The sequence below is a fragment of a genome, unplaced genomic scaffold, assembly GCF_019419815.1.
Source record: "Pyrus x bretschneideri cultivar Hongxiangsu unplaced genomic scaffold, Pyrus_bretschneideri_v1 Contig32, whole genome shotgun sequence".
Lineage (NCBI taxonomy): Eukaryota > Viridiplantae > Streptophyta > Magnoliopsida > Rosales > Rosaceae > Pyrus > Pyrus x bretschneideri.
The window spans coordinates 5,330,576-5,399,790 of record NW_025999635.1 but is presented as its reverse complement, the minus strand read 5'-3'; the positions used below and the strand labels follow the sequence as shown (position 1 = coordinate 5,399,790).

The following is a 69,215-nucleotide window of genomic DNA, read 5'->3' as shown; positions in this document are numbered from 1 at the left end:
ATTCTTTAATTTGTTCAAAGTATTATTACACGGCAACTTGATGTTGTTGCTGGTGATGTATCTGGATTGGCCGTGAAATGGTATGGAATTTGTTTATGGTTTTACCAACTACACAAACTGAGTCGTTTTTGCTCTTATCTGTTGGAGTTTTATGGGTTGTATCTGGTGTGCTTGAGATGAAGTTGACAAGTATCATTGACTGTGTACTTTAATTATTCTGCATGACTTTTCATGCATTCACCATCGTATGGAATACATCAGAGTTTTTGGCCAAATTTTCCACATAAAATTTAATCCTCTCAACTTAAAGAAATTAAAGAAAGATAGTTTTAATCCTCCGAACAAATTAAAGAAAGATAGTTTTAATCCTCTGAACATTAATTTATTCTTTAATTTGTTCAAAGTATTATTACACGGCAACTTGATGATGTTGCTGGTGATGTATCTGGATTGGCCGTGAAATGGTATGGAATTTGTTTATGGTTTTACCAACTACACGAACTGAGTCGTTTTTGCTCTTATCTGTTGTAGTTTTATGGGTTGTATCTGGTGTGCTTGAGATGAAGTTGACAAGTATCATTGACTGTGTACTTTAATTATTCTGCATGACTTTTCATGCATTCACCATCGTATGGAATACATCAGAGTTTTTGGCCAAATTTTCCACATAAAATTTAATCCTCTCAACTTCCTAACATTATCAAACATTAATTTAATCCTCTGAACAAATTAAAGAAAGATAGTTTTAAAGTTGAATCTGATCTGGAGATAAAGTTGACAAGTATTATTACACGGCAACTTGATGATGTTGCTGGTGATGTATCTGGATTGGTGATGAAACTTTTGTCCAAGATTCCAAGAGTCCGTCCGACGACTGCTGCTCTCATTGATGTGCACCGATTTGAAAATGCGGTCTCATGCCGTAGAGGATGGTTTAGAAAAGGTGAGGCTGCCTAGTATATATAGGTAGCACTACTCTGGATCCTTCATTGCACATACACATCACCTGCTTCATACACTTGAACTTTATGGAGAGAACCATGAGAGTTGTTACACTGCTAATCAGGTTTCTAGCCATTGCAACCATTACTTTCAGTATTGGTTTATGCAATGGAAATCCCGGTTGGCCCCCACTTTGCAAAGAAAGCGAAAGACAAGCACTTCTGATGTTCAAGCAAGATCTCAAGGACCCTGCCAATCGGCTTGCATCGTGGGTTGCAGAAGAAGTTTCAGACTGTTGCAGTTGGACAGGAGTTGTCTGTGATCACATGACCGGCCACATCCACGAGCTGCACCTTAATAATTCCGAACCTTATTTGGAGTCTTCCTTCGGTGGTAAGATAAATCCTTCTTTGCTCAGTTTAAAGCATCTCAACTACTTGGACTTGAGTAACAATGATTTCAGTACAACACAAATTCCCAGTTTCTTTGGTTCTATGACAAGTTTAACACACCTTAATCTTGGATACTCAAGGTTTGATGGAGTAATTCCTCATAAACTGGGAAATCTCTCCAGTCTACGTTATCTCAATCTCAGTCTTAACTATCTGAAGGTTGAAAACCTTCAGTGGATTTCTGGTCTTTCTCTGCTAAAACACTTGGACTTGAGTTCTGTAGATCTTAGCAAAGCATCTGATTGGTTGCAAGTTACAAACATGCTTCCTTCTTTGGTAGAGTTAATTATGTTTGATTGTCAACTTGATCAAATTCCCCATCTACCCACCGCAAATTTTACTTCCCTGGTCGTCCTTGATCTTTCTGAAAACTATTTTAATTCTTTGATGCCGAGGTGGGTTTTCAGTCTTAAAAATCTAATTTCTCTTCGTCTCTTTCTTTGTGGTTTCCAAGGTCCAATTCCTAGCATTTCACAGGATATCACATCTTTGAGGGAAATTGATTTGTCATTCAATTATATTAGTCTTGATCCGATTCCCAATTCAATTCAGAATATGACCGGTCTTAAAGTCCTTAATCTTGAGGGGAACAACTTCAATTCTACCATACCTGAATGGTTGTATAGCTTGAACAATCTCGAGTCCTTACTTCTTTCTTACATTGAATTACGCGGTGAAATATCGAGTTCCATTGGAAACATGAAATCCCTTGTCAATCTTCACTTGGATGGTAATCGGTTGGAAGGGAAAATACCAAATTCTTTGGGGCATCTTTGTAAGTTGAAAGTTCTTGATCTGTCAGAGAACCATTTCACGGTTCGAAGACCATCCGAAATCTTTGAAAGTTTGTCTAGATGTGGTCCAGATGGAATAAAGTCGTTGTTGTTGAGGTATACTAATATATCAGGTCCCATTCCAATGTCACTAGGAAATCTGTCAAGCTTGGAAAAATTGGACATATCTGGAAATCAGTTTAATGGAACTTTCACTGAAGTTTCTTTTAGCAACCTTACAAAGTTGAAGCATTTCATTGCGGGAGGAAACTCATTAACTCTGAAAACTAGTCGAGATTGGGTTCCTCCTTTTCAACTTGAAATTTTGCAGCTGGATTCCTGGCATTTGGGGCCTGAATGGCCGATGTGGTTGCGGACACAAACGCAATTAAAAGAACTAAGCTTGTCTGGTACACAAATTTCAAGTACTATTCCAACTTGGTTTTGGAACTTAACTTCCCAAGTACAATCTCTGGATCTCTCTCACAATCAGTTGTATGGGCAGATTCCAAATATATCTGTTGCTCCATATTCAATTGTTGATCTTAGTTCTAACCATTTCACTGGTGCATTGCCTATTGTTCCCACCTCATTATATTGGCTAGATCTTTCCAATTCATCATTTTCTGGATCTGTTTTCCACTTCTTCTGTGATAGGCCGGATGAAACAAAGCAACTTTATTTTCTTCATCTCGGGAACAATTTTCTCACTGGAAAAGTACCCGATTGTTGGATGAGTTGGCAATCCTTGAGCTTCCTGCATTTAGAAAACAACAACCTAACTGGGAATGTCCCAATGTCCATGGGATACTTACAATTTCTGAGATCGCTGCACTTGCGCAATAATCACCTGTACGGAGAATTGCCACATTCCCTGCAGAACTGTACCTTCTTGTCAATTGTTGACCTTAGTGAAAATGGGTTTTCCGGAAGCATACCAATATGGATAGGGAAAAGCCTTTCAGGGTTGCATCTTCTTAACCTTCGTTCAAATAAGTTTGAAGGAGATATTCCTAATGAAGTTTGTTATTTGAAAAGTCTCCAGATATTGGACCTTGCACATAACAAACTCTCAGGAATGATACCGAGATGCTTCCACAATTTAAGCGCCATGGCTAATTTTTCAGAATCATTTTCTCCAACGAAAGGGATAGAAATGGTAACAGAGAATGCAATCTTGGTAACGAAAGATATAGAAATGGCAACAGAGAATGCAATCTTGGTAACGAAAGGGATAGAAATGGAATATGCCAAGATTCTGGGATTCGTAAAATGCATGGACCTTTCATGCAACTTTATGTATGGAGAGATCCCTGAAGAACTTACCAGCCTCCTCGCATTGCAGTCCCTCAATTTATCGAATAATCGCTTCACTGGAAGAATTCCTTCAAAGATTGGTAATATGGCACAGTTAGAATCTCTCGATTTTTCCATGAACCAACTTGATGGTGAAATTCCTCCAAGCATGACGAATTTGACATTTCTGAGTCACTTAAACTTGGCCTACAACAATTTGACGGGACGAATTCCGGAAAGCACTCAACTGCAGAGCCTCGATCAGTCGAGCTTCGTCGGCAACGAATTATGCGGAGCTCCCCTCAACAAGAATTGCAGCACGAATGGGGTGATACCGCCAGCAACACTTGAGCAAGACGGAGGAGGTGGATACCGTTTACTAGAAGATGGGTGGTTCTACGTGAGCTTAGGAGTTGGATTCTTCACGGGGTTTTGGATTGTGCTTGGTTCTTTGCTGGTAAACATGCCATGGAGCATTCTTCTTTCACAGTTGCTGAATAGGATAGTGCTTAAAATGTATCATGTAATTGTTGAATATGTTTAGCTTTGTTTTGTACTTTGCGTAAGTTTGTTGGCATTTTCCTTGCTGTGACGAATATGCCAGTATGGTTGTGTTGCCTGATTTTGTCAAATTTCGTCCTCTTGTTTCATTGTATTTTTCTTTCAGGTTTGGCTTTAGAGGGGTTAGGTTTCATGTTATCCCTCCCTTGTATCGATTTTGTTTTCGTTTTTAGAGGGGTAAGGTTTATGCCCCCCCTTCTTACTCAATGTTGTTTTTCTCCTTTTCTTGGCATTATGAGGGGTAAGGTTTATGTTCTCCCCTGACTAAGTGTAACGTATTTGTTTTGTTATTAATAAAATATCCCTCGTACCGTCGAGGTTTTCTTAAAAAATAAAAAATATAAAAAAAAAAATCCCATATAAAATTAAAAGACTTGTTTTCTGAACAAGTAACTCTTAATTCAGTAGAAGCAAATTGAATGACAAGAGAAATGTGTGAAAATGGTTTATGGATTAGTTACCTATTAATTAAGGGGTGTGATATCCACACACCCCATTTTACTTATCACACACCTTTTTAATTTTCAGCCGTCGGATCAGATGAATTAAAGAAGATCAACGAACAAAAATTATCAAGAGGTGTGTGAGAAGTAAAATAGGGTGTGTGTATAACACACCCCATTAATTAATTATCAGCGAACTCACATTATTCACATTATTTCGTGGTTGTATTTTTAATTATTTTTCATTTACAATTTTACCTCTGGATCTTTCTTTTGTTCTCTCTCTGTCTCCCCTTCTTCTTTGTAGTACTTATCTCTCTCTCTCTCTCTCTCTCTCTCTCTCTCTCTCTCTCTCTCTCTCTCTCTTCTTCGTATTAATTCACATGACACCTCTCGCTCTTTTACGAGAAAACCCAATTGCTATGCAGCTTTGAAATGATTGTGGAGCAAGCAAAATGGTGACGACAGAGTTAGCATGTTCCTATGTTATTTAGAGGCACTCTCTGTCACAAAGCATTCGTATTGATGCCAATATACGCAAAGTTTACAAACTTGAAACATGAAGCAACTTTGTTCCTAGAATAAATAAAATCGACTCGACTCGACTCGACTCAACATGTATCGATCTGAAGTTCTTGACATCCTAAGCATAAGGGTTAAGAACAGGGGTCTGTTTAAATCTCCGAAAAGAAAATAATAAGGGCATATATTGCATGTACAAAATCTGAATCCTGTACTCTACATGAGTCTCCAGCATTAGCGAAACTTCATCTCGTTTGGTTTGTTGCCCCTAATGCTATGGTTGAGCCTACTTGTTTTACATAGGCTAACAAACATCCCGAATGGCGACAGGTAATGGCAGAAGAGTTTAATGCTCTTTTGTGCACTGGCACATGGTCCTTGGTTCCATTTCTTCCATCCATGAATGTTCTTCGAAATAAATGGGTATATCGGATCAAACGACATTCTGATGGTTCCATACAACGGTACAAGGCTCGACTAGTCGCAAATGGCTTTCACCAGCAAGAAAGTGTAGATTGCAGCGAGACATTCAGTCCAGTTGTCACTCATGCAACAATCAGACTCATTCTCTTCATTGCACTTCACTACAATTGGCCTATCTGACAACTTGATGTTCAGAATGCTTTCTTACATGGTTCTTTGGCAGAAGAAGTTTATATGCAACAAACCTTCAGGTTTTGTGGATCCTCAGTTTCCATCACATATTTGTAGACTACAAAAATCATTATATGGTTTGAAACAAGCACCTTGTGCCTGGTTTCAATGTTTCTCCCAACATCTTGAAGAACTTGGGTTTCAGGCCTCAGTAGCAGATTCTTCACTATTCACCTTATTTAATGGATCCATAGTTATCTACTTGTTGACATATGTCGACGACATCCTTGTTACGGGCAATAATCCATCACATATATCTCGGTTCATTCAACAGCTTGGTCAAAAGTTTTCTATGAAGGATCTAGGTCCTTTGCATTATTTTTTGGGAATGGAAATTACACGGGCATCCATTGCCATGTATCTTTCTCAATCCAAGTACATCCTAGACCTTGTAAAGAAGGCCAAAATGTCTGATGCAAAGCCTCTCACCACTCCCGCTGCAACTGGCCATAAGTTGAGTATATATGACGGAGAACCTTTGTCAGATGGCACTAATTTTTGAAGTATAGCCGGTGCTCTCCAATATCTTCTTTTCATAAGACCTAATATTACTTTCACCGTCCATTAGGTCTGCCAATATTTGCATTCACCCACTACTACTCATTGGGCTGTTGTTAAACGCATATTCTGATACTTGAAGGCCATTCATGATCAGGGTATTGTCTATAAACCTAGTCCTCTCACACTTACTACATTTGCCGATATGGACTACACTGGAGATCCTGATGATCGGCGCTCCACTAGGGGCTATTGCATTTTCCTTGGAGATGATCTCGTCTCTTGGAGCTCCAATAAACAGCAAGGGGTGTCTTGCTCAAGCACGGAGGCCGAGTATAGACAACATACCTATATGGCAGCCACTTTATCTTGGTTTTGCCATATCTTTCATGACCTGCACCTTTCGCTTTCTCCACCAAAGTTAAGGTGCGACAATATCAGTGCACTTGCAGTAGCTTCTAATCCTGTTTATCAGGCAAGGATGAGACACATTGAAGTTGACTATCACTATGTGCGAGAAAATGTTGTTCGCAAAGAAATTCAAGTTGGCTATGTCGCAACTACTGATCAGATTGCAGATCTTCTCACAAAAGGTTGTCCTCTGCTTGTTTCAGTTATCTCCTCTCCAAGCTTCCTGTTCGTCAACCCCCGCTTAGCTTGCGAAGGCGTGATAAACCTATTATTCTTACATGTACTCTAGGTCAGCAATCCACATCCCTGCATTTTGAATCACCTAAGTCCCTCTCACCAAGTCAAAGTCAGTTTGGATAACTCAAGGACTCTTCACCAAATAGAGAACCCAACGCAGTCCTATCTCTTTTTAAACTCTATCAGTTTATATTTGTAATTTGAATTCACTTGTAATCTACTATATGTTTATATTGTAACATATTTATCTTGTAATCTTTGTATAATAAAGTCAAAACCTCACTCATCTTCAATTGAGTTGAGCTTATGCAATCAATCTTTACAACCCTAGCTTAAATTCTTTCAAGTAAAGTATTGGAATCTTAATCAAGCGAATTATTAGAAATGGCGCATTGAATTCACTTGAAAGGGAACTGGATCTGGCTCACCTGATGACTGCCCAAAACTCACCATGTGCCCACGAGTCTTCATCGCTGCCAGCGATCCTTGAAAACAATATCTATTTGTAAGAATTCGTAGTCCAAAATAAATGTTATATATCAGATAATGTCGAATGCTCTTAACCAACTGAGTTAGAAGTCACTTGAGTCGATTTTGGAGTTGGTCAGGCATATATATGCAGCAACATATGAGTAAATCATGACACACTTATGGAGATCATAAGAAAAGTAAAACTTAAACCCCAAACGTATCCTTCCCTACTCCATCATAGACAACATCAACACCATTGTCGAAAGTTATTTCTTTCACACGAGCAACAAAGTCCTCTTTCTTTCACACAAACGCCATTGTATAATTTGAGTAGGCAGCTACCACCAGAATTGAATTTCTCATTTATTTTTTTCTGGGTAAAAAAAAAAAAAAGGTAAAAAGGAAGGTGATTGGAAATCACTCCCAAAAAGCGAAAAGCATTTGACTGAGGGGTAATTTGTTTGAGATCATGAAATATTTTTTATATTAATAAATGTTTTGACTCCGGGATTTGAATTTACTCTCAGAAAACATAAAATGACATTTTTACCTTCACATCATCAAACAAGGCTTATTGCTCATACTTCACACAACTATTGGTCTCCAGTCGAAGGAGGCAGGTGGTTTAACTGTAGCTGTTAACTATGATTCATGTGGACCAGTCCAGCCTGTTAAGGGAGTGGACCATGTGGGTAGGAACTACTATGTTATCTTGTTTTCTAAATTCTCTTTAGAGACAAACGGTGCACTCTTTCAAGGAACAACTGAAGAGAAAAAAGCATTGGTGGAAAATATTTAAATATCTCACAACGGCACGGATCCTATATACGGAGATATCCAAAACTTGCATATTCCTTGTTAGTAACATATCAATGAGATCTACAAGGGATATGGGAGTACATAAAACTCCTTCCATGCCAGCTTTTAAGCACAAGAATGGCTTGTAAGGGAAAGGTGTTTCTTGGAATGTCCATATGCTCCAGATGAATGGACGAGTAAGAGACCCGTACAAGCACAATCTTTGGTGAAAGCTATAGGCCGGTCCCCGTGCGCGGCGTACTTTGAGGTTTGTCTTTCTTGAATACTTTGAAAAGTCAAGGCAGTAGAACTAGCGCCAAAATTTCGGTTGGTCGAATGGATACATATATAAGGTTGGTTGATTAAGTGGCTCAATTGCCTATTCTGTGCTCAACCCTAGTTCCTCGACAGCACCTCGAGGTGCATTTAGTTGTCTTACATGAGACTAGGGATATTCCTCACTCCATGGCACCTCTCGCGCATTCATTCTTCCTACCCTTCCAGACGTGACACCCCTTATCATTATCATCTACCACCGTTTCTTTCCTCTCGGCTATTCATGCATGAAGATCGTCATATGTATGCTTGACTTCGGTTACCAGTGCTATAGGTAGGATTACATTATGGCAGATCAATCACCCGGGCAAACTAACCCTCCTCCAAGAAGAATTGTTTTGGTGACTTATTGTTTTACTTCCTGATCAATTTGAGTGAATACTTCATTGTGAACTTGGAAGTCTCTCAAGTCTACGTGTTGTGCACCTCGGTTGATATGAATTATGTAGGTACTAAAAGAGCATATGATTGCTATGTTATCCTTTGAGGGTGTACAATTAAAACACTTATGTGGAGCCAAAAATAATGTCAAAAATCATGGAGGCGACACATGTACTTTTAGCCAAAAAAAACAAGACTACCCTTATTAAATGAGCTGGGCATCCCAAGCGCAACTCAATATCCTAGGACTACTCAGAGCTCCACTGCACGTGGAAAAAGTCGAAGGTACTTAGTGATAGGATTATCCCTAAATCCTATCATAAATGCATTCCCAATTGAAGATAAACCCTATCAAGTAATTATCCCAATTATATTTGATTAGGGATAATTACCTTTAATTTCAAGATATTATTTACACAATATCTTGGGAACATTCTCACCAAAATCAACCATAATTGCTGGCCAATTCTCCTGTAAATACCCAATTTATCCACAAAAAAATGGTACGCCTTTTCTATGCACAGAAAACCTTAAGCACTCACTCTTATCAGAGAGACTAACTTAGCCATTGGGGATCCATTGGCCAAAACTGCCTCCTCCCACTCTTCGTGGACTCATGAGCTTTTTGGTCTTTGATCAAAAAGGTTTATTGTTTTGCAGGAACATTTTCGTCAAGACTGAAGACGTTGAAATTTGCATCGACAACTCATGCATGTAATTAATGCACGTAAAGAAATCAAACCTTAACCTAATGAAGCTTTAGCAGCAGCCATAGAAAGTATTGCACTGAGAAGAAAAACACTAAGTCTTCTATTAACTCCTAGCCGTATGACAATGCTCTATGAGAAGCTTTTGTGTCATGTGTTCTAGGGTTTATAAGGACCGATATTTATTAGTGTTCTAAAAAAAGCTCTAGGCGCTAGACAGCGGTGCTCCGCCACGATTAACCCAAAATCGTTTACTAAATCGGGAAAACTATTAGACAGCGTAAGGCGAATGCCTATGCGGCCTAAACGGATGCTGGGCGGGCTAGACGGAAGCTGGACGGTCTGGGAAAATATGACCGTCTACCCAGAAGCAAGCGAACGCTGGCCAATTTGGGTGCTCTGCGCCTCGCAGTCTTCTCTCCCCGAGTCTCGTCGTCTCCCTCTCGGTGTGACAATTGTATATGATACGACAGAGAGAGTATGGATCTGCAATTACAGATATGGTGATATGGCTGACGGCGGCAATGGTTTTTGCAGTAAGCAGCTTAGGGTTTTTTTTGGAAAAAATGTGAGTTAATGATTGGGAATCGGGAGGCTGGTACAAGTATCTTGGTTCTTTCATTCTAATAGGAAATATAGAATAATAAATGGATTAGATGGCTTTGGGTTTTTTGTTAGGGTCCATTGCGCCCATCTATAATGGACTGGACAATTCTATTCAAAGGTAAAACAAGGAATACAAGGCCCAACCTTACATTTTATTAATGAAAAAGGCCCAAAAAAATTTATAGGCTTAGAAAATGATACAAAAGGGCTAAAATTTTACATATTTTCTTACACATATATTTTTCTTTTAAAAAAAACATATTATTCAATGTTTATTTACATATTAGGTAGTAAGTTGAATTAATTTATATGATGGATAACAAAATTACTTAAATCCGCCTAATCTGCCAAGGCCCCCACCTAGGCGCCTAGGCGCTAGGCCCTAGCCCGCCGTTCGACTAGCATCTAGCGTCTTTTAGAACCTTGGTATTGATATAGGCTAAAAGCTAGGGCTTCCATCCATAAAAGAAACCCAAACTTACTTTCTTAGCTTCCAAGTTAAGTATCATAATCATATCCAATTAAGGTTTCCAACAATCCTACTTCCAATATAAAACACTCCATTGATATCTCTAGAGATCAAATCACAATTAATATTATTCTCTAATTATACATTCTTATTACATATATATATAAAGGTTGATTTATGTTGGATAAATCCATCATATTAGAGTTGTGGATTAAATCATTTACTTACTTGATATGCCTAGCCAGGAGCCTACGACCCGTATGAAGGACTGTTCACAGTTCCAGGTGGGGTTGTGAATATGACTGGTCCTCATGTTCTGTCTCTACAGATGGACTAGCTAGCTCCTTATCATCTTTGAGCAAGAAAAATCAAAGCTTTAATTATTCTGCATGAATTTTCATGCATTCATCGTATGGAATATATCAGAGTTTTTGGCCAAATTTTCCACATAAAATTTGATCTTCTCAACTTCTTAACATTGTCAAACATTCAACGAGAGTCGGACTGACTCATTCATAGGCATGGATTCAAAAACGTGTACGTTCTCCAGCCGTTGAGGATGGTTTAGAAAAAGGATGGTCAATAGCTTTGAATGTTCAGGGAGGAGTCTGGGGCATTGGTTGCTGCTGACCCAATAACATATAAAATTCTTTTTTTGAAATTTCATTTGACCTCTATATTAACTACGACAAATGAAGCAAGGAGATCTTTAATCAATATATTTTAAATTGACATCAACCAAAACTACATTAATTGTTTGTGTTTTGTTTCACTTAAAAAAATTAGCACGTTAATTCTCAAACAAGCTAAGGACTTATCAAACACGCAAACGCCTTCTCCACCAATATATATATATATATATATATATATATATATATATCCTAATTCAAAGCTTCTGTGGTGTTTAAGTTCATTCAGTCACTGTTTATCGCATTTGGTTGTATCACAAAATCCCAATCATATCAGTATTTCTCTCATCTTGGATTTATTAGGATTTTTAAGGTTTTTGTATTGATTGATTGATTGGGAATGAATTTTTTGCAGAAAAAATTTAAAAATTGGCAGAACAGTCTTTTTCCCTTCAACCGGATTACCATCGTGTGACTACCATCGTGTAGAGACAATTCAGTCATCATCTGACTACCATCGTGTGATTCACTATCGCTAAAAATCGAACCTATGACAAGGTGTGTGGAATGCGAATCTGAAATTGGTGAAGCATTTGTAATTTCAAAATTTTCCCCTCCATACATATTTATTTTTATCAAACCCTCCATACATATAACAATTGGAAAAATTAACTTAATTAATATGGGTAAAACACTAGTCTACCATTTTGGTCGCAATTAATTTGAAGAGTGAGATGGAGATCTTGGTGGTGTTGATTTAAAAAGGAGGCCTCCTCATCGGACGGTGTTGGTGAATAGCGCCATGCAGCAGTCAAAGGGTGTTGTGTGCAAACTCTGGTCATCTGGTACTTCTATTTATTAAAAAATTAAGATGAAAAAAAAGTGCAAGATAACTATTTTGAAGTGTCAGTAGCAATTATCTGAGAATTAAAATTAAGAAATGTGGTCAAGTTCTTCAAATCTAGTTGAATTTGCTAAACCATCACCTGTTAAAAGAGAGAGAGAAGAAGTTATAAACATTACCAAAATTGTATCAATCTTAACGAAGACATCAAAAAACAAAAATTGGAAAAGAAAATGAAAATTGTTTGAAATCAAAATCAAAATCTCTAATTGGGTGGCATGAAAGGGAAAAGGGAGAGACTCTCAGCAACAATAAAAATGAGTAGCATGGGAGAGAATTCATGTTATGTCATCTTCTTAATTTTATGAAGAAGAGAAGATGGACATAGATTGTGAGATCGCCCTCCCTACCACTCATCTTTACTGACCTCTGAGAGATTATCTCTCATTTCAACTTAGCAAGTTCTAAGAATGTATGTTGTGGTTACATGGCCTTAATTTATAGAAACTCAGGGGCACACAAGTTCATAATTCATGAACTCCATGTCACTCTCGTAACGCTACCAATCTCGAGAAAAACATGTGCATTCACGTGATAAGAGAGATGAAACGTTTAAATTTGACTTGACAATAAAGGAAAATAATTTAAGAGCCATAAGGGTTGGTGAGTAAGTTGTCAGTTTCCTTTTCCTTATGAGACCCATCAGGACTGGTGACTAGAGGCCTGATTTGATGTACTTGGATCTGATATCTCGTAGTTGGATTCACCTTGCACATTTTCCGGCCCAAAAAATTTTCACCTAATGTCCGACCTTATCATAAGCATATTTCAAAGCATGTGATATTTTATTGGATATCGTGCTGGATTTTTATCCATGCCTCGACGGTTTGATGTAGTATACTGTATATGCAATACAAGGAAAAAAATATTGTTCTCAATTCGTAAAGTTCTAAGTTTTGTTCATACAAATCACCCCTTTTTATGTCGATGGAAATTAATCGAGGTTCATTACATCGCATGTCTTTTGAGCACAACAGGTACAAGAAGTTTCAGAACCGGAAGGCGATGTTCCGTTCCTTATTCATAATTTTCTTCACACATACCGCAAAGCTTTTGAAATGAACAAACCAACTCGTATATGTTCGCTTCCGACCTAGGGTATAAGAACAATAGATCCAGATGTTTTCCTGTTCTCAAGGTCTGCGTGTGCCTGTGCTGCTTCAGATAATGAGTAGGTGTGATTCACTCGAACCCGCAATATACCCGATGCAACATTAGCAAATACCTCTCCTGCAGCCTCTAACAATTCCTCTCGAGTTACAGCGTAATGAAAGAGGCTAGGCCGAGTCAAGAAAAGTGATTTCGCGGCAATAGCTGATAACGGAACTGGATCAGGCGCACCTGATGACTGCCCAAAACTCACCATGTATCCCCGAAGTTTTAAGACTTCCAATGATCCCTGAAAACAATACCTCCCGATAAGAATTCATAGTCGAAAACATTACTTATCTATTAGATGATGTCAATGTTGGAGTTGAGTAGTTTGGATAAATCATGACAGCTTATGAATATAAGACAAGTATAACTTACCTCAAACGTATCCTTCCCTACAGAATCGTAGACAACTTCAACCCCATTGTTGGATGTTATTTCTTTCACACGAGTGACAAAGTCCTCTTCCTTGTATATTATGACGTGGTGGCATCCATCCTCCTTGGCCTGAGCTGCCTTTTCTTTAGTTGATACAGTCCCAATGACAGTCGCACCAAGGGCATTAGCCCACTGGCATAAAAGGGATCCAACTCCACCAGCTGCTGCATGAACAAGGACTGCGTGTCCAGGTTCGACCTGTATAACAAACGTCGAGTCAGATCTAATAACAGAAGCAACAAAGGTTTCAATTTTTCAAAACATTCATAAAATTAGGAAAAACGATGGCCATCATTAGGCATGCAATTGTAGAATGAAGATATGTTGAGATTAACAAAGCACTTCACTTTTCACACTTAGCTGTGATGCTTTTCTTATTTCTGTAGACTGTCCATCGTAACGGAAACAAATAGTGTACCACAAATGAAAAAGTGAAAGAGAAAAGGAATGGCAGTTTTCCCTTGTATCAGATATTTAAAGGAACAGATTAATAGAGAGAGAAAGCTTCTCAACTTCTATGAGTGCTCATGATTCGCACATGAAAGGGTTACAAACAACTCAGCTTACGTTGCCGAAACAGGGACAATAGCTAAAGTTGGTTTAGCGGTACACTGAATTTCATTTACTGATTTACATTTGCTGGCAGTGACCAGTATTATTAGTAACAAATATTCACCTTGACAGGAACAATGTGTGTATGAAACAAAGAGCTCTACAAAAACATTCTGCAATTCCACATTTATTTTCAAGAGAGATTAAAAAAAGCAGATGTGGGTACATGTGTAAAACTACCTTGAAACAGCGGCGTAGTAGAAACTGAGCTGTTGTACCCTTAAGCATGAGGGAGGCTGCAACTTTAGGATCAATGGAAGGAGGAACAGGCACAGCTCTGTTTGCAGGAAGGATCTGCTCTTCCGCATATGAGCCCATTTGCTGACCAGCATAGGCTACAAGATCTCCAACTTGCCTGCCCGTTAGACCTGGTCCCACAGCTGTCACAACTCCACAAGCCTCGACACCTGAAATCAGTTTTGGTTTATACATAAATAGGGTAACTAGTAACTACATCTGCAGTACCCGATAAAGTTTCAGATGTATATATACACAATCAAAATATCGGTGGGAACTGTTATCTGATTTCATGCTCTGCATTCTTGTTTTTAAGTTCATCCCAATCATTCCTAACCATTTGTCGAAATTTATACTCACCAGAGAGGTTACCCAAAATTTTTAATAAAATTTGGATACAAGATAATCTTGGTTGAAATGCATCTCCATAATCTCAAAAATGAATTTTATTCAACTAGTGAACTTAATGAAATGAAACAAAACCTGGGGTGTAGGGAAGCGTAGCAGCCTTATAAAGGCCTTTGCGGTAGTACACATCAATGAAATTAATCCCGATGGCCTCATTCTTCACACGAATCTCGCCCTCCTTTGGCTCCCCTACTTCCACATCTTCCCATTTCAACACCTAACATGATCACATTGCAAAAGTAAGAAAAACGATTGGGAATTATTGGCATAAACTAATAACCAAAGCAAAACTTTAACGAAATGGATATCGAATAATCAGCATCAAAGGAGTATAAATCGTTTTCGGGTCCAATGGCCCGCTTATGTGAACGATTATATAAGAAAAGCACTTGATATGGCACTATAAACTCTCTACCAGACAGTATAAATTGAAGCTTATCATCTATCAACAAGCATGCTCACTTCCAAATAAATTATCATAGCACAGATTAGAAGCAATTCTCAAATTCAACGAGTCAAAATTACAAACAATAAAAACAACTCAGAGGCTTCTTAATTAAATTGGGCTGATTCTGTTTTTCTCATACAAATCAAAGCACAACTCAGAATTCCAATTCGTAAACAATATATGTAGAGAGAGAGAGAGAGAGAGAGAGAGAGAGACCTCAGGGCCACCATGTTCGTGGATTCGAATGGCTTTGACCATCTTTGCTGCTGCTGGTGATGCTGCTGCTTCAGTGGCAACTGATCTAACTGCTCCTGATGATCTCTGGGTCCTGAAAGGTAAACAATTGATGAAATTGTTGCCGGAAATCTGTGAAAAAAGTGTGAATTTTGGAGCTGGCAGCAACTGGAAGTGGGGCGGTGGACTTGTGATTAAGAAATGGGTTAAACTTAAACCGCGGTTCTGGAAGCCAATTGGAAGTAAACCCATTTCGGTTTTGACGCTGCCGATTTGATTTGTCGTACATCGGAATTGTATCCAGTCTGAGATAGCGGCCAGATGAAGAAAGGCCACCTGCAGGGTTTTGTTTCAGCCCAAAAGAATGGCAGGCCCAATCATTTTGGAGGGAATGTCCCTTGAGGATGGACACGTGGGTGGCCATGATTGTGACACGTGGGTAGTTGAGGGGAGACCGATCAAATCTCGTGTGTACTGTACGGAATGTGGATCACTCTCAACTATATTTCAAGAACAAGGAAAATAAATTGTACTTGGTATCAAATGTTTTTTTTTAGTACATTAATATTTTTACATTAGAAAAAATAAGGAGTTCAGCTAAACAACACAATGAGCAGCCTAATTTGATATCGAATTCGACATCCACGATATTCAAACCTAAGACCTCTTACTTTTAAACGAAAAAGAATACAAACAGACTATAGTACTGAATGGCTGAATGTACATTAATGTAAAGATGCAAACTTTCAATATGTGACAAATGTGAGTTGTGGCATTAAGCCATAGTACGTAACATTACAACGTAAAACGTTACTTGATAAATTAGACGTACCAATTTATGTATAACTCATGATTCATGGTCCATGGGAGTATGGGACAATCCACCTCAATATATCCATATAAGAACAATCCTCTCTCTCTCTCTCTCTCGCTCTCTCTCTCTCTCTCTCTCTCTCTCTCTCTCTCTCCATTCCGTTACCCTCCCGCTAACAACTTTCATCCCATCACAACGCCTACGCGCCAAACCCAACGTCACCCCAAACAGATCCAACGGGCAAGAAATTCCAACCCCAACAACCAAGAAACACATCCGACGCTCCACGTTAAAAACTCAGTTAGGCAACCAATCAAAACGCCTATCATTCAAAGTCACTGTTCCTCCGGTTTCCCACGCGCCAAGACAAACGCGCGTGAAGAAGCCGCCGCGCGCGAGATTATCGGGTTCATGCAGCAGAACGCAAAGCTCAGCAGAGGCAAAACGACGTCGAGTGTCCGCAGCGATCTCTGTATTTATGAGATTGCAGACAAACAAACCCGCATGAACGTCCGAATAATGCAGAATCGAATTTACCCAGCGGTAAATTCTGGAAGGTTGTTTGGGTAAATCGGTCTGCATCCCGCAGGCTTTATAAATATCTACTGCGGTGAAAGTGTGTGAGCTTTTGGTGGAAGCTTGGGTTTTTAACTGAGTGGTGATTTCTCTGTGGGAGTGTGAAAAGAGTGAGCTTTTCCTTCGATTTTCTTGGAGAGGATGAGCAAGTACGTGGAGAAGAAGAAGCAAGTCCAAAAAAAGCCAGAATGCAAAAGCACTTTTTTGGCCACACATGCGCTGCTCTCCTCTGCTTCTGCTTCTCCTCCTTCCTCCCCCGTTTCTTCGCTCGGTACGTACTTTCATCGAACACATTGTCTTCATCTCCTTACCGTTTCGTTTTCATTTTTTTTCCTGATGTGATGGTTTCTTTTGTGTATTTTGCAGAGACTATCGAGCACATTAAAGTCGGCTGTTTCTACCAAATGGACCAATCCAAGCTCCATGGAAGAACAGTACCAGAGCAGCTCAGGGCCGTACGGATCGTCATGGTACTATTTCATATTTTCATTACCCATAAAACCTACTGATAATTTTCGCCATTGTTCTTGAATCTGGTTTATATGTTTCAGTTTTTTATTTTTTATTTTTGTTGGTTTCAATCAAATGGAGTTTTTTATTTGGGGTCGTTTGATATGTATACAGGTGAGTGCGAAGGGAGCGTTTAAAGTGGCGGTGAGGTTTCCGAGCCTTCACTCTCTCCACGCTCATATTCCCGCAAAGGGGTATCTAAAACCAGAAGCCAAACAGATTCCGGCGCTCAACGAGAAGTATGTGATGTCCCCGGAAATAGCGTCGGAGGTGCTTTACCGGAGAATCCCACCTCAGGAGATGGTAGATCGGAGCAACATTTGGAGCTTCTGGGCCGTTCAACCTCCGTTGAAGAATAACCCGAGAAGCACGTTGTCGAGCCCAGCAGTAAGTGGCGGAGGCGGAGCCATTGCTAGCAGCGTGGTTCCTAAAAAGGGTCCGTGTTGGTCCGAGCTCACGTTCGCCGGAATAGTGAAGTGGGGCAAGCGCCGGCAAATTCGCTACCTCCGCAGGCACGAGTCGTCACCTAGCTCTGGCTCTGACGATGAAGAAACGGAGAAGGGAAAGGAGGTAATGGAGCTGGAGGAAGATAGCGATGATGGTTTCACTGAGAAAGTAGTAACTGTGATAGACGAAGACGATGGCATTGAAGAAGAAGAAGAAGAAGAAGAAGAAGGTGAGGAGACAGAGGAAGAAGCTGCTCCTCATGTTCTGCCATGGAAGATGAACCTCCGGAGTCGGAAGCGGAAGCGTCCCGATAATAAGAGAAAAATCAAATCTCCAACCCAAAAGCGATCAAAATCCAGAGCAAAGCCTCCGAATCAGAATAACCATATTGTAGCAGTTCCTGATCGCAGCAGCAGAAAATTGGCTAAAGTTAAACACACAGTAGCAAGATGGTCAGCAGGAAGGTGAGAATGAGATTAATACAGTAATATCATTAATTGGGTTTAATAATCTGTTAATTATATTAACTGGGTCGATTTTTGGGTTTAATAATCGTGGGTTCTTGACTTGATTTGGGTTTTTTGCAGGTACAAGCTGGCGGAGGAGAACATGTTGAAGGTGATGAAGGAGAAAGGGGCGGCGATTGGGAACCCAATACGGCGGCCGGCGCTGAGAGCGGAGGCTCGGAGGCTGATTGGAGACACGGGGTTACTGGATCATTTACTCAAACACATGGCGGGCAAGGTGGCGCCCGGCGGGACGGAGAGATTTAGGCGGCGGCACAACGCCGATGGGGCCATGGAGTATTGGCTGGAGAGTGCTGATCTGGTCCACATCCGGAAGGAGGCTGGGGTTCAAGATCCTTACTGGACCCCTCCGCCGGGGTGGAAGCCCGGCGATAGTCCCACCCAGGACCCCACTTGTGCAAGAGAGATTAAGAAGCTCCGTGAAGAAATTGACAAGATTAGAAGGTAGTTAAACACGTTTTAGTCTCTTAATTATGGTATTTAGTCTCTTAACTGTTCGTGACACACTCTGGATTTTTACAGGGAGATGAAGGAGTCCAAGCAGCAAGGGAATGCTGGTTTGGCTATGGTGACCGCTTCAAATTCTAATTTGACCGGTGTTGACTTGGATCGTGACGGTTCATTAATCCAGATTAAGGTTGTGACTTTGTTCATGATTAAGTTTGATTATATTTTCTTAATCTTGATTAAGTTCTGTACTGAATGCTTGATAGGGTTTTATCATTTTTGCAGGAGGCCTGTGCAGAGCTAGAGAAGAAGATAGCTAAGATGGATGAAGAAAGGATGGAGTTTGTGACCAAAAAAGAAGAACAAATGATGGAGGTTACTCAATCTTTGTCCGGAATTAAGGTAATTAATTGACCCCCTAATTATCTTAATTATGTCTGCCTTAATTGCGTTTAATGAATGCATTGATTGGCGGAGGTTTAAATGTTAATGCAGGAGAAAATCAGGATGTTCGAATCAGGCAAGGAAGATGCAGTCACAATTTCAGGAGCACCACCACCATCGGAAGCAAAACCAGCCGGTGAGAAGAAAGAAGAAGATAAACTAAGCGGCGGAGACAAGGCGGCTGCGGCGGCGGAGTGCAAGGCGGCAAAAATAGAGAGGCTGAGGAGTGGGTTCAGGATATGCAAGCCGCAAGGCACGTTTCTCTGGCCAGACATGGGCAGCCCCACCAACATTCCTAGTCCTTCTTCCCAGATTCTGGCCCCACCACATGACCTCTTTGTGGTCCCCACCCCACCCTCATCCTTCTCCTTCGCCCCCAGCCCCCTCATCAGCCCCACCACTCCCCCTGTGAAGCCGGTGGCTGAGCGGCGCCCCGTGACCACCACCACATTGTGCAATGTGACCACAATACCCTCTTCAACTCCTATTGTCGCTCCTCCACCTGTCCTGGCCCCAGAGACCCAGAGTTCCACTACCGTCACCATCAGTAAAACCCTACTCATAAACCTCAACGAGCTCCCTGCAACAACAGCACCAAACCCTAACCCTAATCCCCAAACCAGCTGTGAAGCTATCACTACCCTCACCACCTACCACAGAAGACATCACCATCTTCTGCCACGTGTACGTCTCTCGCCCCCTTCTCCTTCTTAATTGATCATTTCCTCAGCCCTAATTATCTAATTAAATTAAACTAATTACATTATTTTGTGTGGAAATTAATGCACAGATGGTGAAGGAGGAGGAGGAGGTGGAGGTGGACGAAACTGCAAGAAACGGTGATGATCAGCAGAGGCGGTGCGCCTCTCCTGCTTCTACGTGGAACGGAGAGAAATGGTGGATGGCTGTGGGAACTCCTAGCACTTCTATGGAGGGTTGATTTTGGACCGTTGGATCCATCTAGCAGCGGGAGCTAAATATATATGGGGTATACTTTATAGGGCTACTTTATAATTATAGGAAATTGGCGGGTATAGAAATAACTGTATCTAGGTATACATCATGATTAGGGATTTTGCACTATAGTCCAAAAATTAGGTTTTTTGCTGGCTTTATTCTAAAATTGCTGGTATGCCGTTTTGGACTCGGATAAAGATTGGTTTTGTCCAAGTGAGAAAATCAAAAGGAGGCTAAATTTTGTCACACACGTGTGAGTGTGGGTAATATGATTAATATTTCGTATAATAAGGCAATGATATGTGTCTTTTTTATGAATGCTTACTTTTAACTACGACTTTCAAATTCGATTTTATTCTAACTTTGTTTCTGTAATTAAAAAATCATTACTTTACTCTTTAAACCGCAAAATTTTTTCCGATTTGTCTCATGGAACTCAATTTTGGATGGGGAGCCTCCTTAACCGCTTGCAGTTGACAATTTGAAAATGCTAAGCTTTGGAATTGCATCTTCAACTTCCAACTCTTACAAATTTTCCAACGATTCAAGTTCCAGAAACACGAATTGGGGAAGGCCGTTGGAATTGAAGAGAACTTCAGTTTCTTCCCTTGGTAGGAAGAAGTGTTTAGCCTGAGAACAAATAGATAAGGCGAATTTGAACCATTTTATTGCTAGTCTATTATGAGACAAAATCCACCCCCCACCCTTTTAGTGTTGATAATATAATTTGTTAAAAATAAAAATAAAAATCTCTAAAAGCCTAAGAGCCTATTTGGTATCTTATTTGAAATTTTTTATCATTTCTCAAAACATTTTTTAAGAACATTTATTGAAAACAATTTTTTTTGAGACTCAAAAACTTGATTGGTTTACGATTTAAAATTTTTATATTTTACGACTTAAACTAAACAAAGAGATCTAAAATGAGAGGGTCGCATGAGATGGAAAAAGAGGAGAGAGGAGGAAAGAAAGTAAGAGATGATTAAAGGAAAGAGAAAAAAGAGAGAAGATCGGACAAGATATAGAGGAATATGAGTGAGAGAAAAAATGAAAAGAGTGGATTGGATGAGAGATGAAAAATGTGTAAAAAAAGAAAAAAAAATGAGAAAAGAGAAAGAAAAAAAGAGAGATAAAATTGGAGTGAGATGAAAGAAGGGAGAGAAAAGAAAAAAAAAAGTTTTTAAGTTTAAAAACTCTAAAAACTCTTTTTTATTTTATTTTAGATAACAAATTATATTTTTGAGTTAGTTTTAAATTCAGTTTTTGAAAATAATCCTACCAAACAAGTTTTTAAGGCCGAAAACTTGAAAATTATTTTTGAATTTAAAAAGTTGAATTCAATTCTTTAAAATAGTCATACTAAACAAGTTTTTAAGGTCTAAAACTTGAAAATTGTTTTTGAGTTTAAAAAATTAGATTCAAGTAGAGTACCAAATAAGTTCTTAGATGTTTGGTTTAAGAAATTCAAAAACCAAGAATCTAGATCAAAATGCCATTCTGAAGCAGCTGGGGTGTCACAAATTTCAGTTTCTTTCTACGGTAACAAGAAAGGTTTTAGCCCGAGACTCATGCGTGTAGGGCAGCTTACTTAATGACGCAGCCAACAGAAGAGAGTTGAGAAAGTGATGGGAACACAGCCGTCGACAGACTACAACGACAGCCTTGGCCAAGGAATCGAAAAGTTGGTAACGTCCAAAGACATCAGAAAAGTGTCGACGATGACCATAACACCGTCACACAAGATTATCTGTGTATCCATTTACGTGTTATGATATGAGTAGAAGACTGATTCATATTACCAGGTACCCAAGAAACTCATTGTATCACATCAACTTCAACATAGTATATATTCATAGGCTTGCAGGACCATGAGGGAACCCCATAATATATGTCCCAGATCCATATCTCAAACAAAACCAAAGCATAGTACTCTACAAATTATATGTCGGTAGAATCCATATCGGAGGTACATCGGTCTTGCTCATCAGAGTCCCAGCATCTCTGTGGAACGGATTTTCTAAAAGCCTCCGTTCCTCGACGCTGTAGATGCCATAATCAAAAGCTCTACTTGGTCCAAACGCAGGATGATCATGAATGAAGTATATGCAATTTGCTCGATATCCCGACTCTGAAGCACAAACAGATATTGAAGAGCTTTTTCCCAGAAACAAAGCAACGTCACCTAAAGTGTTCTTCTCCGTCCACTCACCCTTGCTGATATTTAGTTCAGAGACTTTGAATCTTTTTGTCTTTGTCCCATGATAGTCATAACGCGCCATGTACCTTCGAACCATCAGTATTGTTTTCTCATTACAAACCACAAGATATTCCTTGCGCATATAGTCCACATCGAGCACATATTCGCGAAAAACCACTTTTTTCACAGGTGACACAGACTGAGTAGTAACATCAAAAGAATAGAGTTGACGGAAATGATCAACAAGATAGAATCTGTCTTCAACTTTAAGAACTTGAACGATAAAAAACCTTCTTCGCTCAACCGTTTCCGTTTCAGGGAAATAAGTCCAATTACTGTCTTTGTTAAGTCGAATAAAAGCCAATTTCGCAAACATGACCATAACAATGCAGTTGTCGGCATTTAGTATTGGATCTTCTGAAATTGTAGCCTCGTAGACCAAAAAAAATCCATGATGAAGCTGATTCAAATCTGCAGGGCTTACCGGAGGAAGGCGAATTATTGACTTTTCATGATCTCTTCTCCCTCCAACACCAAAAAGGAATGGATTTATCAGCGACACAACACGTTTCTCATCCACAACAATTAACCATCCTTTTGACGACCCACAGAATCGTTGCCTTCGCAAATTCAATTGGGTTTTAAGAACCTTGTCATCCACCGGATTGTATAAATGCCACTCATCTTTCTCTGCATCAGCAGAAATCAAGATCATAGGGGCTGTCGTGACGGCACAATGGGTCTGTATATCCTTTGCAGCCGAACGCCATGACCTGCAAACAAAGCTAAATTCTTTTGGTGTCTCCAGTCTCTCTACAACTAAATTTAAAATCTCTCTCGGCAACGCAGCCCAATCTGACATGAACCAAAAGAAAAAAAACACTAGTCAGCCGAGCTGATGATGAAGAATTAGACCGACGTTCCTATATTCTTTGATCAGCATGTACCAGTTCACAAACTAAACAGATATCAAGTTAAAGCTATAAAACCCTAATTGAACACAAACTAAACAAATTGATTTATCGATTCTAAGACAGTAGAATTTCATCAAAAACCAAATAGCTTCAATAAGAAAACGTACCTCGATCCATAGATTCTAACTCCACAGCAAGAATTTTTAGTATTTTATTTTATTTTATTTTCAGGGAAAATCAGAAGAAATTGAAGGCGGCCGCTGCCGCTCCCGCTCCGATTAGGGATTCATATTGCCTTCCGGAGCGTGGGATGCCTCAGCCTTCAGAAAAAAAAAAACAAATCAACCAACAGTACAACGAATAATAAAATAACGACACCTGTCCTTTTTTAAATCTTCCAAACACTTAACCAAATGTCCTTTATTCCCGTAGCCAAACACTCACCCTCTTCCTCGCCATAGCACACAATCAGACAAACACTTTCATTTTCATATCTTAAAAAATCATGGCAATCTAACTGTGGTGGAAGATTCCATTTCCAGAAGCCCAATCTGGTAATCCAAAAATATGGGTTCCTTGATTTTCATACGGAGAGGACGATGGCTCGTGGGGTTGGGTGCTCTTGTTTTCACGGTTTTCTACTCTTACGTGAGATCCAGATTTTACAACGATGAAGGAGCCATGAGTTCCGGCGAGGGAAGGTGGCTGATGGTGGTGCTGAAGGCTCTGATCTGTGGTGGGAGACGACCGTGGCCGATGGTGGTGGCCTGGTGGGAGAGGACTGTGGTTGGTGCCTAGTGGTAGTGGACCGTTGCCGGTGATTGTGCAGCGATGACGATGGGAGAGGACCGTCGCTGATGCTAGTGGCTTAGGCCATCTCCAAGGGGGCTGAAAATAGCCCGAAAATCATCTACAACCGAGGGATAAGGCAGAGGGTTTGTGGATCCTACGAAATCTGAAAAGGTCAAAGGGTCAACCGCTCCCAAGGGAGCCAACCAAGCAACCCTCGGGCGGGTTAGGAATTTAAGACTTGTTGTTAGATATAACAAACAACATTTTTATTAATCCTATCGGTTATATCTAACAAGAATTCTTAAACAAATTTTTGAATCCAACGGCTACCTGATGTCATTTATCGTTGGATTCAAAATTGATTTTATTTGGTTTTTTTTGCCTTTTTTTTTAAATTATTAAAAATTCTAATTTTTTCCTCTAAATACCTAAATCACTCATTCATCATTTCTCACAAATTTTTCACCATTTCAATTCTCATATTTTCTTACCACTTTCAAAAATATTTCCTTCAATTATTTTAATCATTTTCAAATGCCCTCGTCAGCAATAAAAGGTAGGGTTTGGACCCGAAAAGAAGATGAAGCTTTTTGCAGGGCTTATAGATGGGTGTCGGAAGATAGTGTGAGGGGGGGTTCTCTAACAAGTGAAGGTTTTTAGACTTGTGTGTCCAAAAAATACTTGGAGTTCTACGAAGGCACCACTCCACTGAATGTCTGAAACCACGAGAGTTGTTCTTCAGATGGAAAAAACATCTTCACCCAAATTTGAACAAATGACATCAAGCACTGTTAGCAGTTGCAAGTAGACATGAAAGTAGCGCTAACTACTGCGATGAAGTAAGTGTTTTCAAAATTTATTTTAAATATTTAATTATATTACATTTAATTTCATGAATTTACTTTCCTTTAATTTTTGTAAATATATTTAATTATATTTCATTTAATTTCATGAATTACTTTCCTTTAATTTTTGTAAATACATTTAATTTCATAAATTAATTTCCTTTAATTTTTGTAATTATATTTTTTAGGTACGCCAAGCGGATGAATTGTATATGAAGGGCATCTCAAAACCCTTTCAGTTTCACGGTTGTTGGGAAATTTGTAAAAATTGAGTGTTATTTGAAGATCCACCTCAACATAGAGTAACTCCTACGCCGGTGTTCGGAACTGCATCCTCAGCTGCAGATATGGATGAAGATGGATCTCCTACCATTCAACAAATAAGGGAAGAAAATTTGTCTTCGGGTGAAGGTTCCATTCCTAGGGCAATGGGACGAAACAAGGCCCGAAGTTTGAAGGAAAAGGGCAAGGCAAATGATGATTACGCCGCTCAACAGGAAGTGACGGTCTCCTTGCAATTAATGGCAGAGCAATATGCCATTGCTGCGGAAGAAATGAACCGTAGGCATAAAGAACGAGCCAAACAATAACAAGAAGAGATGGATGATAAAAATATGGGAAGGAACACTTCGAATTACACTCCAATGAGTAAGGCCTATTTTGATATGAAAATATATATATATATATTATGACCCGATGGCAGTTGTTTATCTCTGACTATACTCCTACACTGGCGAATGATGAAGATGATGTTGATTATGGATATTAAATTTAAGTTGTTATATTTTTAAATTTAAGTTAATGTTGTTTTTTTGTGACAGGGCTAAAACGATCTATATGGCCCATTGGGCTTCGGTTGGAGATGGAGGCAAATATGATCATGTATTGTTCATTAAAATATTAATATCTTGAAGGACCAGAGGGTTAGTTCAGTTGGAGATGATCTAAGATCTCAGTGTACTTGGTGTGAATGAAGATAGGCGTTTGGCTAACACAATAGTGAATGTTTGGCTAAATAATTGGTTAAGAATTTGAAGATTAAGTTTTGCCAAGTGTCTTTATTTTATTGTGCCACATAAGATAGTGTGCATATTGGGTACTTCTCAGAGAATACCCAAGTATTATCTTTAGTAAAAATGCATGCGCACTCCGTTGCGAGTTTTGAATCCATAACCACAATTTAACACACTAATTTTTAAATTATTTATAAACCAATCAAAGCAGCTGAATCTATATGATAAAATAAGTCTTTTAGTTACATCTACATTCTATTGAATTTACATTAAAAGCCTATGTCAAACAAAATGACGTATCCCAGCTATATACAATCTCATGAGTTTTTCACATGAATTGGAGAATGATGGTTGTTTAATTGTACCTAAAGTGCAGTAGTAGTTGTCGGTGATGTGGCTAAAATGCACCTGCACAGAGATTCAAAATTGAGTCATGATTCCCTGTACTTGTAGCACAAGTAGAAAAGGAGGTGCTGCAAGACAATCTATTAGTGATAAATAACTCTTATCAAAGCTCTACTAAGAATTTACCACATGTTTCACAATGACTTCATGCATATATACTTGCAGAAGCGTGGATTATACCTTTTCATCTTGGATTTGAGAACTTGGCGTCGTCTTCGATCTCGAGGCTTCTACTCAGTGAATACATACATGTGACAGTCATCTTCTATTTTTCCCTAATGTACTATCATCGGAGATGAAATTCAAGACAGAAGGTGAAAAAATTTACTTGTGAGTGTGTCGGCACCAAGATCAGGAGGTTTGGCATCCTGACTTGCAAGAGCTCCATTTATGAAGAGCAGCGAAGATGGAGGGGCGGATCTGACCATGGCACGATTTCAGGAACCAAAATCAACCCTAACCCCCATTTTGGCACCCCTACTCCTCCATCTCTCTCCCTCTGTACTAAAAGTGATGAATCATAGATCAAAAACCCAAAAACCAAAAGCCAAAAGCCAACGATTAAAAAAAGCGAAAAATCTATGAGGAATGAGGATGCATTGCTCTCAGTTGGTAAGCATCAAACCACCTGTATTCTGCAACATTTCAAATTTTCAATTCTCTTCCTTTGTTTTGTTTATGCAAAGCATAATAGAAGAAACGACATACATTTATGTTTTGCATGTTTGCCGCTGATGAACACAAGCCAAACGACAAGCCGTTTTAGGATGTCCTCATCGTAGGTTCACCGGCTTCATTGATGCCGGCTTGTCGTTTGGCTTTTGAACCTGCATGCAACAACGGACATCATAAGACGGTGACATACCACCTTGTAAAAAAAAGATAAATGTTATCTTTTTTCTCAATGAGCTTTAAGTTTAGGTTCTTCACAACTTATTGGCGTTACAAGTTGTAATTAAACTATGACTCCTAATTGATAAAGATTGAACGGTATTTTGGTATGCCAAAGGCTTTTTTTTGACTGTCCCCAACTTGATAATTACCATATGTCCAATCTATTAAGTGTGAGGTTTTATCACAAAAGGTTTCAGTATTAGTTAGAGTGGGGTAATCTTATTTAAAGTCATAATCGTTAACACCGACGTGGTATAACCAACAGCAGGTGTATCATCGAATTTATTATTTCGTGTTGGTGAAGAAACTAAGAAATTGGCAGTCACTCTTTAGGTGGTGTACCATATTGTCTCCTTTGTGTACTGTCTGTAAAACAACTTTTAAGGATCTTAACCCTATTGATAAGCGATATCTCGCTTAGACCGGCTAATTTAGCTATGTATGCTTTGAAAGAAATAAAAGGCGATATATGTTCATGTATTTTACTTTTTCTACCATAACAACATCCCTATATATAGATGTACATTTACAGTAGCCGAGTAAACTGGTAGTGATCCACCTCTTTCTGTGTTCCTCAATCTTACACTCGCAGATCTCTGCATCTAAACAAGTAGAAGGAAAAAATGACAAGTTTCCGCTTCACGGAGACCCTTATGGCGATCGCCCTCTTCTTCTCTACAGCAGCTGGAAATCCTTATGTGAGTGCTAATTACCTACTTATAACGTTCAGCTAATCGTTGTCGTTAACCCCTCTATCCTACACACAGTATGAATTATATATATATATATATGTATGTATGTATATGTATGTATGTATGTGCAGGACAAATGTGTGTACACAATTTATGTAAAGACGGGATCGATCATCAAGGCAGGCACAGACTCAAAGATAAGCATGACCCTCGGTGATTTCTCCGGCCGGTCTGTATGGGTGCCGGATCTTAGGTCATGGGGCCTAATGGGGCCACACTACGACTACTTTGAGCGTGGCAACCTGGACGTGTTTAGCGTACGTGGTCCATGCATGGATGCACCAGTGTGCCGGCTCACGCTCACCTCCAACGGGTTTGGTGCACACGCCGGGTGGTACTGCGACCATGTGGAGGTTACTGCCACGGCGCCTAACACTGCATGTTCGAAATCCATATTCTATGTTCAACAATGGTTGTCCAACGATGTTGCTCCATATCAGATGACTGCAACTCGCGATGCATGTAATCCGTGGAATGTCAATGCCGGTGCAGATCAGCGGGGGAAAGATGGGAAGTTTGTTGTGGAGTATCCCAAGAGATATGCTTGATTGTTATTTGTTGGGATGAATAATGACTAGTTGAATAGAAGTATTTAATTTGGTGCTTTGGTTTGTCGGGATTATTTATTTTTTATTTTTTATTTGGATCCGAAAATGTTTTGTTGTTCTTTTCTACTTAGAGGAAATGGTCCTGATCTGTAGTTGGGAGTTTGTTTTTTCGGAGGCTTAATTATCATTAATCTATGAAAAATTAACAATGTTGATCTCATTTTGTTCATTCACTATTCCAAATACAAGTTAGTTCGCTTCACCATTCACGGGTAAACTTAATTTTGGTCACTGACATTGATGTGGTAATGCTCTAGGTTCGATAGTGTAAAATGTGAACTACTTGATTGTGGCCATAAGTAAGGTGTAATTCCCAACTAGCCTCCTTTAGGTCCGAAAGGAGTGGTAATCGTGTATGACCTAAATCCATCTGCTTTTCAGTGGTCATATATGTCAATACGTGAACAAATAAATTTGTATATTATTTGATGTGGCAAGTGAAGTGTACATATCATGTCAACGAATGAATTTATTTTATTAGACGATTGTATACATCATGCATTACTTGTCTCATACAATGGTACCCCAATATGGTATAAATATGTGGTTTCCCCAACATTACTCCTGTAAAATAAGTCAAAATTTAGTGTTCATTTATCGGACTACATATTTGTTATCCACATACATAGAGCCATTCCATGAAAAGGTTCTTGTGTAAGGCCATCGACTGTGGTGAGCCATAGGTGTGCTTTGAGAGGGAGTGATACACAAAATGAGGCCGAATGAATGAACCTAACAAAATCAAGTTGTGGGGGTAGAGTGTGGTTTTTGAGTCTTTTTGATCCGTAAGGACACATGGTCTGATCCAAACCCAGAAGAATTCCTCCCTTGCAAGGCCCTTTACTCCCATCCTTATAATTCCTCTTTCACTTATAAGTGAGAAGTTTTAAGTTCAATTTTCGTTAAAGGTGAGTTTGAACCACATTATTGTTGGCTCTTGTGAGGATATGCCCACACCCTCTCCTTAGTATAAATAATATCGTTTGTTAAAAAAAAATACATGTATGGCCAGGCGGGCAAAAGTTTGTCTTAAAATAATCAACACTTTATGTCTTTGACACCATATTGATCATATCCATATTAAAGTTGAACTTAAAGAATGATCTGACAAAAATTAAGGGCATTTTTGTTATATTTCTTATTTAATGGAGATTTTGCATGAAATGACTAAAATGATTGACGATGGACAAACTCAGGGACCAGTTTATCGCTTTTAAACCTTTGGGACCAAAGTGAGGAGTTATGTCAATCTTAAGAATTATTTTGGCTAAAAAGCCAATCAATAATTAAGTGGTCTTTCATGTTAGCTTTAAAATATTTCTTAAAGAAGAATCATCACAAAAAGCACTCGAATTCAAAACAATTTATGAATTGTTCGAAGGTGTTTTTAAGGAATCGCTTGAAGGTGTTTTTAAAATTGCTAAAAGTATTTCTAATGAAAATTTTTAAAACTATTTCTTAGTAGATATGCAAGTGAATTCTAGAAAAGCACTTGAAGTGCTTCATGAAACATGCAATAAGCACCAGTTATCCATCTAACCAAATGTTTGTTATTTTGGTGTTTGGGTACTATTTCAAACTCATACCTTATCTTTGAAATATTACAATTTAATACACAGTCATTTGATTTAGTTGCAATATCATACCTTCATCATATCATTTGTTAAATTAACCGTTAAGTGATGACATATTAAAAACATAGTCACATTTTTGTTAAGGTGGATGCCAATTTTCACAATGTGAATAAACATTAAAAAAAAGGTTTAATTAATAAAAATTATTAAACAAAATTAAAGATTAAAAATGGGGCCCACCCCTTCTTCTCAATCATCCTTAGGACCACCCACACATAACACATCCGATGCCCCCTTCCGCCCCGAACTTCTCAGTTCTGTTCGCACGACAATTGCAGCTATGCCTTTTTTTTTTTGTATTCCGATGGAAACCCACGTCAGTTTCTACTCCCTTAGTCTCTCTGATTATCTTCTTTTCTTGCTTAAATAATGATCAAAATCAGATTCTGAATCTCACATCGATTTTGATTTCAAAAAAATTACTGAAAACTGATGTGAGATTCAAAACCCCAAAATTTTGTTCATATTTTTGCAACTTTTACTCATGAATTATTTGTTCTCAGTAGGTCTTTAACCGTCAGGTCTTCGCTCTTCAACCTTTTATGGATGCTGCAACCAATAAAGATCATAACTTTCGTCCGACCTAGGACGCAAAGTTTCCTTCCTTAATGGTGTCCCCAAGGTTTCTCACCTGAAGATGAATTTACGACCCATACAACGGTAGTTCTTTCCTGATTCTTTATAATTTTCTAGATGGTTGAATGGGATAACCTGATCCGTTTCATTCTCAACATCGTATCCGCCACTTCAACCATTTTCATCTCGATCATTGCAGTAAAAGAAATGCTTCATAGAGCAACAAAGTGAAGTAATATGAATCCATGATAAACCAAACAAATATGAAATGAAGTTCGTGTTCAATTGACTGCACAATATGAAATTACATCTCTCACTTCGGTAATACAAAGCTTCATTATATAAGAGCAGCAAAGAAGTAAATAACTGTTTCAATATGAATAAAATAATACTTCCTATAATTCTCAAATGACTGCACAAATAGAAGTTTTTTATTTTAATTTCACTTATGGCCCAACGGGCTTAGTACATGTGTCACATAATCCTTCGTTACCATTCACAACAAGCATTGTTCAATTAAGGCATTAACTGTCACTTAATACTACAATTTAGTGGTATTCTTTTTTACTTGTGAGTAAAAAGTTTGTGGTTTGATTCTCGCCAAAAGAAAATTTGAATCATATTATTATCGCTAGTCCAATGCAAGATTTAACCCACTTCCCCACCGCTTAATGTAGATAAAACCATCAGTTCAAAGAGAAAGAAAATCAAGGCACGAACTTGTAAAAGAAAGCAACCTATCATTTTATGACAAGGTTAATTTTGAGCCCCAAAATTTCAGTAATCCCATCTCTTCCTAAATGCATTAGAAACTAAAGGGGATTTAAAACCACTGGAGCCCTTTATCATATCCAATTCTCCATGGTATTAGATTTTGGTCATTTTCCAGCAGTATGTATTGTATTTGAATTGTTTTGTTTGATTTGATTTTTTGTGCGTCAATTGATTCGAGCATATGAATTACTTTGACAAAATAGAAAGAAAAAATAGAAAGTTACAAAAAACAGTGGTAGGGAGGATGTTCAGAAGTTTTGTAATTTGCTTCCATAAAGCATAGATTCTCGGTGTATTATTTCTGATGAAAAATAATAATAATTAGTTTGTCAAACATGGTTTGATCGTTGTTGGACATAGATATAAAACTACTTGGCTAAAAAATTATAAAAAATAAAAGATAGCCCTTTAGTAAATTTGACAGGATTAACTGAATTTCTTTAGTATCTATAATGATTCAAAACATATAATGCAGAAAGGTCTTGATAAAGTAAATGTAGCAGTGAACTTCTTACAAACAAGTAACACTAATAAATCATCTGCCAAGGAAAAGTAGAAGTAAAGTTCTTTATTATGACAACTCAATACTTGAAAACTTATGACTCGTGAAAGCTCATTCTGTGAAGTGAAGCCGTCTAAGCTGTCTCAGGAGACACTGAAAATAAAAATAAACAAGCACGAGTAATTAAGTTTTGAAGAAGACATCCAAATTAATCAAGAATACTTTACAAAGAGATACATGCATATCGCTTAATTTAAAAAAGAAAAATAAAATCACATTTGTTTACCATTGCTTAACTGAAGTGCCTCTTGATCAAAACCACCTTCACATAAAACCAATCATTCAAGACATTCAAGAACCTAAAGTACGAGTATCTCCATGGCCTGACGAAAATCAGACTGCCAAAAACTCCCCAAAATCCAACAATAAAACCAAGCCCCATGCTGACATAAAATCCCAATGTTATAGGCTCATTCTTTTCTTCTTCATCACCGCGCATGTTTTGAAGTGGAGGTCCGCACAGTTGAGGATTTCCAGCATAAACAGAGGGATCAAAACTTTGGAGCTGAGTGGTTGGAATTTCGCCAATAAAGTTGTTGTAGGACAAGTTCAAGACATCAAGACCATGTATCTGAGCAAGGCTGGTTGGAATTCTGCCATTTATCTGGTTTCTTGACAAATCAAGGGCAACCAATGATTGCAACTTTCCAATCTCTACAGGCAACTCACCTGTCAATTTGTTTCTCGACAGGTTTAACGAAACTAACCCAACAAGATCCGTGATCTCACTTGGAATCTCCCCCGTTAATCTATTGCTCGAGAAATCAATTCTCTTCAGAAGTCCCAAAATGTTATTGTAACCCAATGTCTGGTGCATATTAGCTAAAGTGTCATTTATTTGGTATTGATGGTTAGGAGATGAATTTCCTTTCTATGCCAGAACAATCAAAGTGCTGAGGCATTTTGGTATTGTTCCAGAGATGTTGTTCACAGACACATCCAAGTTTTGAATGTTTGTTAGACGACATAGTTCAGGCGGCATGCTTCTGTTGAAGTTATTAGAGGAAAGCACTAGGGTAAACAAATTTTGAAGGCTAACCCCTAACCATTTTGGTATGTGTCCTGATAATTTATTGTCTCCAACATCAATAATTCGTAAATTGGTGCAATTCTTCAAGGATGAAGGCAACTCTCCAACAAATTTGTTGCTTCTTAATCTCAATGATCTCATGTGATGTAGTGAGCCTACTGTGGCTGGAATTTTCTCGGAAAAAGCATTGTAACTCAAATCAAGGATGACTAGACGGCCTAAATGTGTCAAGCATTCTGGAAGTTCTCCAGAGATATTGTTGCTTGAGAGATTGAGTAACCTTAATCCCTCGTATGCTTCACACAAAATAGAAATTGACCCTGAAATTTTATTATTAGAGAGATCCAAAAATGACGGATTTTGAGTTTGAAGCCATTTTGGAAAATACGGACCCATCTTACAAGACCCCAGAAATATATAGTCCAATTGAAAAGGTGGAACCCAATTAGAATTGAAACTTAACGCTAGTGAATTGGAGGACAAATACAAAGATGTTAATCTAGAGAGATTGGAGAAGTGGCTTTCCGAAACCACACCTTCCAAAGCATTCATATCCAAATACATATACTCAAAATTAGACATTTGCCCAATGCTTTCAGGTATTGTTCCTCTCAATTGATTTCCATAGAGATCTAATCCTTTCAACGATGAAAAGTTTGTGAGATTAGGAATTGATCCAGAAAGATGATTGTCTGAGAGTCCTAAAGTCTCCAATGAGTTTTGATTTGGACATGTAGACATTAACATTTGAACCAACTTAGAAAGCCATCCAATCAAAGTGTTGCCGAAAGGTGCAATTCTTGCAGATTACATAACCTAGAAAAAGATTGCGGAATCCCTCCTTCAATGTGGTTATCAGAGAGAGATAGATAGACAAGAGAGCTCATGTTTCCAAAATCTTGGGGAATTAAACCAGTTAAACTGTTGGAAGAGAGGTCAAGATGAACAAGACTGGCATTGTAGTTTGACAACCAAAAAAATATTGAAGAAGTGAATTGGTTGTTACTGAGGCCAACATGAGTAAGAGATTTAGAAGAATTCATGTTAAAAAGAGTACTCGAATGAATTGGAGGAGAAGAAAGACCACATCCAACCAATTTCAAGTTTGTAAGTTTAGGGTGGTTACTAACTATTTCCAGCCAGTTGGGAACATTACGAAGATTGTTGTAACTCAGGTCCAAATATGTTAAAGAAGAAAGAAAGAGAGTAAGCTTGACCCAAACGTTCCCATCCAAGATTAAGTTGAGTAACATGGTTGGTTCGGTTGCTGCAGTGGATGCCAACCCATTCACAGCAATCTTGCTTGTGTTCTTCTCTTCCCCATGAGGAGAGGACATTGTAGTCGTCCACGAGCTTCTGTTTGATAGCAAGGAGTGCTTCTCTTTCCCTCTCAATGCACCTCATCACTCCTCCTGAAGAAATATTATTGGATCCAAGGGTAAGGGAAGAGTTGACACATTGCAGTAGAGTCAGCAACGCAACTAAAGCATGAAAGAGTTTCTTCAAGCGCCCGATTCCGTCACCCTCCATCTTAATTCAACTAAATCAACGAGGAGATAGTTGAAGAATGAAGAAGAAAAACTGTGGATTCAGGATTTGATTTACGAGCAAAAGGAAAGCTGCAAGTGTAGTTCAAATGGTAAGCTCAGATATACAATGATTCTAGACAGTATGATTGTCCTTTTTTTGGGTCAAAAAGACAGCAATAATTGATAAATTGAAGACTTTTTGATGCACCGATCTTGGTAAGTCATCACTCAATTTACTTCCCCACCAAATTTATTGCTTTTTCTAGTTCGACCATGTACGGAAACTACTAATTGAAAGATGCCGTATATAATTCTTCTTTCCCTCAAACTGCTTTTTTTTATTCAAGGTATTGAAATCTTAGTAAAAAATAATTTTATCTAAACCAAAAAAGTGATCATCTTTTAAGCGAACGACTGAATTTGGATGAAAATTATTAATCCCTTTAAAAGCGGGGCATTCAACGCACGCTTCAGTAGGTGAGATGTTAAGATAAAGAAGATTAATATTATTGGAACAAATGCTTACAGCACAATCATACTTTTCATGATCATTATGGGGCTTGAGTTTGAGTCTACATCTACATTTTCTCATTCGAGCAATACTCTAAGGTAATCTAAAATGTGGAGAGGAGAATTCAAACTTTGGGTGCAAGTTCAGGAGGAAGCACACTTCTATAGGCAACTTGCTACACCTCGGTATGTTGGGGGTGACAAATGACTTTGGTAGGCCAATTTTTTGATAGGTATTTTACCACCTGCAAAAGTAGGGATAAAAACACTTAAAAATACTTACAAGAGTCCAAGGTTGTCGTAGTATAGCGGCTCAAGCAAGGTCGTTTTCCGCAGGGATTGATTGAATAATTTATGTTTAAAACCAACTCTTAATTAATTATTGAAAACAAAGTTTGGAAAATGTTGATTCTAGAATTTAATATAATAAAAATGAATTTTAAAACAAAACAATTAAAGAAATTAACTAGAGAACAATTTAAAGAAAGTCAATTTGTAAAACCTAGGGTTCAGCCGTTACCCTAACAATCCTACTTAGTTCTTCTAATTCCTTATGAATTACACATGCATATTTTGAAGGTTAGGTTTTCCTAAAGTATGCCCTACTTGGAACCTCCAATATAGAACGTATATCTAACATGCAACCCGTTTGTGGCGTCCAGATTGAATGTGAACATGCAAGACTCATTAAGTTTTGTGAAAACCTTTTGAAAAACCATACAACCCTTAAGACGCGTCATCTATCCTAAGAAGTTACACATATTAACCACAAGAAGCCATCACCAATTTCAGGGACAGCCATCTGCTAAAATTGCATCAAAATACTTTTATAAATATCCTAATGGTGGGCAATCACTAAGGCAATTAGATAGTTTAAAGCACAGTGATTAATAATTCAAAACTTCCATGCATAATATCATAAGCAAATTGAAAAGAAACTACATGTTCTTGCCAAGGCTCGTGGCCTCGCCTTGGCAAACAAAACTAGTTACTAACAACCATAAAACAAAATATTATTAAAAACATGGATAGAAAACACCTTGAAAATAAACTTCAAAAGGCTCTCCAAAGTATTGCGTTCTCTCCTCTTAATGTTGCGTAGAGAACCCTAATGGCTAACAAGCCTTATTTATACTACTACAAAATAAAACCATACCTTGATAATGTTTTAGAATAAAACTAAATGATAAAAGAAAATAAAAGGTTTCCTATTTGAACCAAAATTCGGAGTTCTTGGAAAATTAGTCTTTTGACTGATCAAATCAATTCTGATTTGGTCCCAAAAGGTCTCTTTTGAAAGCTGAAGCGTCCCCTACAAAATGAATCTTCCTCAAAATACGCCATATTGACCTCCAAAATACCCAAAACGTCCAGAAATGTCAATTTGGGAAAGCCACGGTCAAACGGTTTGGTAGAAAAATCTAAAATTTTGATACAATCATCTTGAAAGGCTCACGAACATCCTCCAATTGGAATCACTCCAAAATTCATCCGTTTGATCACTTTTTGCTCTAGAGGAAGTCCAATGTCTTATATTGAAAATATAATCCAAAGTATTAAAATTCTACCAAAATAACCAATAAATTAATACTAAGATTAAAGTAAAATATATGATATAATATGAACTCATCAGTAGTTACATCAGATTGTGAATGAGTTTGACCGTGTCTAGTTGTTAAGGGTGATTCAGTGGACGCTCAAGAATTGTCTCTAGGCACCCAAGAACGGCTTATGAACAACTAAGAATTTGTCTTCATTGTTGGGTGTTCATAGAATCACCCTTGTGCAGAAGCATATATTTAGAGAGAGAGAGAGAGAGAGAGAGATGAACATCCAACTCTTGGGGCTCATTGTTGATCGTTAAAAGCCTCTTCTGCAACGGGAGCTGCAAGGGAAAGAAACATGGCAGCAGATGGCTTACTTGGTCTGGGTTTGCATTTGAGAGAGAGAGGACTATCCAACTCCGGCGAGGATACTTCTCAAACAGCCGGCCTCTTTCTGCAATAAAATTGCTGGCATAAATTTCAGTTGATCAAATCTTTACATCATCCATTCTAATATTACAACGTCCACTGATCCCTTTTCAAAACATTACATCCACTCATCCAATATTACAACATCTGATGAAAACATTACATTCATTTCAATTGATCAAATCATCAGTGAAATCCCCCTTTTTGCTATATCATATAAACATGCATTAAACAACCATTAACAATTGTTTCAATAAAATCGTAATTAACGGTTAAATAGACATAATAATTAACAAATGTATAACATTACAAGAAAATCGTAAGTTTGTGTACGACATTGTAATGTTTTAAAGTTGAGATATGAGTTTGCAATTACAATTACACTCAAATTTGAGGATGTAAAATGTAATTTATAGCATTACTCACAAATTGTAAGAGCATGTCTAATTGAGATTACAGGGAACACACCTCTACTAAAAAAATGTGTTAACGAAAATTTTTGTGTGTCTAAATAACATTGCTTTACAAATTATTAGCATGTCGTGTATAGAAGTAGAAGATGTATGGGGCCCAGCTTGAATACTACGTAGCTTTTAATAAAATTATTTAATTATTTATTTTTAATCTCAGCTATTTATTTTCAGTAGTATTAATATTACGTAGAATTAAAAAACTAATGAAAAATATTTAAAAACTTTGAGTTTCAACGATAATGATAAAATAAAAGTTAAAGTGAATTGTACCAAGATTGATATTTTAGTATAAAAATGTAATTTTTTGTTAAAATAAACATTACTAAGAGTTTTACGTTAAAATCCGCTTAAAAAAAATGTTTCATGTATCTCCAAAACTATATCCGATCATTAAACGGACCGAGTGAGTTCTCGTACGAAGACAGAACCGGATAACCAGATGGGCTGGACCTTGGGTGCTACTTTACCCCATTTACAATTGGCCCAATCCTCCTATAAATTGTCAGAGGCGCGTCGTCCCGCACCGCTTTAACACATTTGTAAGCTTCTCCAATCTCAAATCCATGGAGGCTGCTCTCCAATCAAACCCTAACCTTCCTCCTCCAATCGAATCCCTAGATCCTCACCCTCCTCATTCCGATTTCAATCCTCCTCCCCCTGCAGAAGCCCTAGCCTCAGATTCCAATGGCCCGTCTCAACCAGCGCCCACTGAAACCCTAGCATCCTATGCTCGAGACCCCTCCACGAATCCCAATACCGCTACTGAGAACGGTAACTCGACTGACGCCTGCAAGGTGCTTGCTATTATGAAGCCGCTGCTGTCGGAAAACGGATTGACCAACACCACTAGCGGCAACGAAAGGGATGGCTCGGGCGGGGAGGAGGAGACGACCAGCAGGCGCCGTCGCCGCAGCCGGTGGGATCCTCAGCCCGAGTCGGACAATCAGAGTGGTGGTGGCGAGACGGGCAGTGGCACGAGGAAGAGGAAGTCGCGGTGGGCGGATGAGGAGCCGAAGCAGGCGATTCAGCTGCCGGATTTCATGGGAGGTATTGAGTTTGATCCAGAAATTCAAGCTTTGAATAGTAGGTTGCTTGAGATTAGTCGAATGCTGTCTTCGGGGTTGCCCTTAGATGATCGTCCCGAAGGGGCTAGGTCTCCTTCGCCGGAACCTATATATGATAACATGGGAATTAGGATTAATACTAGAGAGTTCCGTGCCCGTGAGAGGTTGAACAAAGAGAGACAGGAAATTATTGCCCAGATTATTAAGAGGAACCCAGCATTTAAGCCCCCGGCTGATTACAGGCCACCCAAGCTTCACAAGAAGCTTTACATACCGATGAAGGAATATCCCGGATACAATTTTATCGGACTTATCATTGGGCCAAGGGGTAATACCCAGAAGAGGATGGAGAAAGAAACTGGTGCAAAAATTGTCATTAGGGGTAAAGGTTCGGTGAAAGAGGGTAGGTCACAACAGAAGAGGGATTTGAAACCTGACCCTTCCGAGAACGAGGACTTGCATGTTTTGGTTGAGGCCGACACACAAGACGCTCTTGATGCTGCGGCTGGGATGGTGGAGAAACTCTTGCAGCCTGTCGATGAGGTGTTGAATGAGCATAAGAGGCAACAACTTAGGGAACTTGCGTCATTGAATGGGACAATAAGGGATGAGGAGTATTGTAGGTTGTGTGGTGAGCCAGGGCACCGTCAGTATGCTTGTCCATCACGTACTTCGACCTTTAAGAGTGATGTTCTTTGTAAGATATGTGGTGATGGTGGGCATCCAACCATTGATTGCCCAGTGAAGGGTACAACTGGGAAGAAAATGGATGATGAGTATCAGAACTTCTTGGCTGAGTTAGGGGGGACAGTTCCTGAATCTGCAACTAAGCAGACCGCTACATTAGCACTTGGCCCAGGCAACAGTACATCAAGCAATCCTCCTTGGGCTAACAGTACTGGCAGTGCTAGTGCATCATCACATCCAGGCTTGGGATCAATTGGAGTCAAGCCAGTCAAGGACTATGACGAGACAAACTTGTACATTGGATACTTGCCACCTACTTTTGACGATGATGGTTTGATCCAATTGTTTTCACCATTTGGTGATATTGTGATGGCCAAAGTTATCAAGGACCGAGTTACTGGAGCAAGTAAAGGTTATGGTTTTGTGAAGTACGGAGATGTTCAAATGGCTAATAATGCAATTGCACGCATGAATGGTTATCGCCTAGACCAGCGAACCATTGCTGTCAGAGTTGCTGGCAAGCCTCCTCAGCCTGCTGCGCCTCCTGGACCTCCAGCATCGGCACTGCCCACATACGCGGTTCCCCAGCCTGTTGGTGCCTATCCATCCCAGCAGTTTACCGCAGGTGGTCCTCTTGGGAATGCACCACCTACTAGCTACGCGGGTACTCCTGTTCCTTGGGGACCCCCTGTTCCTCCGCCTTATGCTCCTTATGCTCCACCTCCTCCACATCCCCCTGGTTCAACCATGTATCCTCCTCCCATGGCGGGTCAACATATGGCTCCTTATGGTGCACGATACCCTCCTCCACCTGGGGCACCACCTCAACCTGTGACTTCAAGTGAAGCACAACAGAGTTATCCCCCTCCAGGGGTTCAAACTGAACACAACGTCTCTACCCAATCTCTACAATCTAATATGTATGGAGGCTCCTCAGCACCAATGCCACCAAACGGCCAACACACTTATCCTGCTGCTTCGTATGGTTACTCATCGTACTACAATGCAGTTCCACCACCTCCGCCTCCCCCCGCCCATGTACCTGGATCAACTGCAGACCAATCTCAGAACATTGGTAACGTTCCATGGGCCACGAGTGCTCAGGTTCCCCCTCATGCTTCTTCTGCGGAAAGGACAACTTATGGTGCAGATGCAGAGTATGAGAAGTTCATGGCAGAAACGAAATGATACCTCCAAGCTGATAGGTATGCACTGCACATTTTTTGCTTCATTCCTGGTTATACAAATTATATTTTGGTATTTTGAGTTGTGTTGATTGGATATTTGGTCCAGGGCATTTCATTTTTACAAAAATATCAACCTGTGTCAATATATAGAAATTAATATTCAGCACTTCAACTAGAGACCATTATGCATTAGACTCACAAGGATTTTAACTCGCTGTCTCTTGCTCCCTTCTGCTTATGTGCGTGATGTAGGACGAAAAATAGCTTTGGGTTTCTCACTTTTTATTGGGGTGGGTGAACGATGTGTACTGTTTATTAATTTACTTATAATTTTCCACTTTTTATTTTACACCGGGACTTTCACTTGGTCTTTTGTATATATGAAGGTTGTTTACAGAAACAGATGACCATGCCATCGTTGTCAGTGTGTGATTCCCCAGGAAAGTTCTGGATATCTATCCTGGCTTTTGTACAATGTTTTATATGGTTCTATTTTTCTTGAATTATGGCACTGGTTTATACTAATGCGTGATGGAGGCTAACGCAAGCCTTCTTTTCCGACTCCTCTGGATGGAATGAAGAAAAATGTGCATTTTTTTGTGATTAATTGAATCACCCAAAAAGCTTGTTGTGCAGGGATGATCTTCAAAGTCGAATGGCTAGGATTACATTTTATAGTTTCCGTTCTTATGTTGAGGGGCACACATATCTGATTTTTCTATATTGTGCTGCATAAGTCATTTATATCTTGTTTTTGCAGTACTTGACCCTTCTCCATTGCTATTATGTAAAATTTTGACAGGGCTGATGTTTCTTGGAGCTCTTGTGAACCGATTTCTTACCTCTTGCCATGACTTTGTTGAAGTTTGGGACTCACATCTTTAACCTTGCTGTAATGTTATGACCTTTGCAGAGACTTGGGCTGGAGCTTCCATTGATCGTTTCATGTTGGAGAAGTCATCTTTAAACAATATGATTCATATTATTTTGGGTGCTTATGTTGGACGTAATTTTGTTATTTTTCTGGTTACTTTTCTCATACAAATTCTAGCTACTAATTTCTTCCTTGTTCAAATTTCGTCTGAACTTCCATTATTTGGTACTAATGTTTTGTGATGTTATGTTGGGTTGCATCACTAGTTTTGTTGCTTTGCCTAACGGTTTTCCCTCTCTAGTTTCTATTGTAATCCAATTTTTACGTTAAGGACCCTAATTTTTTCCGCCTGCCGTGGTTTCTGAAGCTGCTTCAGTGATGCATTATCTTTCCATTTAAAAGGTAATCACGCCTTGCAACTCAAGGCATTCTTGGTAGGTGGAAGCTAATGTTATGTTTTATTCATATTATCTGTGTTTTCATATAACAATGGGATATTGATGTTCTTTTCTAGTTTTCCATTGGCAGGTAAAAGAAATCATTCATGTATGTATTGGTTACCACTTGTTTTTGAATATCCAGAGTTTTGGTTCTGTCTTATGGGTTTTTTACACTTGTTTTGGCATCTTAGTAAAACTAACCCTGATCATAACCGAAATTGCCAAGTCTTGAGTGTTGCTATGATTGTTAGAGGACCTGAGGTAGAAAGTGGTCCATTTCGGCGAGTTTGAATATGCTAGGTGGTGAGGATTACTTTTACAATGTATTTCGTTATCTAATTTCTTCAAAGTGGTGGTGTTACTAGGTTTGCCAGATCCTCATGGATGAAGCCACTAGATACATACAGCATGCTTATATTCTTCTATCGAGTTCAATCATCGTTCCTAGGTGTCGCCCCGCTTTTGAGCTTTGATTGTGAAGGAGGAAAAGAACCTGTGTAACTTGTTAGAAATAGTCCCAATTGTGATTGTGATTCTGGGTACTGTACATTTCCGGCAATGTTAACTAGTTTCTAACACATGTTCCTTCACACCTCATTTTGTTGTTTCATTGTGTTGAATTGGCCCTCCCATTTCTCACTCGTACCATGCATGTACAGGCTTCCCTTTGAAGCCTTGTAGGGAGAGGTTGGTTTTGTGAGGATTAGATATGGGGTGGTGGTTGCGGGGGGCGGGGGTTCTGGCGCACCGGGAGGGGAAGAGGCAAAAGCACGGGTCTTGGGTATTTTTTTTGGGATTTTTAACGAAAAACTCCTGGCACTGTTCATTTTTAACGAAAAATCATATTTTTATCTTTTTCTGGTACTATTCACTAAACTTTTATTTGTGATTTTTCATTAAAACTAAAGTTTTTTTAAACTTTTCGTTTGTCTTTTTTTGTTTTTTTAACCCGGTCGTAGCAAAAACCCACCGTGCAGATCAATCTAACGGCTATTGACATGTGCACAAGAAAAATCGCTTATACTCGATCTTCATCTTCAACAACCGGTTCTTTGATATGTGCCAAAACTTGAAATTGCTTATTGTGGTAATGATGAGATTGGGCACTATGTGTTAACTATACAGCTGCGTCTGAGGCCGTGAAAACTAAATGACATTTTACAATTGGAATTTTAATCAATATGAGAACAACGATCGGTTTTTATGGTTATGGTAACACTCGAGACAAAAGCGATAATGATTTGTGGAGAGGGGAATATGGATTGGTATTTAGAGACTTGGCCAAATAGATATCGCATCGTGGCATGCTAAAACATTGCTATTAGCCCTGGCAATAGCCTCGCTTCTAAATTATTTCGAAATAATAGGCAAAGTGTTGGCAAAATGCATGTAACAAAAAAGGATCTAGGAAATAGTAGATCCTGGAGCCTTAAATTATTTTTTTGGAAATTACTACAACATAGTAGACAATTATATATGAAGGGTTCTTACTGGTAAGAACGCATTCACTGATTGAGTAGAAAATTTACATAGGTTATTACCGGTAAAAACACTTGCAAATATTTAGCTCTACTTTTGAACATGTTCTTACCGATAAGAACACGTGTAAATTTTCAGCTCTACTAATGAGCGTGTTCTTACCGGTTAGAACACGTTTATATATGACTACCATCCTGTTTTGTACTAATTTATAAAAATATAATTTTGGCCTCGGTCTAGCCTTTCTTAGATCCTTTTATAAAAATAAAAAATAAATGAAAATAAAAATAAAAAATCTTAAATAGTAGGCAAAGTGTAAGAAAAATGCATTAACAAGCCTCACGAATTGTCGATAGAAGGCATGGTGTCATGAATTCTTCTAGCCTTTATGAAGGTCTGTAAGATTGATACAACTACCATAATTTAGTTTAATTATTCTATGTTTAGTTATTTCATTTAGCATTACTCTATTATATGGCGTTTATATTGAGTGGTGCTATCCACACACCCATTGTTAATTTTTGTTCTTTGATTTTTTTCAATCAGTTGATCCGCTGGTCGGAAATTTAGAGAGTTTGTGAGAAGTAAAAATGGGTATGTGAATAGTCCAACCTTCGTATATAATTATTTAAGTGTCTGGATACACAGCCTTATAGCGTAATTGTGCAATCGTCAAGTCCACTCGACCTGGGTTCGATTCCCGCCCTCTTTCTCTTTTTTCCCCAATTTTTATTTTTCGTCCTTCTTCTCCGTCGAGAAAGCCATGGATAACGACGATCCCTCTCACCGTCGCAGAAGGGTAACTTCCCGCTCTTTCTCTCTCTCTCTCTCATCAAAATTCTTGTTCAATTTCACCAGAACTCCATCTCAGATCTGAAATTCTTGTTCTTCTTTCCAGCCTAGGTTCATTCCCAGAGTCCAGCCACGCAAGAAGCTTGGACCAACTGCCCCCACTCCGTAACTCTCATAATTTCACCCTCCAATTTCCATTTAATTTCATTTTGTTGTCAAAATTCATAGCATTATTAGTCTTTTATTTGACATTTTTGAGTTGCCAATCGCTGCAGCGACGTCGGCGACGGCGGCGATGGTGGTCAAGAAACTCGCCAGGCCCAGACTCTGCTGAGTCAGCACAATGTAAGCTCGCTCTCTCAGCTTTCAACTTCTTTTCTTTCTTTATTGCTGTCCGTATTTTGATTTTTCATTTTCTTGGTTTTTGTAGGTGATTTTTTTATTCATTTGTTATTTCTTTTAATTCTTGGGTTTTTTTTCTTTAAAAAAAAAAAAAAAAAAAGAGATTAAGCGGCTTTTGGCTTTTTTGAAAAGTTAAATAAGGCTGGTTGGGGTCAAGCGTACGATTTGGTCAGAGGGTGTGTTTGGTACGGACCGTATGGTATTAAATTGGACAATCATAATGTGGTAATTTCCTTTTTGGAGGTTTAGGGTTTGGACTTTAATTTTCGACATATAAAAGATACGGAAAGAAAAATAATTTACTTTTGGATTTGGCGGTAAAAGGAGATGGTTTGCACACGTGGGTTGGGCCAATTGGCGAAAAAAGTGTGCTCATCTTTTTGGCATTCAAGTTCGAATTTTTTTTGCTCTAAGTTTGAGTCGTCGTGCCCGTATATAGACTAGTTTAGAAATGGAAACATAATATGTTTTGCCAATACGTGCAGCTGGAATGTTGTTCTGAAGTCAATAACCTGGAATTATTCTTACTTTCCCATGATGTCTACTTTGCTTTGACAATGTGTTGGATAGAATGTGATATTTGATAACTCTTGATTTCTTTCAATTATATAAGATTAGCTGAACAAATGATTGATTCTTGTTCTTGAATTTACAGGAGAGAAGACGGGGAGTCGAAAAGAAATGTAATTTCTCATTAACTTTGCTTGCATATTAACTTGGCGTATCACATACCGTCTTTAGATTCAACATGGATTCTTATAACTATGAGATTGGTTATAATGTTACTTATCCGAAAATGTGTCGAGTACAATAGTTGCTTTAGATTATCCTGGATTCGCTTTCCGTTCATGTTTGCTGTTCATCTGCAGCTACACTGCAAGTTGCGTTTGGTCCTGGAGGAGCAGGTGCGTCCTCAACTTCTATCAGAACATTTGGAGCTGTAAAGGACGGCAATGATGGTAAAAGCGGCAGTGTAGTTCTCAAAGACTCTGATGATGAAGAGCAAAACCTCTCAACTTTTCCTTCAGCCTCTACTGAAGCTGAAACGGATGTAACCATGGAAGATGCTATCGATCCAGAAGCAGAACCACTTCAGACTGTCAAGAATACAGAATTTTGGGTAAGAACCCGCGGCATATATGTCTCTACGTCACTCTCTCTCTCTCTCTCTCTCTTTGTATTGCTCTCTCACAAACGATTCTCTGGTGCTTCTGCAGGATTATGAGAACACATACTATCCTACTACTCTCCCTCTCAGGCAACCCAACTCTGGAGACCCAGGTATTCTTTTTGAAAGCTGAAAACCATTTCGGTTTTCCTTATGCAGTTAATGGCACTTTTAGTTTATAGCCATCTTGTAATTCATTGATCTTTTGTTTTGCTTTTAGAAATCCTTAATGAGAGTGAATTTGGGGAGGATGCTGAAAAAGAGTATGATGAGAGCACTATAAATCCTGCTTCAGAACTCGGGCTGCTGGTGCGTATTGGATTAGTAACTTATTTCTGATGTAACAATGTTAAACACTAAACAGAGTGATATATTTGATTGGCTGTTACTAAACTTGCTTGACAGGAGGAAAAAGAGAAAGCGAAGTTGTTATTCATTCAACTTCCTTCCATTTTGCCATTGACATCAAACCCAGCGGCCACTGCCACGGGCAAAGAGAAAGCTGGAAGCTCAACATCACTGGAGAGCACAGGTGCTCCAAAGAAGGGATGCAGTTTGGAAGAGTTGCCTGCCGGATTTATGGGTAAAATGCTAGTTTACAAGAGCGGAAAAGTCAAGCTGAGGCTAGGAGATACCTTCTATGATGTAAGTCACAGCCATTAACTTTCCTTAAACTGAAAGAAAAGCACGATTATGGAAACTTTTTATCATCTTTGTCTGGTTATATATATGTTAATCATTCCGTGATCAAGTTTAATAACGTTTAGTTTACTTACCACTCGCTCTTTCTGTTTCACAATCCAAAGAACGATGATTTCGTGTCATCTGCCCGGCACAGAATAGTTTTTCATTAGATTTGACCTCCCACGAGTACGAGCTAGATTCAAGTATTATGAATGAGAACATAATGTTCATTTTTGTGCTTACGATACGCAGGTTGCACCTGGTTCAGATAGCAAGTCTAATCAAGATGTTGTGGTAGCCAACACTGTAGAGAAGAAATGCACCGTTCTCAGAGAGCTACGCGAGCGAGCTGTTGTAATTCCTGATGTGGATTCCCTCCTAAATGTGATTAACAGGAATTGAATGCAGGGATGTTACAAAAATTAGGTGCATTTTGAGGTGTAATGGGGGAATTATGCACATGAAAAAGCTGGAAATGGTGGATATGTAGAGGAAAATCTTGAGGAGTAAATATGTTGCTAGAATTACTGAAGACTGAAGGTGCCAAGTGTAATGAAATGTAAGCGGTTGTAGGTAAAAATTAGTAGGTCAGACAGAAAAATTCATCCGGTTAAACAGTTTTACTGACTCCATGTGGTTAAACAGTTACTGTTTGAAGTTTTTTCAAGTGAATCCATCTCTTTCAGGATAACTTTTTTCTTTTTACTGAGTCCATGTGATTAAACAGTTTTATTTTTTGCATGGAAAGGTATAGTGTAGATCACAATTTTCTGTTTGACAAAGCTATATTCTAAAAGGCGACCTCAAATCAATAACGCTTTTCACTTCGTGAGAGTCAAGGGAGAACGTCTATTGTACGCAGGTTTACTAGAAGTTGTTTCTACAACTCAAACATGTAACATTTTGATCACTAAAGAACAACCTTTTGTTTTGCACCAATGCTCGCCCTCTAACAAAGCTATATTTTAATCTACTTCAATCTACAGGTAGGGAACTTCAACTCGGATAAATCTACCGGTAGGGAATTCGAACTCGGATAAATAGTGATTAGACGTACTTGGCCTTTCAAGTGCATCCCAGAAAAAGAAAATTAAAATTGCATAGTTGGACCTCAACTATTCGGTAATTACCGATTCGGTTGCAATTGTTACCAAAAGATTCAGGTGGCAATGCAAAAATACTGATAATATTACAAAAAACCATAGCTAGTATCCATAAATCCCCACATTGGAGGCAACTTGCTAACTCCAATGTACCAAGCACTGGAAGTTTATAACAAAACATAGTTTGAAACATAGAATGCCTAACAATGGAGTGGAAAACTTCAACTGCAAGTCATCCAATGGAGATATGCTGGTGATGTCGTCGGATTAGGGTCAAGCCTTGTGGGTTCGAGTAACCACCACAATCAACAGGACCACAACGGAGAGCATGAACGATTTTTTCAGCCTGTCCTCAAAGCGATTGCTGGGTTCTGCTTTCGCGTTTTCCCTGCTTGGAGGTTGAAATAAGTCGCCCATGACCTTCGTAATTTTCTCGATTGCTTCCATGACTTTTGCCATGGTATTTTGAAAGATCCACTTGACAATGTTTGTTGTTTTATCGTTATCATCAGAATTCTCATCTGGACTCTCGGATTTATTGTCTTCATCTGCGTATATGATGAAAAATTCACATTGAACCTAACATAAGTCACGAGCACATTCCTTCAACCTTTCAGCATTGACAAGGTATTTCACTCTCAACTGTTACATACTTTCCAGCTGCTTAGTATATTGCTCTCTTTTGGATTTTCTAACATGTTGCTCTAACTTGTAATTTCATCTAACTAAAGAGGCATCAACATCGAACAAAAAACATTTTTCAAATCTTGATTAAATGCTAGAATATCTTCCTTATATAAATTCAATGAACTATAGTCTATAGAATATAGTCCTTGCTGAAATCCAAATCATACCAACCTGCATAGAAAGATTCCCGGAGCTCGCGCACCACCTCATTGTTCATTACCGCATCCCAAACCGCTCTATCAGATGACAAGGAGATCACCATTCTCTGCACAACAAAAAACCCTTAAGACATAATTATAAAAAGTTCATATGAGATTAGACAATACAAAGCAGGTGCTATTATATTGCATCCTCTGCAATATAGAAATTAAAAAAAGAATTCCTTTCTGGAATAATTTGCAATTTTTTTTTTTTTTTTAAGAGTCAATGGTCTGAATAAATTCAAAATAAAATTGAGAAAAAAATATATGAAAAAAAGACTCGTTCTGGTAAAAATAAAATGGTCAACAAAGAAAGGGACCTGCACAGAAGACTCGGTCTGCAAGAGATGGAAAGCATCATAAACTCTTTCAGAACCATAAGACTGCAACATCTTTGAATTATTAGAAAAATAGGCAGAAGGCTCCATCCGATCTAATTCTGACCCAGCTGAAGATGCTGGGTGCACAAACCCAGCAGAAGCCCTTGTAATTTGATCGTCCACAGCGCTGTCTGACTCAGAACCAAACTTATCCCTGATGAAGGGACTGATAACCCTACCAATCACAAAACCCCATTTCATCAAACAAGGCGTGATTAGTATAAAATGCAACAAGGCAGGCAGTTAATCATTGTTTTCATTCGACAAGATGGTAAACTAATCTAAGTTGTGGGGTGCGAGATTCAAACTCGAATGCAATAGGTCATGCACAGCTGTCCTCATCAACTAACCTGACCCACATCTGTCAGCGTAAAAATTATTTTTATGACAAGATGATAAACTAATCTAATTTACACGCAAGGGAATTCTAACAAGTGCAACAGGGCATGAAAATTGTGACCAACTGAACTAATTTACATACGGCTCTAAAACACATAAAGTAAAATAACATAAAGGGTTTTTGTTATCTGAGACAAAAGAGTATTGAGTTGCTTACTGTTGAAGGGCAGAGACAGCACTGTGAACTTCATCCTTGGAAGGAACAGGTCCAAGAACAAAATCATCAAGAAACCCGCGTGAAACTCTCTCATCATCCTCACTGCTAATGCCATTATTCAGAGTCACCCAATCAAAATCATCAAAGCGAGGAGAAGAAGGCCAGCCGGGCGTGCCACAACTGGAAGCCAGAGGAATATTGCACGAGGCAAAAGGTGAGGTGGGTGAGGAGAGAGAGAGATTGTGGGAAGAACTGGGCTTCTGGGTGTGCCTAGAAGTGGAAGTGGTGGTGGTGGTATTAGCAGCAGCAGAAGAACTGGAAGAAGAAGAAGAAAGGGGTTCTTGAATTGGTGGGCCACCAGCAACAGTTCTGGTGACTGCTGCCCTACTCACAGTCCTAAACACGCTTCCTCCTCCCCCTCCTCCGCCCATGCTTCTTCCACCAAACATCACTGAAATTCCTTATGGTTTTTTTCTTCTCCTTTTTTAGTTCTCAGACTATGAATCTCTGTCGTCCCTTTTCTACGTTATCTAAATCTGGGAGGAGGCAGGATTGAGTGGATTCCTTAGTTTGTCAGGCTCTGAGTCTCTGACTCGTTTTCTGTTGATATTCTCGAGGTCATGAATGTGGATAGGGTTAATAAAAAATGGTTCAGAGTTCCATTGGCGTCACAACTTCTAGGTATAAAAAGAAGACTCCACGTTTTGGTTCTTAGTGGGAGGTGGCTTGGCTTCCCCCATATCTTTCTGTTGTTAATTTATTCGTTTGCTTGGATATATATATATATATATATATATATATGTATGTATGTATGTATGTATATATCATTCCTTATATTTTGTGTTGTTATGTACAATACGTTTAACCTAAATAAAAATACTTCAATAACATATGTGGACTTTGGCCGGTTGATTAGGATATGAAACCTATTAGACTGGAGTTGTGATTTACCTCTCGATAGCAAATGGGGTATATTCTATATACCACAACAAAGATACACTATTAGAAATACATGAACGAAATATAGTAGATTGTCCTCTAAATATATTATAGCAAGCAAGTGATGACTTTTTCTGATAGTTAAGATATTTATGTTCAATTTCTTGGATTCAAATCCTCTCTTTTTCTCTCCCCTACCCTTTTTTTCAGGGGCGGATTCATTCATTGACCCTGGTAGTCCCAGGACCACCGGAAGCCTAAAGAAGTGCTTATGAGGACCTCTGAGGACCATCCAATGGTCTGTGCAAGTGGTGAAGAGAGAAGATCATCATGGTTGTTCAACAGAAGCTTTGAACCAAAAAGAAATATCTATTTTAGAACCTTTTTTATTATTTTAATTGTTGTCAAACAAAACTTTTAGGTTGCCCTTAATTTTTTTTTAATTGTTCTCATAGATGACGAATTTTTTTTACATTAAACAAGGGAGGGTTGGGCTAAACCACACAATGGGCAACCTAATTTGGTATCGAATTCGTCATCTATGAGATTCGAACCAAAGACCTCTCACTTACAATTGAAGAGGAATACTACCATATCGTAATACTGAGTGGCTAATTGTTGTCAAATTAGGTTGTGCAACTTTAACATTTTATTTAATAAAGAGGGGGTCTATTACTCAACCAATATTTTTATACCATATATGTTTGACACCTTTTTTTTATTTATTTTTAAATTCACTATAAATTAAAACAGCCTTTGAAAAATATTTTGTAATGTACTACGAACTCGTAACTTGAACTTTCATATCATAACATCAAATTCACCAAACTAGTAAAACAAACATTCTAATATTTTTATGTGTTATATGTTAAATAATAAACACAAATTCTCAATACAATTTTTAAGAGTAAATAGACACTTATTTATATCATATAGAATAAATTTACTTAAATCTGTCTATACACCTAGACGGGCCTAGTCTTTAGCCCGTCACCCAACAAGCGTCTAGTGTACCATCCAATATTAAAATTCTAAATCTACCACTACCCTCCACTAATGTAAATTAATATAATACTCCCTTTTTTTCAATATATATATATACACACACGCGAACGAAAGTAGAACTTTGTGAAAACAAAAGGGAATATAAACAAATTTTGGCCATATACACATTTTACTATGAATGCATCCAAAAATAGATATTTTCTTCCTTTGTTTTAAAATTTTGTTGCGAAGCTACTTAGTACTACAGTCTAGTTGTATTCCTTTTCACTTATAAGTGGAAGGTCTTACGTTAGATTTTTGTCCAAGGCGAATTTGAACCACATTATTATGGTTAATCTAGCGGTATTCCTTTTTACTTATAAGTGGGAGGTCTTACGTTTGATTCTCATCAAAAATGAATTTAAACCGCATTATTATAGTTAGCTCAGTGTAAGGTTTAACCTACTGTCCCATCCCCTTAATATAGATATTATTGTTTCCTCAAAAAAAAAAAAAAAATTGTTGTGAAAACTCTTGGCCCAGAAAATTTTGCACAAGTTTGGGCTAAAAATCACCACTAGGGAGGCCCAATTTGGGAAATGGAAAATATTACTGAAAAGCCTAGCTAGTTCCGAAACCTATATAAACGTCCAAGTTTTAGTAGAAAAAACGGGAGAGTAAGGAGGAGATTGGTCCAATTTGACATTGAGTACTGAGGATTTCTTCAATCCGAACGAGTCTCTTTTTCTCGGTTTTTCCATTTTTCTAAGGTTGTATTTGACTACTTAATGATGTTGTGGTTTTGGCTGATGAGAAAAACTTGGCGAAGTTAAGAAAATATTTGAATGTGATTTCCGTTGCATTTCTTTCCAACCCCTGAAGGTGAAACTTAAGATTTGAAGATATTATTTTGCTCGTATTCTATAGAGGAGGAAGCCATCCGAGTTATGCGGTTTCGCAGTGGTACGTTATACCGCCAGCATCCTTCTGTTGTGCAGATCACTCATCCCCCACGCCCCGATAAGGCTCGCCAATCGGGCTACAGGCCGAGCAGGTAATGAAATTCTTCATCTCTGAGATTGTACATATGAAATTCTTCATTTTGTCTTGCTTTCAATTGCTTTGCAATGATGTTAAACATACATGTTGTATATCTTTTCAATGGTTTTTCAATTATGGTTTATTCAGTGACCAATGTAACTAGATGTATAGACTGATTCTGGTGGTTGGATACTTGATTTTTTCAGTGTGCCGGAAACACAGCCCGGTTTCAACCATTTGGTTAAGTATTTTTGAGTATTTGGAGTTTTAGTTGTAAATGGTTAAGCATGTCATGAATTTCATTCGGCTGCTAGAGTATTCTTCCTCTGTAATGCAGACACAGTTATACGAAAAATCAAGAAATAGCATAGATGGTCTACTATCTTGCATGCGAAGGGTGGAAGATAATGGTATTATTTATCCCTCACGACTTGGTTGGAATTCTACCTGCTGTGCTTCAGATTTTGTGACTAAAGTTTACCTCTTTGCAGGCCTATGTTGTTTACTGTGTGTGTGTGAGTCGAGGTGGACATAAGCGACCAGTTGCTATATTGTGTATGGTAAACCCACAAACCAGTTCGTCACTCAATTGGAATTACAACGGAGCAAGCGCGCAGTTGCAGAGGAGTGCGCTGGCCGGAAACTAGGCGTCCTCACAGTTCTCAACTCTTACTAGGTTAATGAGGTATTCACAACATGCTGATTAGGGTTTGCACAAAGTTTTCCTCTTCTCGTTGACAAAATCATGTTGGTTTGTTGTGATATATGTGACAGGTGACATTGATCAGTCTCTAACTGAACGGAACAGGCAACCGATGCTTGTACCTTCCAAATGTTTGATATTATAGTATCTTTTACTTGTATTCAAAACATTATCACGTAGTGTTACTAATTCACTTGTTAAGACATGATTAAACGGCATAGTTGATATGTCACACTTCTAAGTACATTTATAAACAAACAAAACAACTATACTTGTTAGACTATGAGTTAAGTCGTAACATAACGTTACAGCCTGTATAAATCGAAAAATTACCCCTTTTACCGTTTTCCTTGTATAGGATTCAACATACAAATATTATGAGGTAATCTTGGTTGATGCCGCCCACAACCCAAGGATAAGTTGGATCTGCAATCCGGTTCACAAGCACAGGGAGCTTCGCGGACTCACTTCTGCTGGAAAGAAGTGCAGAGGCTTGAATGTCAAGGGACACTTACACCACAAGGCACGGCCATCGAGGAGGGCAAACTGGAAGAACAACACCGGATCTCTTCCACGCTATCGTTGACTGTACTAACTTTTCTAGTTTATATTGGGTTTTAGGCATTGAAAGAGAACCTGTCGAGTTTTGCTATTGGTAAACTAGCTCTGAACTATTTATCCTACGAGTACTTAAATAAGTTGGTTTTTGCCCCTTCTATAAGTTCCTTTTATTTGTGCTTAGGCTAGCTCCTATCGCAACCAAAAAATTCTGACAAGAAAATGTTAATAGTTTTTGTGATTGATCCAATATGTTAAGACATTGTTAAGAAGCTTTTTTTTTAGCCATTTGTGTGGATACCAAATGGTTTGGGCTCGGAATGGATGAATGATATGTTCATCTCTATAATAGAGATAGAGTCACCAATACTTGTAAATCTCATCTCTATTAAAGAAATGGTATAAATGGAGATCAAATTTTCAGCAACCATTTTGTATTTCCTTTATCATTGATTGACACATGTTAAGAAACTTACCTTTACTTAACTTTGTTGTCATAAAAGTAACATGTGTCAATCAATAATAGAGGTCGCATACAAAATAAGTGCAGAAGATTCGAGCTCTTATAAATATGGTAAAAGTAGCAATTTTGTGTGGAGAAAGGATGTGAAATCGTAAAATCGCAAGTGAAGTGACGCTGCATCCCCATCCGCTAGGCAATCATTTTCTTCATCTCCACCAACATTTGCCACACAAAATGTCAAAAACCAAAACATTTTCTGTTGACCAAGCTTAACAAGAAAACAAATATCAATTATGAATTCTTTGCTATAGGGATTTGTTTAAATAGTGTGAAAATATTGTATAAATACGATTATAATTAAGAGAAGTGAACGTTTTAACTTTCAACTCAAATGAGCAAAAAGGTTTACCCTTACGCGTTTAATCATAATTAAACCTAACGACTTAAATGCTTTTTTTGGACGCTAATTAGTGAGATGCATGTGGAGGAAAATTTTGCATGTAAGTTTAGGAAAAGGGTTAGGTGAAAGTCTTGGGATTTGTCAAAAAAAAAAGAAGTCTTGGGATGAAAATTGAGCAGATAGCCAGTAGCAAGCAAGCTCGGTTTGATGAGGATGGAGCCTTAGCGAGAAGAAAGAAGAAATTGTGATGATTCATTGGACTCCCACGGGCACGTTGGTTGTCCTCCAATGTCTCCAGAAATGACCAACAATGGTAATTATAAGCTTTGAAAGCTTGGCCAAAAAAGTGGTGCAAAAGAGAAAGATGAAACTTATGATTAAGATGCAGACTAGGGTTTTAGACAAGTATCCAACAAACATATATGAGTATAAAGTGAAGTTCATCTTCCAAAAGGAAATGATGGTGGTTTTTGGGGTTTTCCTTGGGAGGTTGAATTTCCTCCACAGTTTTCATAGCATTTAGTCTTTGATGTGCTTCGAAAGGGAGGAAAGCATAAGTATGAAACAATGCATTTTAAAGAGAAGGTGGGTGTGGGGAGGATAAGAAACACTCTATGATCACCAAACGTAATTTTTCCCATGAATAATCTAAAATTTATAACAATACACATAAAATGTTATCAAACTCAACTCTTTTTCTAATGTTTTTCCTAACTATTTCACACAAGATGGGTATGAGGGGATTATGGTGAAAAATTTTAAAAACCGTTAGCATTAAGATAACACCAGGATTCCCTTTGCCATCATCGTGTGATTTATCAACGTCAGGAATCAAATCCAAAACATGCCGTATGGAATACAAATCTAAAACTCGTTATTAACCACTGGGCCACCCTATGGTGGTTCTTGTTGAGCTTGAGTTGGATTCAACTTAAAAATACCTCCTTCAAGAAAACTTGTTTGATGTATGAAAATGAAGCGGATAACCATGAACGCGCATCCAACAATATGTAATTTGGGCAGCTTCCCAAAACCGTCCCTCACAATTAGCAATTTCCCCTACCTTTTCTATCCCTTTGCTTTAGAAGGTCTTATAAATCATTTTGCTTGTCTATCTCTATACATACTCTCGAAATAACTGGCGGTGCTCACAAGTCTTAACCTATCTTAATCTTTACAGCATCTTTTGTTTTTGTTTTTTTCCCTTCTGAACAGAAACACCAAATGATAGAGCATGGCATGTAAATGCAATGATAATATGGGACCCTTTTTTTTGTAATGTTGTTGAAATTCACTTAGACCACAAAGATTCACACATATATATTTAAAGGTTTTCAAATGGGTGATTATTACAAAAGCTAATCGATCACATGGATCCATCTTAATTATCTTAACTTTCTAAATTAATCTCCCATAAAGCTAAACGACAAGAATTTGTCCATCTTACAACTAATTAAACCTTTTACCCCCTTTCGTAATTATATAACTTGCATTGTGATCCAAGTCAATTGACCTCCTCTGTATTTTTATCAATTCCTTAATCTTCGTAGAAGTAAACAATTAGCATTTTGTCACTAGTAAACATTAATTTCGAAACACGATCACAACCAAACAAACTACTTATGTTTTTAATTACAAGCGATATTATTATTCTAGGAATTGAAGAGTTTGAAACTGGTGCGTAGTAAATTGAGAAAAAGATCCTATTTAAAGAGAGATTTTTCAGCGTGGTCGGAACACGAAGTGATATGTCACATGTCACCTTATTACTAATGAATATCAGAAAGCCATGCATATGTCTTGATATTTAGCACTAAGGTGAACTCCATTAGCACACCCAAAAAGCCATGCGTGTGTCAAATTAACCATCACAAAACGTCACTTAATTAGACACCAACATGGAGAGAAAGATAATTAACTAAGGGTAATGGGTTTGAAGCAGTTGTTAATTAGTCCTATTCTTTTCCCTCCTAAAAGATGAACCACGTTTGGGTATGATTCACAAGCAAATTAACGATATACATTGGTATGGGTGCATATATATATGTGTGTGTGTGTGAGAGAGAGAGTGTATATCTCGTTTCTAAGAATTTGGGAAAAGGTCAAGACCTCATCTTCAAAACATAAAAGACAAGGACTATATGATGAAGTTCAATTAAGAAGGGAAAATAATTAGGAAGACGAACTGAACTTATGTACTCAAAAGTCGATTAAGGGCTTCCTTCTAATCAACAGAGTTGTATTGCACTTGCATGTCCACTTCTTAATGGGGGGAGGGCAAAATTGTACTTGTATATGATCGGTAGGTGGTGTGGTGGTGTCTAGTGCTTACTGTACGTTGAGATATATTAGCTTTTAGCTCCAAATCTTGACTTAAGAGGGTGGAGATCTTCTCACATGCTGATCATGTCACTCACCTTCAAACCCTAATAATTCTGTTCTCCACTAATTACAAAGTGCATGATATTATGTGAAGAAAAACCCACACAAAGAGGATACACTAAAAGGGGAAAAGGTCGTTCACAAATTTAATTACGAAAGGGCAAGAAAAAGACGAAATGGGAGAGGAGGGAGGCGACTCGCAGTCACCGAGTGTGAACAGTTGAACAGTGACTGGGACTGCGCGTAACTCGCACAGTGTTGGTTTCTGCAGAAGAATGAAGTGGGGTCCTTCTTTTACTCTCGCTCAATCTTATTCTACTTTCATTTTGTTGAGAACACGGTCCAATAGATCAAGTGTCACTTGGATTTCTGTATCTGCTTTGGTTTGAGCCATGCTGGTTTGTATTGTAAACGCCTGATGCGTACAGAGTCTTAGGGCAGAAACGTACCTTCATGTACATTTGGGGACTTTGGCATGTGCACAGAGGTCAGTGGCTCAGTTTTTCCGTTGACTTGTAGCTTAGTTGCTGAAAATTCAAATTAATCTCTAACACAATTTAAAACAAGGGAGACTAGAGACATCAAATTTGTGTCTGTTTAGGCTTTAGCATAGATTTTTGTATGTTTCGGTATATTTTATCTAACGAAACTTTGAACCGTTAATTTTTTCTTGACTGTATGGATCTAACAACCAAAAGTGTCATTGTATGTTACATAATGGTGGATCCTATCAATTGGTAGACAAAGGGAGATTAGTGACCAAATAGTGTTGTACGGATCTTCAGGGAGAGGTACACAAGCAACAGTAGTGCTCAATTCATCCATGCAGGTATAAGTATATATACAGTAAGATTCAGGACAAATATCAATAGGGGCTATTCAAAGCTAACCATGTGACAATAATAACGCTCTCGAGTGTGTCTAGCCACATAATACAATAGCATGAAAGCAACATGCATCAAGTAAGAACAAAGGTTTTATCGTTAGAATTTTTTATTTAGCAGCAATTGCTGGTATTACGCGAAATCTCAGTTTTTCATTGTTGTATTCCCTAGTTACTGTGGCAATTTAATCCGTGGAGCGTCAAGTGGGTAGATCGAGGAAAGATTTCCCTGTCACGGCGGTATATTCCCATGCGAGATGAGTGAGGTAAAAGCATGGAATATCACATACCTTCGGGACAGGTCAGTTTTCTGCTCCGGTAGGCCTTAAAACTAACAACCAGCAGGAACAGCAAGATAACAACGTTTGGTAGCTCGTTATTTTCGAAACTCGTTTTAAGTATGTACGACTGTACGAACACGACTGCTAGAATTCGATTTATCGAAAATACAAGATGGAACAGTCACGTTGAACATGCAAATATTGACAAATAATTCTGAAGTCACCTGCTGATTGCAACTGTTCATCACTTTCTCGAATATACCAATTTCGACTCTGCCTTTTTCGTCATGGAAATGCATATTATCATCATCCATCAAATTCCATAAAAATAAAAAAGAAGAAGAAATTGAAAAATGGAAAAAGCAGAGGGAAAGAGAAGGAAGGGGAAAAGGGAGAGAAGCGTCGGAGAAAAAGAAAAGTGGGCGGAGCAGGAGGAGCAACCGATATAGGAATTGAGATGAAATCACGCGTTGGCGTGGGAGGAGGCAAAAGGAGCCTTCTCGCCCATCATGCCTCTTCATGCCTCGTGTCTCTTGTGCCACGCCGAGCCCTACTGTGGTGGTAGGGTCGCCTCCATCACGCCTCATACCCTCCCTCTACCCTAATAACGCATGCACTTCATACGTTCCTTTCTCATATTTACCCTCTTTTTTATTTATTTTGTATTTCTAATTTTATGACAGTTGCATTTTGCACCATGTAGATTAGTCTATGTCATTTCAAAAATCTAGCAAAAAGACATTTTGTTTTCTACAAACGGTAGTGTTGAAGGGTGAATCAAATATAAGATCTCAACTTCAAGAATAAATGTCTTTACTTTTTAACTATTTGAACTACAAGTTCCTTGTCAAGAAGACAAAGAATATGTAAAATTACAAAGTGTTACATCATCGGTCCGCACGTATAAAGTTAACTACTATATTTTTTTTGCACTTATTTGAGACGTTTTGTGTTAGCCATTTTTTATATCTCTTCAATATGTAGGAGGTTATATTTACTACTCATATTATATATAACATTAATCTGTGAATCACATGACACCGATATGACGTTAGTAAAAGCAAACATTGGGCTCCCAAAGTGCTAAGAATAACAATTAATTTGAGAGTTTACCTAACAACATTGTCACTTAGTACTACGGTTTAATGGTATTTCTTTTTATTTGTTAGTGAAATGTATTAGGTTTAATTCTCGTTAAAGACAAATTTGAACTACATTATTGTCAATCCATTGTGAGACTAAGTCCACCTCTCCCCCTAGTATGGATAATATTGTTTGTTAAAAAAAAAAAAAAAAAAAAAAAAAACCAACATTAGACATATTTTGTTCAATTTTTAAGCAATGAGGACCAAACTGTAATTGAACACAAACTACATGGTGTAAAGTGTAATTTCCTCTTTATTTTGTTTATTATACAACGACAAACCTGCAAAGTCCACTACAACTCTCAACTAGACAAGACGACAAGTGAAGGGTATGAAGGAGACAAAGTGGTTCTGGACCCCACTATAGCGCTTCTTACATTCTCTTATAGGGGGCCCCACCTGCCCACCCTCACCGTTCTCATGGGCCCATCAACCATGACCTGGTATTTCTCAGTTCTAGGGTTCGATTGTGTGTTATTTTAACATTTTAAAGGGTCTAAAGGTAAACCTACAAGATAAGAAGTGCATGGAAAGAATAACACCATTAGACGTCCCTTTCAAATTCCTCATCTTTCTTTGAGGGGTGAATAATTTGGAAAATAATCCGGTTCTGTAATCGTGTTCATTTATCATATATCGTGCGATTATTTTTAGTTAGATATTATTTATATTTAATTTTAAATTTTAAATAATTTTTTACTACACAATGTACAATAAACGAGTACAATCACAGTATTTTCCGGATCCTAACGAGGATCTTTTCCGGATAATTTGGGGTAAACTCCACATACCCAGAGTTTAGATATACTTAATATAATATTTTATTGTTGTCAAAAGAAAATATAGTACTCTGACAGCTTCGCATTAGGGTTACGGATAAACTGGTTCTGGTTATTCGTTATATAATTTGAGATTCCAAAGATGCTTATTTTGTAGTGTAACACGTAGATACATGGTGAAGAAAATAAGATAGTTGTGGGTCTGTGCAGGTCTGTCAATTTCTTAGAATATCATTAATTTGATATAAAAGGGCATAGATATAACAGGTTTTGAGTTAACCATTGACAAGTTACTGATTAAGAATCTATTAATAATTTATAATTGTTATCAGATCAAACGTTAAGAACTTGTTAAGATAACGGATATGACACGTAAACAACACGCATACGACTCAGTTGTCATGTCTAAACATTAGACATGATAATTTCTTTCATGACCTATTAATTCAATATGAAACGATACGAGAACATGTTAACTAGTCGTATCATTAATAGGTTAACTATAAAGAATTCGTTGATACGACATAATCTATTAAAATAATAAATATAATACAAAAATGACACAAACAAAATAAACATGATTTATTTGTTAAGTCTAGAACTGAGGCACACGGCACGCGCAGTTGAAAAGGTATGCATAAAGCAAGTATTCTTATGATTTGAACTCTTCAGTCTCCATTGTACCATCATAGAAGACGACTATACAGAATATGACAATATGTACGTTCTCGTTTCCTCTAAGTCTGAAAAAAATACCACTTTAATTTAATTCTGTTGTTTTATCTTTTACTTTATATTCTTTTATTTTAACCTTTTCTTAATTGGGTAAACATTTGGCTCGTTTTCTTTGATTGTTTGTTTGTTTTCCATTATTTTATGTGACATTCTTTTAGAATTTGCAGAAATAGAGACTTCCAAATTGGCAAAGAAAGGTGAGGGACAGCTGACGAAAGCTTAACTTGTAGTTCTTGAACCACGCAACTGTGCGCATTGGTTCTCACTGCTGCCTCTGAGTCTGAGTAACTAAAATATATGTTTTTGTTTCTAGCTAGTTAACCAACTAATTGTTTTATTTGGAGGAGGCAGATTGTCTGCCCTCATGTTTGGGTGTCCTTCCTATCCTCTCCTATTTTGTACGGTCACGTTTAAGTCACGTCAACATTTTATGTTGATTTTTTTATAAGATAATAAGACAAAAAGCAATAGGAATATAAAATGTTGACCTTGCTTAACCGTGACCGTACAAATAGGAGAGAATGGAAAGGGCATCCAAACAGGAGGACAGACAATCTGCCTCTTTATTTGGATGCTAATAATCTATGTGATATTGACATACACGAAATACTAAGATTCTTAAAGTGGAATTTTTTATGAATTTTCTGTAACTTTATAATTTAATGTTAAGTCTCGTATCAACATTATAAAATATTTTGTGAAAAACATGAGGTAACAGAGAGTTTATTCATATCCCGCTTTTGACGATACAGATAATACAATACGTTGAGTTAAGATTGACTGGTATTTAAATAAATCTATATATTATTTTATAAATATCTAAGTTTGTTAATATTTTAAAGAGAGCTTTACTTATAAGGATAAAAATAGAATATACATTTTATAAAATTTCACTGGTTTTGAATCATTTCAACTAGAGATGGAAGTATAAACCCTAACAAACCTAGCCAAAACTACAAATTAACCCCATCTATAAAAACTTCAAACTTATTTAAGATCTGTAAAAATTAATTTATGCACTTCTGCAGGATTAGTTTCAAAATTTTATGCCCTTCGACAATATCAATTTTAAAATTCTAAAGATCATTTCAAAATTCCAACTCTTCGGCAAGATCACTTCTAAAATACTATGTCCTATTTTAAACTACTTTTAAGCCTTTCAGAGTTCCAATCAATATCGTCGACAATCGCGTAAACAATCAACAAAAAAGCTGTTGGGTGTAAGTATTAGCAATAGCCTGGATCCAAATGAGTAATATAATGAGGGAAGATGATTGTGTTTCAAGCTTTACTCAATTGTAATACAATACTTTAAACAAAGCTTAATCATACAAAGTAAATCCCCATCATTCCTTGTTAACCTTAATCCCCATCATTCCTTGTTAACCTTTATCTAAGTCAAATTAAGTAGGGAAAAAATAATAGAAGTAGCTCAAAACAAAACCAGTATATCCCGCATATAAAATTAATCGACACTAATCGACAAATGTAGATCTTCTGATCTTTATTCAGATAATTAATCTATGAGCAATATTAAGGAGACTCTCTCAAAGATTAAACTCTATATAAACTCTTTGTAACCTCACGATTTAATGTCAATTTCCGTAACATAACTATAAAACAAGATGAAAGGAAAATAAGAAGTGGAAAAGAGTCCACATAGAGTCGATAAAGAATCTTACTTTTTGGAGAGTTCGCAGCAATCCCTCTTAATCTAATTAGCATCCTATAATTTATTCCTAGAATCCTAGTGGGTCGACTGTCCCTGCCAAAAGAGAAGAAAGAAAAATAAGAAGTGGGTTTGTTGGAGAATTGTCTTGAATTTCAAAAAACCCGCGCCAACTTGTTTCATATGTTACTGCGTATTCTGTAATTCACACTCAAAGTGTCATAGTGGAATGCGATGTGAAATATGACAAGCCACACTTATGATGCGCCTTATACTGTATAAAATTTATTTGTTTCTTTAAATACAAATGTAATGATAAACGATTTTAATTACTTAAAGTACAAGTAAATTTGATAAAAAAAAAAAAGCGTTATTCGTGATCAATTTACCCTTTTATAATACCATATTTTTGTACGAAAGTACAAATAACATTCTCATTACACTAGTATTATTCACATTTATACACTGCATGTCATACACCCAAAGTTTAAAAAATTTGAATGTCAACTTGTAACATTTTTAATTATGACGAGGAAACGGAAAAACTAATTTGAACGGTAACTTCGCCGCGGCATAAGATGAATTTTGGCACTTTACCAAGGTAAACAATTTTTAATTTGTAAGAATGATTTTGAAACTTTTGTAATTTCCTGCTTTATTTTCTTTTCCAAGACTACATAAACAACTTTAGTGTTGTATTTTCAATTATCTTTCGTTCAATATAATTTAGAAAACGAGAGTTTTTCTTCCTATTTATGGTATTTGTGAAGTCTACAAATGATCGATAATCACCTACAAGTGGATTTCATGAAGTCATTTGAATTTTATCCCACCCACAAACTAAGAATTTTTTCGAACTTAAACCAAGTAACATATTTCATATATGACTCACATGCATAACGAGTTTGACACGTAATTATAACTTGTATTCTGTCCATCACTCCAAATTCCCACCCTCAATGTTGTTAACTTAAACAAAAAAAATCCAATAATTGACATGAAAATGTTGGGAATAAGGGAAAAGAAAAAGAAGAAAAGAAAAGGGAATGGAATGGGAGAAAATGTTTTAAAAAATGGAAGGTGAATATGGTGGGAAATTGGGATGACTTTCTTGGATCCTGTGAGGGGCATTTGTCACTGCTAACATTTGCCAGTTTGTCAGACACAAAGATAAAGGGTACCCCAAGGAATGATGAAAAGTAGAACAAAAAGAAAAGGAAAAAAAAATGAAATATCCGAATAAAACCGAAAGTATTAGGATTTATATGATACATCAGACAAAGGTAGAATACCCAAACAAACAGAAATTTCTAGAGAGAGAAAATCAACCATTGAAATTGAAATCCAAAGCTTATATCAGTAGAGGGAGAGACGAAGGGGGGAGGAGAGGTATGTATTTCTTTGCTTCTTTCTCTCTCTGGTTTCTCTCACTAGGATTTGAAGCCCACCAGGAAATCCCACTGAAGCAAGAAACCTAATGATGATGATGATGAAAAACCCTCTGCACCCAGCACTCCTGAAAAGCACTTCTCTCATGAGCAGAAGCAGCCATCAAGACCTCCCTTCCCTTAAATTTCCCAACACTCTCTCCCTCTCACTCTCACCCAGCACCTTCCCCACACCCCCAAAACCATGAAAGTGCCTTCCTTTTCCTCCTCCTCCTCCTTCCCTCTCTCTCTCCTCTTCTTCTTCTCTCTCCAAACCTCCATAACTCTCTGCTCTTCTTCCTCTAATTCTTCTGTGTCCTTCCAGCTCATTGCTCTGCTCTCCCTCAAATCCTCCCTGAAAGACCCTCTCTCCTCCTTCCACGACTGGGTTTCCCCCAATTCCCACCCAAACGGCAGCGTCTCCGGTTGGTGTTCGTGGTCCGGCGTCAAATGCCAACCGGACACCTCCCAAGTTGTTTCCCTCGACCTCTCCCACCGCAACCTCTCCGGCCAAATCCCACCACAAATCCGCCAACTTTCTTCACTAATCCACCTCAATTTGAGCGGCAACGCCTTCCACGGCCCTCTCCAGCCCGCCATTTTCGAGCTCGACAACCTCAGGATCCTCGACCTCAGCCACAACGACTTCAAGTCGGATTTCCCGCCCGGGATTTCGAAGCTCAGGTTTTTAAGAGTCTTTACCGCTTACAGTAACAGCTTCACTGGCCCATTGCCTCAAGAATTCGTCAAGCTCCGCTACCTCGAGCAGCTCAACCTCGGTGGAAGTTACTTCGATGGTAAAATCCCAGAAGGGTATGGAACATTCCCCAAGTTAAAATTGCTCTACCTCGCCGGAAATGCACTCAACGGTCCAATTCCGCCGCAATTGGGTTCCTTATCGGAGCTGACTCGGATGGAGATCGGGTACAACGTGTATTCAGGTGGGTTTCCTGCAGAACTCGGAATGCTGTCAAATCTCACGTACTTGGACGTCTCCAACGCCTTTCTCTCCGGCGCTCTCCCGCCGGAGCTCGGCAACTTAACCATGCTTGACACATTGCTGCTCTTCAAGAACCGATTTTCAGGCTTTATCCCAGCAACTATCAGCCTCTTACAGAGACTGAAGACGCTCGACTTGTCGGATAATCAGCTTTCCGGCTCAATCCCGCCGGGAATTGGTACACTGAAAGAGCTGACCATGATAAGCTTGATGAACAACTTTCTCGTCGGAGAAATCCCGGAAAAAATCGGAGAGCTGCCCAACTTGGAAAACCTCCTCCTCTGGAACAATTCGCTGACGGGTCTCCTTCCCCAGGGCTTAGGATTCAGCGGGAAGCTCCTGCGAGTTGACGTCTCCTCCAATTCTCTCACCGGCCCGATCCCGCCAAATCTCTGCGACGGCAACAAGCTCCAAAAGCTCATACTTTTCTCCAACCGGTTCACCGACCCTCTTCCCAAAACCTTAGCAAACTGCACTTCTCTGTTCCGACTCCGAATCCAGAACAACCAAATCAACGGGTCAGTTCCGATGGGTTTCGGGTTATTACCCAATCTAACCTTCGTCGATTTGAGCGGCAACAATTTCACAGGCACGATCCCGGAAGATCTCGGCAATGCCGAAGCTCTCAGTTACTTGAACATTTCGCTGAACCCATTGCACTCAGTCCTTCCGTCAAACATCTGGCGCGCACCAAATCTGCAGATCTTCTCTGCTAGCTCCGGCCACCTCACAGGAAAAATCCCCGACTTCATCGGCTGCCAAAGCCTGTACAAGATCGAACTTCAACGTAACGACTTTAACGGCTCGATCCCATGGGACATCGGGCACTGCGAGAAGCTTCTCAGCTTGAATCTAAGCCGCAATTCTCTCACCGGCATTATCCCATGGGAAATCTCCGCTTTGCCCTCCATCACCGACCTCGACCTCTCCCGGAACTTTCTCTCCGGCACGATCCCGTCCAACTTCGAGAACTGTAGCACGTTGGAGAGCTTCAACGTTTCGTTTAATTTGTTGACCGGTCCGATCCCCGCGTCCGGTTCCATTTTCCCGAATCTCCATCCGTCGTCGTTTTTGGGGAATAAAGGTTTATGTGGCGGCGTTTTGGGGAAGCCGTGTGACACCTTGTCGGCCGGAGCCATGGAGGTTCGCGGCCACGAGCAGCCGAAGAAGACGGCGGGCGCGATAGTCTGGATCATGGCCGCTGCTTTCGGTATCGGGCTTTTTGTTCTCATCGCTGGGACCCGCTGCTTCCGCGCGAATTACAGCCGCCGGATGGACGAGAGTCAGCAGATTGGACCGTGGAAATTAACCGCTTTCCAGCGGTTAAATTTCACGGCGGATGATGTGTTGGAGTGTTTGGAGATGAGTGATAAGATCATAGGGATGGGGTCCACGGGGACGGTTTATAGAGCGGAGATGCCAAGTGGCGAGTTTATAGCCGTTAAGAAGCTGTGGGGAAAACAGAAGGAGAACAATAGTGATCTGATCCGACGGCGGAGAGGGGTCCTGGCTGAGGTGGAGGTGTTGGGGAACGTGAGGCACAGGAATATAGTAAGACTGTTGGGGTGCTGCTGCAACAGGGACATCACCATGCTGCTCTACGAGTACATGCCCAACGGGAATTTGGATGATCTGTTGCATGGCAAAAACAAGGCGCAGAATTTGGGTGCGGATTGGGTCACGAGGTACAAGATCGCCCTCGGCGTGGCGCAGGGAATTTGTTACCTGCACCATGACTGTAACCCCGTGATTGTGCACCGTGATCTTAAGCCGAGTAATATCTTGTTGGATAGCGAGATGGAGGCTAGAGTGGCGGATTTTGGGGTGGCCAAGTTGATCCAGAGCGATGAGTCCATGTCCGTCATCGCCGGCTCCTATGGCTACATTGCTCCAGGTGCGTTGATTCCTCAATCTCCATTTCTCATATTGTCCTAATTTATGAACGATGATCATGAATAGGATATTATGCACTTATAGAACTGGTTCAAAAATTTTAACCGATTTTGTTTGTGCATATCATTCGTATAATGTTTGACCTCTAGCATAAGTTGGTGAAAGAATGCTTGGTTTTGTTGAAAATTCGTTTTGTTGGGTGACGAAATCTAAATTATCGAATGTGTTAGGGTTAATCAACCAAAGGAATGTTTTATCTCCAAAAGCAAGGGTCACTTACCGAATCCCAAATTGTAACATTAGTACATAATCCAAATGGAATACTATTATTGGTCGGTCCAATTGGTCAAAAAGTGTACAATTTTGTTTTCTTTTTTGGATCCTTTATCTACACAACCATGATGAAGTTCATACAAAGGTCGGGTCCCCGTACATAGAAAATACAAGTCACTATAACTTCACGTTACATCAATCTACAAAGGAAAAGGTAAAAAAAGAAGTTGACATTATTTGAAATAGATGTCCACCACACCAACTTTCGGGCCATGCTATTTATCTTCGATTTAAATGTGGTTAATTAACCTACGTGGCGGAATATCATGATGAATATGACATTTTTGTCGATAGGCGAGCTTTGATGGAATGGAAAAATTGTTCCTCTGTGACCAAAAAATCACGTGTTTGAGTTGTGAAAACAGTCTCTTTACAAAGTAAGGATAAGACTGCTTACTATAGACGTTATCCTCGAGTCAATCAAAGTTGAGAGCCTTGTTAGCTTGGACTCTTTATGTGACATTTTTGTTGAGCTTACTGCATTTTGAATTCAAATCTTCTCTCTTTTGTTTAGAGGAACATAACTTACGTAGCAATATCGTTCGTAATTGAAAAAACAAATGTGAGTTAACTTTGTTATTGTTTTGTTTTTGCAGAATATGCTTATACCCTACAAGTGGATGAAAAGAGTGACATATACAGTTATGGTGTGGTGTTGATGGAGATTTTAAGCGGGAAAAGATCGGTGGACGCCGAGTTCGGAGATGGGAACAGCATAGTGGATTGGGTTAGGTCGAAGATCAAGACGAAAGACGGGATCAACGATATTTTGGACAAGAATGCTGGGGCGGGTTGTGCGCCGGTGAGGGAGGAGATGATGCAGATGCTTAGGATTGCTTTGCTCTGCACGAGCCGGAACCCGGCGGACCGGCCGTCGATGAGGGACGTGGTGTTGATGCTGACTGAGGCCAAGCCCAAGAGGAAGGTCCTAGGCAATGTTGGGCATGGTCACAATGGGAGTGGTTGTGCTGAATATCATGATATTCCCTTGCCACAGAAGCCGTCGGTCGAATGTTAATAGGATCAATTAATCACTTCTAAATGCCTTTGAAGGGTTTTTACTTTTTTTTTTTTTCTTTTTTTTTTGGGGGTTTTTTTTTTTTACTTTTTTATTTTATTTTTGAAATGGTGGGGGATTGGTATAGGAGAAGCGATTTCTTGTTTCACTTTGATTTCAATGAAATTTTCTCAAGTGTTAGTGCTATGTTCTTATGGTTTTGGGTTGTGGACTTATGTGTATGTATAAGTGTTGATGCATGAGTTCCAAGTGGTGGAAGGATATTAAATCCCCCTCTCATTTGTTTTGTAGATACAATTTTGTTAAATCTGAATACAACGAATTTTTACCAACACAAATAGCAACGTTCTTTGTTTAAATTTAGCATTCAGATTGAATAAATGAAATAAAAAAAATCAAGAACAAAATAAACGAACATGTACATAACGGAGAAAAACATAATGATCAGTTCGAGCCGTAGAAACAATTTATTTTGCAAAATAAGGATATGTTGCGTAAGATGGACATTCCTCCATTCCCTGATACTCGCAAAGCGGGGAGCCTTGTTGGTTTGGAGTGGTCTTTTTTTTCTTTTGTCCATACTGGACTTGACAATTTTTTACATGACTTGTTATCAAGACACGTAAACGACACAAAATAACGGGTTTTGGATCAACACGATAACTAATCGGATCATTATCGGGTAACACGATAAGAACCTATTAATAACGGGTCCTTAAGAGGTTTACACAAGGATGACACGCGGGTAATCCGTTTTGACACGTTAAGAAGAAAGTTATTTTGATGATTTTAATTTTTTAAATTACTAAAAAAACTTACTATAAAATACAATAGTCATAATGTATATGTATATATTGTATTATTATTCTATATAAATTAAAAAACTTAAGTTTATTTACTTATTTATTTTTATAGTATACTATAGGCAAAGAGTGAAATTAAAAATTAAAACACATGAAAAATAAAAATATCACACACATTAAAAAATTATAACAGGTGTGAAAAATGTGAAAAAAAATATGTAAACGTTAGTGATCGCATCCTCCTTTGAGGATGG

General features: G+C 38.5%; 9 protein-coding genes and 1 long non-coding RNA gene across 14 annotated transcripts; 7 read left to right on the top strand and 3 right to left on the bottom strand.

The window, feature by feature from the left end:
• The first annotated feature begins 426 nt into the window (after window positions 1-426).
• Window positions 427-4,254, top strand: LOC103967297 (receptor-like protein EIX1). 2 transcript variants are annotated; one of them, XM_048590515.1, is made up of 2 exons: window positions 427-943; window positions 1,067-4,254. In XM_048590515.1, exon 2 carries the CDS (start codon window positions 1,167-1,169, stop codon window positions 4,005-4,007), a length of 2,841 nt encoding a protein of 946 aa, XP_048446472.1. In that variant the 5' UTR covers window positions 427-943; window positions 1,067-1,166; the 3' UTR covers window positions 4,008-4,254. The 2 variants fall into 2 exon arrangements, with proteins under 2 accessions (XP_048446472.1, XP_048446471.1); XM_048590514.1 differs by lacking the exon at window positions 427-943 and having other exon boundaries at window positions 984-4,254.
• Window positions 4,255-12,948: 8,694 nt separating this feature from the next.
• On the bottom strand, window positions 12,949-16,058 carry LOC103932652 (quinone oxidoreductase). Its single transcript, XM_048590882.1, has 6 exons — window positions 15,838-16,058; window positions 15,602-15,713; window positions 15,013-15,154; window positions 14,473-14,699; window positions 13,621-13,878; window positions 12,949-13,489 (listed from the first exon to the last, which is right to left on the bottom strand). Exons 1-6 carry the CDS (start codon window positions 16,041-16,043, stop codon window positions 13,184-13,186), a joined length of 1,251 nt encoding a protein of 416 aa, XP_048446839.1. The 5' UTR covers window positions 16,044-16,058; the 3' UTR covers window positions 12,949-13,183.
• Window positions 16,059-16,942: 884 nt separating this feature from the next.
• On the top strand, window positions 16,943-20,591 carry LOC103963444 (protein DYAD-like). The gene is made up of 8 exons (XM_048590855.1): window positions 16,943-17,280; window positions 17,376-17,479; window positions 17,634-18,430; window positions 18,554-18,937; window positions 19,016-19,130; window positions 19,226-19,342; window positions 19,436-20,068; window positions 20,175-20,591. Exons 1-8 carry the CDS (start codon window positions 17,151-17,153, stop codon window positions 20,322-20,324), a joined length of 2,430 nt encoding a protein of 809 aa, XP_048446812.1. The 5' UTR covers window positions 16,943-17,150; the 3' UTR covers window positions 20,325-20,591.
• Window positions 20,592-22,115: 1,524 nt separating this feature from the next.
• On the bottom strand, window positions 22,116-24,425 carry LOC103932653. 2 transcript variants are annotated; one of them, XM_009342285.3, is made up of 3 exons: window positions 23,897-24,422; window positions 23,620-23,772; window positions 22,116-23,393 (listed from the first exon to the last, which is right to left on the bottom strand). In XM_009342285.3, the coding sequence occupies exons 2-3, from the start codon at window positions 23,627-23,629 to the stop codon at window positions 22,273-22,275; spliced, it is 1,131 nt and encodes a 376-aa protein (XP_009340560.1). In that variant the 5' UTR covers window positions 23,630-23,772; window positions 23,897-24,422; the 3' UTR covers window positions 22,116-22,272. The 2 variants fall into 2 exon arrangements, with proteins under 2 accessions (XP_009340560.1, XP_048446409.1); XM_048590452.1 differs by having other exon boundaries at window positions 22,116-23,311; window positions 23,620-24,425.
• Window positions 24,426-28,024: 3,599 nt separating this feature from the next.
• LOC103932687 (PLAT domain-containing protein 3-like) lies at window positions 28,025-29,141 on the top strand. The gene is made up of 2 exons (XM_009342328.3): window positions 28,025-28,099; window positions 28,225-29,141. The coding sequence occupies exons 1-2, from the start codon at window positions 28,025-28,027 to the stop codon at window positions 28,699-28,701; spliced, it is 552 nt and encodes a 183-aa protein (XP_009340603.2). The 3' UTR covers window positions 28,702-29,141.
• Window positions 29,142-38,368: 9,227 nt separating this feature from the next.
• LOC103963381 (splicing factor-like protein 1) lies at window positions 38,369-41,984 on the top strand. Of its 2 annotated transcripts, none has more exons than XM_048590378.1 (2): window positions 38,369-40,778; window positions 41,674-41,984. In XM_048590378.1, exon 1 carries the CDS (start codon window positions 38,386-38,388, stop codon window positions 40,759-40,761), a length of 2,376 nt encoding a protein of 791 aa, XP_048446335.1. In that variant the 5' UTR covers window positions 38,369-38,385; the 3' UTR covers window positions 40,762-40,778; window positions 41,674-41,984. The 2 variants fall into 2 exon arrangements, with proteins under 2 accessions (XP_048446335.1, XP_009374466.2); XM_009376191.3 differs by having other exon boundaries at window positions 41,563-41,984.
• Window positions 41,985-44,100: 2,116 nt separating this feature from the next.
• On the top strand, window positions 44,101-47,304 carry LOC103963446. Its single transcript, XM_009376274.3, has 9 exons — window positions 44,101-44,352; window positions 44,452-44,510; window positions 44,621-44,690; window positions 45,403-45,430; window positions 45,617-45,867; window positions 45,965-46,028; window positions 46,136-46,224; window positions 46,321-46,560; window positions 46,852-47,304. The coding sequence occupies exons 1-9, from the start codon at window positions 44,317-44,319 to the stop codon at window positions 46,999-47,001; spliced, it is 987 nt and encodes a 328-aa protein (XP_009374549.2). The 5' UTR covers window positions 44,101-44,316; the 3' UTR covers window positions 47,002-47,304.
• A 427-nt stretch (window positions 47,305-47,731) lies between these two features.
• Window positions 47,732-50,261, bottom strand: LOC103932655. Of its 2 annotated transcripts, none has more exons than XM_009342288.3 (4): window positions 49,526-50,261; window positions 48,910-49,144; window positions 48,561-48,654; window positions 47,732-48,250 (listed from the first exon to the last, which is right to left on the bottom strand). In XM_009342288.3, the coding sequence occupies exons 1-4, from the start codon at window positions 49,972-49,974 to the stop codon at window positions 47,976-47,978; spliced, it is 1,053 nt and encodes a 350-aa protein (XP_009340563.1). In that variant the 5' UTR covers window positions 49,975-50,261; the 3' UTR covers window positions 47,732-47,975. The 2 variants fall into 2 exon arrangements, with proteins under 2 accessions (XP_009340563.1, XP_048446759.1); XM_048590802.1 differs by having other exon boundaries at window positions 48,107-48,281.
• Window positions 50,262-52,102: 1,841 nt separating this feature from the next.
• On the top strand, window positions 52,103-53,995 carry LOC103963382. Its single transcript, XR_007260635.1, has 4 exons — window positions 52,103-52,502; window positions 52,696-52,899; window positions 52,981-53,174; window positions 53,551-53,995. It is a non-coding gene; the product is annotated as an uncharacterized LOC103963382 (long non-coding RNA).
• A 10,021-nt stretch (window positions 53,996-64,016) lies between these two features.
• LOC103963383 (leucine-rich repeat receptor-like protein kinase TDR) lies at window positions 64,017-68,352 on the top strand. Its single transcript, XM_018651439.2, has 2 exons — window positions 64,017-66,808; window positions 67,737-68,352. The coding sequence occupies exons 1-2, from the start codon at window positions 64,120-64,122 to the stop codon at window positions 68,156-68,158; spliced, it is 3,111 nt and encodes a 1,036-aa protein (XP_018506955.2). The 5' UTR covers window positions 64,017-64,119; the 3' UTR covers window positions 68,159-68,352.
• Window positions 68,353-69,215: the final 863 nt, after the last annotated feature.

Bases quoted from the DNA above. Each gene is read 5' to 3' on its own strand.
- LOC103967297 (XM_048590514.1), top strand. From the start codon at position 1,029: ATGGAGAGAACCATGAGAGTTGTTACACTGCTAATCAGGTTTCTAGCC.
- LOC103932652 (XM_048590882.1), bottom strand. From the start codon at position 16,043: ATGGCCACCCACGTGTCCATCCTCAAGGGACATTCCCTCCAAAATGAT. The intron at 15,155-15,601 runs GTCTCTCTCTCT...TGATCATGTTAG, and splicing joins ACGAACATGGTGGCCCTGAG to GTGTTGAAATGGGAAGATGT. The intron at 13,879-14,472 runs GTAGTTTTACAC...TTTGTTATACAG, and splicing joins TACTACGCCGCTGTTTCAAG to GTCGAACCTGGACACGCAGT.
- LOC103963444 (XM_048590855.1), top strand. From the start codon at position 17,151: ATGAGCAAGTACGTGGAGAAGAAGAAGCAAGTCCAAAAAAAGCCAGAA. The intron at 18,431-18,553 runs GTGAGAATGAGA...GGTTTTTTGCAG, and splicing joins GCAAGATGGTCAGCAGGAAG to GTACAAGCTGGCGGAGGAGA. The intron at 18,938-19,015 runs GTAGTTAAACAC...GGATTTTTACAG, and splicing joins GAAATTGACAAGATTAGAAG to GGAGATGAAGGAGTCCAAGC.
- LOC103932687 (XM_009342328.3), top strand. From the start codon at position 28,025: ATGACAAGTTTCCGCTTCACGGAGACCCTTATGGCGATCGCCCTCTTC. The intron at 28,100-28,224 runs GTGAGTGCTAAT...ATGTATGTGCAG, and splicing joins CAGCAGCTGGAAATCCTTAT to GACAAATGTGTGTACACAAT.
- LOC103963381 (XM_048590378.1), top strand. From the start codon at position 38,386: ATGGAGGCTGCTCTCCAATCAAACCCTAACCTTCCTCCTCCAATCGAA.
- LOC103963446 (XM_009376274.3), top strand. From the start codon at position 44,317: ATGGATAACGACGATCCCTCTCACCGTCGCAGAAGG. The intron at 44,353-44,451 runs GTAACTTCCCGC...TCTTCTTTCCAG, and splicing joins CCTCTCACCGTCGCAGAAGG to CCTAGGTTCATTCCCAGAGT. The intron at 45,868-45,964 runs GTAAGAACCCGC...GTGCTTCTGCAG, and splicing joins TCAAGAATACAGAATTTTGG to GATTATGAGAACACATACTA.
- LOC103932655 (XM_009342288.3), bottom strand. From the start codon at position 49,974: ATGTTTGGTGGAAGAAGCATGGGCGGAGGAGGGGGAGGAGGAAGCGTG. The intron at 49,145-49,525 runs GTAAGCAACTCA...TGTGATTGGTAG, and splicing joins GCTGTCTCTGCCCTTCAACA to GGTTATCAGTCCCTTCATCA. The intron at 48,655-48,909 runs GTCCCTTTCTTT...TTTGTTGTGCAG, and splicing joins AGACCGAGTCTTCTGTGCAG to AGAATGGTGATCTCCTTGTC.
- LOC103963383 (XM_018651439.2), top strand. From the start codon at position 64,120: ATGAAAGTGCCTTCCTTTTCCTCCTCCTCCTCCTTCCCTCTCTCTCTC. The intron at 66,809-67,736 runs GTGCGTTGATTC...TTGTTTTTGCAG, and splicing joins CTATGGCTACATTGCTCCAG to AATATGCTTATACCCTACAA.